Consider the following 72089-nt stretch of genomic DNA (forward strand, 5'->3'; position numbering starts at 1 on the left):
GAACTGGCAACATTGCACATTAAACACTTCACATGGACCATTGTGAGACACAGCCTGTCAAATCACTAAAAAGAGAAGTATGTAGTTTTTTATGTTATATTTAAACTAGCTATCCCCGACGGCTCCACCCACGTAGTATTGAAACAGGACAAACTTTTAATATCAATAAACAAACAGGTATTGCTAGCTAAGCAGAGGCAAGATACGCTCCAAAACATGGCCAGAGATAGAGCAATTCAAACTGGGGCTGGCAAGTGAGTGACGAGGGCTCTCCACTCCTAATATCACGGTTCCTCCTCCCCTTGGCCCACAACTTCTGTCTCAAATTAGCGTGAATAAGTCGTTCGTGCATGCAAACTATGATACTTAGCTCATCACGACAGAAGTCACAAAATCAACCGGAATATTCAAGCAAATTATAGAAAAAAAACCTGATTTAAATCCGTTAAGTAGTTCTCTCATGAAAAGCAGACAGACGTTGGATTTATATATATATATATATATATATATATATATATATATATAGAGAGAGAGAGAGAGAGAGAGAGAGAGAGAGAGAGAGATTGATATGCGTATAGATACTAGGTGTTTATCAGTGTTCCGCTGTCTTATATGTTACTGTTTAAATTTTATGTTTGGGTAACCCATACCTGGATTAGGCATCTATATATATAAAAGTCAATGTGTGTGTGTATGTATGTATGTTCCAGCATCACTTCCGAACGGCTGCAGCGATTTTCATGAAACTTGGTACACATGTTTCTCATTGGTTGACTAAAAATACTGTAGGGTGAAATCAACCCTCACCCACCCCCTTCTGAGTAGTTTATCTTGCAGTCTTCTATGCATGTTGTCATCCAGTTGGCACTCAGAATGACCACCAGAGGGTGAATTGGAGGTGATTGCCAGCATTCTTTATGTTTAAGCCCCACCGCGCTCCTATTGCTTTTGAAATTAATTAGAGTTGGCTGGTTCTGAGTGTTCATTGTTTGTTAATTTATTTTTATTTTTAAAGTTGTGGTGTTTTTTTTTCTTATATTCTTCTCAAACAATTAAAAAAATATATTTTTTTCCTCCCAGGCAATGCTGGGTATTTTAGCTGGTTTTTGATAATAGGTGGATAAATGGCTGTTTCGCTTTGAAGGTAAAATACTGGCACCATGGTTTATGCTGCTCTCTAACAGCTCTAGAATCCCATTCCAATTGTTGACTGTGTGGAGTTTGCATTTGCACATTCTCTCCCTATTTCTATAGTGTTTCTCAAGACGATGCAATTTTCTTCCACATGCTAAACCTGTGTGTGTTACCTTTACTGGAATCCCTTATATTATCCCAGGTAAACAAATTAGATTAGAGTGCCAGGTGGTAACTACATTTACATAGCCAGGGATAGGCAAGATGGAGCACAGTACACATCCATCCATCCATTCATCCGTCTTCCTAATCTTCTTATCCAGGGCAGGGATTGTGGGGCAGCTTGGGACTATTCCAACAATCACAAGGTGCAGGGCAGAAACAATACGTGGACAGGGCCCACATCCATTGCAGGCACAATAAGCAATTCCCAAAAATGTCAAGACAGGCAACTCTGGTGCATTGTCCACAGTGGTCTACTTTCAAATGACCCCATCTTCTAGGCATGGGAAATTTTTATGTTGTTTCATCCAGAAGAGAAGTGCCTAGAGAATGCATTCGGGTGAGGCCAGGATTCTTCTTCCTGGTCATTCTTTTCTCAGAATGGATCTGAGTTCTAAAAGAAGAAAAACAAAATTTTGCTTTGCGCATATGGAGCTCGAGTGAATTCTCTGCATTGCTATTTTCCACTCCTTTTCTGATATATTAATTGAGAGATCTTTTTCCCAGTGTCCTCTTGGATCTTTGAAAGGGAGGGACTGTAACATAATTTTATATATTGCAGAGATGGTGTTTAAGTCCTTGAAATTGAGCAATATTTTTTCCAGCATGGACGAGGGCTCAACATGAGGAAAATCGGGTAGGTTCTGTTTAGCAAAGTTCCTAATTTGTAGATAGTGAAAGAAATGTGTAGCTGGAATGTTAAATTTGGAATGTAATTGTTCATAGGATGCAAAGATGTTGTCTATATAAAGATCTCTAAGCAAGTTAATCCCAATATTTTTCCAGATATTAAAAACTGCATATGTTTGCGAAGGTTGAAAGAGGTGGTTCTCTTGCAGAGGTGCCACAGATAAAAGCTTCTCCATCTTAAAATGCTTTCTACATTGGTTCCATATTCTGGGTAAGTGAAGCACAATTGGGTTATTAGTATATTGTCGATAACTTGCATTTATTGGGGCACAAAGCAGGGAATATAAAGGAGTACTGCAGGATTTTACTTCTATTGCGGACCAGGTCTGTGTATGTTCATCTATTTGTGTCCAGGATCTTATAGCTTGTATGTTTGCTGCCCAGTAATAAAACTGAACGTTAGGTAGAGCCATGCCACCTTCTGCCTTTGGTCTTTGTAGGGTCGCTCTTTGGATACGTGGATGTTTTGAGTTCCAAATAAATGAGGTTATAGTTGCTTAAAAAATTATTTATTGATGTATATTGGAATGTTTTGAAATAAAAAAAGAAGCTTAGGAAGAATATTCATCTTAACAATGTTAATTCTTTCAGCTAGAGTGAGATGAAGGGTTGACCATCTATGCAAGTCTTGCTTGCTTAATTTTTTCCATGCAGACAGCACAATTTTGTTGATAAAGAGCTTTATGTTTACTTGTGATGTTTACCCCGAGGTATTTAAACTTCTGTAATGATAAAAGGTAGGGTGTCTAATCTAATATTATATGCTTGAGAATTCGCTGGAAAGAGCACACATTAATTCAGATTAATTCTGAGACCAGAGATCTTTTGAAATTCTGTAAGTACTGTTTTTTGTTTTTTTTTTAATTTCCAACAACTCTAAAAGGACCTGTGACTATGAATGACTGTGGACTGGCATCCTGCTCAGGGGTGATTCCAGCCTTGCACCCGATCTGTTGTGACTGGTCAAGACATAAGACCAGCAAATCTTTACTGGAACAAATGTTTAGAAGAATGATTGGATAGAGTGAAAAATGAAGAAGTGCTTTACAGCTCCAGTGATTCCACTTTGGGATCTTTAAAGTGTTGTTTGTGAGCATCAGTATGTTATGGTGTTGCATTTTCTTTGCTTTTCCCTGCTGGCCTTTCTTTGTGATGTTTCCCCAGTTCCTTTTTAGCTGTAATAAGGATAATACGTTATTATAAACAAAGTCACAGATGATCGTTCGGGGTCTTCATATTGACGAAATATCAGTGTGAGTTTTTGTCACAATAAAAAATGTATTTCGTTATAGTAAATCCCCCTTCCACCCCGTGTCCAGAATCGGTGTTCTCTTTACGCTTGACGAGTCCCTAGTTCACAGGTCACTAATAGGCGGACCACGGTGCGGATCTGGACCCAGACTCTGTTCTGTCCGGACCCAGACATATCACTGAGTTTTATTTAGTTTTGGCGGAGATTACATTTTTACCGATGACTCTTTTCTGACAGTGTTTCTACACCGCTGCTCAGTGAAAGGGACCTCCTACGTGTCTCTGATTGGCCAATACTTGTTGCCTTCGTGGATTCGAGTTGGTTGGGTTTAATCATGAAGACTGAGATTGGTCAAAGTAGAGGCAAGAATGTCAGCCAATCACAGGCAGAGTAGGGCGGGCCTTCACTGAATAAGGGAGCGGAAAACCTGCATTCTGAGTGAAAACAGCTGTCACTCTTGTGGCAGCGGCAATGACATGGAGAGAAAAATATACAGGAGTGAGAAGACAAGAGAGGGAAAAGCGACGAAAAAGTCAATATGCCATGGCTTTTGCTAAACGGCCGAAGCTTGACAATGAAAACCGGGCTTTTTAATCCGGAAAGGACCGAGGCGTTTATGTTCATACTTCCCGTAGGAAGCTTGAAACCGCTGTGTCTCATCTGCTCTGAGACGGTGGCAGTGGTTAAAAACGGGAATGTGAAACACCATTATGAAACTAAGCACAAAATTACATTTGAGAAAAGTTACCAACTAAATTCGCCAGTTAGGCTACAGAAAACAAGCGATATTAAAGCCAACTAACTATCGATCTACGAGGATTTTAACACATTAATTTACTGGCCAGCAGCTCGCTAACGAATCTTCCCTCAGAGATGCGTGTATTTTGGGACGTCACAAAAAAAAATCAGTGATGACAATCTTCACACATGCATGAGGAGGGCACTGACACCATTCCAGCCCAGATTTAAAATCCTGGCAGACCAAGCAAGAGCTCATTTCTCTCACCGAATAAGAGAAAGTAGACAGTGGTATACGAGGGAAAGAAGGAGGAGAAGATAGGTTCAGTTATTTAAAGATGTTCAGATTTACTGTGAAACTGGATAGGCCTGTTCAGTTGTGCACATATTAAAAACTTATATATTTTATTTTTATATGAGGTCACGTCTTTTTTTTTTTGAAACGTTAAAGCTTAATCATTATTATTATTATTATTATTATTATTATTATTATTATTATTATTATTAAATTACTTATTTATAATTCTCAGTTGAATGTCAAACTTACCTTGCTTTTACTTACTTTTACTGATATTTATTTTTTCTTATTTTATTGTATGTAGCCCTCAACAAATATTGTTGAAATGTCATTGAACTTTCTTCGTTTGATTTGAGTCATTGACTTCACACATGTTGATACAATGGCAATGCTACTTCAAAATATATAAATTAATTGTAATGTAAAAATTATAATGCAACTTAAACATGATGATGCTGCGGACCTGTACATGAGGAAATTTTCTCTGTCCGGACCTCCTTAAATCATAATTGACTACGCCTGCCCTACTTCCTCAAAAACTGATTATACGAAAAAAGGACCAAAAAGCAACTTTACTAATAGACTGAGCCCCCTCTCGTGGCAAATATAGCCAACTACAGTTTTAAAGGTAAAAAAAAAAAAGAACTAACCATTGCACACAGGTACGGATGCAGCTCATTGATCGTAGACTGCTTTACAGAGCGAACGCCCCGAGCTGTTTGCTGCGTTTTACGATCATAAACGTCAACCGCGTGAAACGGACATTATTATTAGACTTCGACGACCTGGGGGATCCCCCTCGGTGTCTCGCGAACCTTAACTTTTTCCGCGTGTGACGGAAACCTAGGCGGCAGCTTACGTTGTGTAATGGATTGAAGGACTCTGCATCCCCCTATAACCCCATCCCAATGTGTCTGTAGGGCGGTAATTGGCCGACGCAGGAAGGTTGGCAGTGTGCAGGAGTTGCGTTCTGGACAGTCACTCACATAAAGTAAAGCGCTTTAAAGTGAACCTCTGACTTTTTAAAACTGGATACATATGTCCGCTGGGCACTTGCAATTTTTGTTCATCACTTCATAACTATTAAAAATCCGTTTAATTTGGAAATTTAAATAATGTTTTTTTTGACAATTCCGCTCCACCTCCCCCTAAAGTAAAGTGCCATTTTCTGTATCCTTTTTTGCAATCCCAACTTTCAAGACAATTGGCTTAAAATTAAATGTCCTGGAATAATAATTATAACATCATTACGTTTATATAGCGCTCTTCTCACTACTCAAAGCGCTGAACTTTATTTTCGAAGCTCAAATGAACCACTGAAGCCCAATAATAAAAAAAAAAACTACTCTATCTGAACTTCCATCCATCCATCCATTTGCTAACCCGCTGAATCCGAATACAGGGTCTCGGGGGTCTGCTGGAGCCAATCCCAGCCAACACAGGGCACAAGGCAGGAACCAATCCTGGAGCTGCAAGCAGGTGGAGCTGACTCTAATGGGTCCTAATTGAGTCTAGATCTGTTTAAGATGCCCCTTATGTGGTTCAAGGTTTAAAAGAGCCAGTGAATACACTGTAGTGATGGTCACTATATCTATCTATCTATCTATCTAAATATATATATATATACCTGTATATATCAGTAATGGTGCACTGCACGATAACGTGCGGTAAATACACTTGACTTGAACATTCATCGTTTTCATCCTCTTTCTCTGTACGTTTACCATTCGTTTGCTCAGAGGTTGATACGCTTGCTGCTTTTCTGAGCAGCTCTTCTTCTCTCCACCCTAGCGGCCCACTTCTGTTTTCTCATCTGCATTTTTTCGTGTTAAAACTGATTAAGCCTGATTAAGCGTCTGTGTTGCAATTGCTTGGTACGTTTTCCTTAATGTTCCACTTAAGCTGGCACTTAAGTGTTCAATCTGCTTCAAGAATGATTTAAGATATGAAGAGGTAGGGGAAGTGACGGCGAAGATGGTAAGGATGAGAACAGCATCCGTACGAATTTGTACCAAAATGCCACCCTGCTACCCCCAGCCGAGAGTTGATTCTAAAATAGAGTAAAATTAAAATAAAAAGAGGAATAAAAATCATCACCCCAAAAGTGGATAATAGACATCATGTGGTATATGTGTACCAAATTTCAGGTCAATAGGTCAAACGGTTTGCGAGCTACAGGTGATTTAAAATCCTGGACAGACAAACGGACAGCCACGGTAGCGTATTATATAAGAAGATATAAATATTTAGAAGGTCTGACAAAACCTACCAGGTGTCATCATCAGAGGAAAATGATTAGACATACAGGAATCAAAGGCAATATATAGCAGGTGACGGGTGGAGGGGGAGGTTGTACGTTGGGTTAATAATGTGGTGTTCAGAATGTGTTAGTTATAATGTTTTTTTTTTTATTATTTAGATGTTTTTCTTTTTAAGCCTACATATGCTGAGTTCAAGTCCAAGTGTCTATTAATTGTGTTTTCATTAGACAGTCAAGATTCAGCCAGCTCTCTGGCGCTCTTGGTATTGACCCTAATTTTACTTTCACAGTGTCCCAGTTAAACTATAAAGTATTTAATGTTTTATTATCTGATGTACATAAATGGCAAGTATATAATAAGCTAAAACAAGTTTAGAGGGCCATCATTCTTTCTGAGAACCTTGCATTTGAATTAGTTAAACAACACTGCCACCTACTGAACAGACCTGAGAATCCTCGCTCATTCAGAAAATGAATAGGTGGTGGACTTTTAAGCGATATTCATTCCTAAATTTTTAGAAACCATTGCCACCATTTCAAGTTCTTGGATGGTCAGAGCCTGTCCAGAGAACATTTTTCAGAAAGCAGGAATAAACCTAAAATTGGGACACCAGCATACTGTAGTCCAAGCTTATATGAACACTTCCACTTTTGTCACAACTAGATTCACCAGAGGAGCCCAACTCATGACCCCTTTCGCATATGAAAGAAAACCTGGGCACCTGGAGAAAGGCACCCACAAAGGCATGGACGTGTTCTCTCCTTGTCAGGGCTGTGGGAACTCTGAGCTTGGACCCGTCACAGAAGTGCTGTGTGTAGAGCAACAAGAACTGAACATCACACAGCATCCTTAACTGCACCTGCATTTACTCACACTGGAACACATGGAGAACGTGCAAACTCCACTGACAATTCAGTCCGGTGCTTAAAGGGTTGTGAGACTTAATACAAATATTTTAAAACTGTCCTAAGCTGGCAGTTCAGTATGCAGCCATTATCTAAAATGCATTTTATATACTTTATTACAATATCATAAAGCAGAATGCCCTTTAGTTTGTGGTATCTTAATACGCATTTCAAGGTAGCTCAAATCTGATTTCAATGAATGTGAAATGCATGTTAATAATACTTAAATAGACAGGATGCTATTTCAAGATATCTAAAAACCATTTTGAGATATGTAAAATGTGTGGCCCAGCACTGAAGTCTTTTTTCTATCTAGCTCTTCACTTGTGGTGGTCAACGTTTGTAACCTGTCCCCCTACTCTTGTTCAAAAACAGTTCCCATATTTTACTCAATTATGTGGACTTCCTTTGTATGTCACTTTGGATGAAAGCATCTGTTAAGTAAATAAATGTAAATGTAAAAATAAAGCTTCCAAAGTGATTGTTCAGAGAGAGATCCCATAGGGGAACCATCCAAGTAAAGGTTCCAGAAAAAAAAACATACATGTATTTCCATAATGAATAAATAACACATTTATGAAATGGGGCAGCAAGGTGACACAATGGTAAGGAGACCTGGTTTTGCGTCCTGCATGGAGTTTGCCTGTTCTACACGTGTCTGCTTGGGTTTGCCCCCATTGTCCAAAGACGAGCAGGTTAGGTGAACTGGTGATGCCAATGTGGTCCTTGTGCGTGTCTGGTGCATGTGTGTGTTTATCCTGCGATGACCTTGCGCTTCATACTGGATGGGTTAGGCTCCAGCACCACCCACGACACTGGTCTGAAAGAAGTATTAAATGACATGGAGTTTTGTCACCCCCCTTGTCATCTTGGAATTGGCACAGTAATTATAACCAGTTGTTCCCGTTTTCCCAGGCTGATATGCAGGTGAGGTGAATTGATGCCGCTAATTTGGCCCTGGTGTGTGTTTGGATTGTGTGTGTGTCAATTCACAAAATCCCCCCCATTCCCCTTTGTGGTCTGGATTGAGCAAGTTAGTAAATGACAGGTCATTTGTAAAACACCCGTGGGTTGCTGATTTTAAAAGTACTCTTCCAGCATTGGTAAAGGCTGTGTTCAGGTTTTCTCGATCTGTTAATACCCTGCTAGGTTTTCTATTATACGTGAAATATTTCTGTTTTGCCTGTATATTGGAAACCATTTAAAAGCCCAAAGGACCTATTTCATATGCGCAAAAAAGAAAAAAAAAAAAAACAGATTTGAATTGTTCTTTATCCAGCAAAGATTCTACGAGGAACTAGAGTATCTAGTAAAATGTCATTAAGAAACCGCTATATATATTTAAGAATGCTGTTAAGACTGTTAGGAAAATGGATGGACAGTTAAGATCTCGTAAATGCGTTTTCAGATATCTTTCAAAGTCCCACGCTCCGTACGAGTTGTTCCTACGGTTTCTCCCCCATTCCACTTTCCTCAATAAGTGCAGAATTTGTAATTAGTATTTTCAAATTGACCTTGTACTGTTGTGCCCGTGAAAGTATCCTGCGACCCGAGCTTACCATTTTAAAGAAAGAATTGGATTTGTATTTGGAGCGACGCGACTACCGTTTTAATTAGTTTACTGTCGTCTACATTTTCACCAAATAATGAGCTTAACTTTAGTTTTTGCATGGAGGTAGAGCAAAGCAACAGCGCGTTTCTCCCAAAAATATGACTGGAAGAAAATGGAAAAGGTGAAACGTGGCGAAAGGGAGTTCCACAAACTCCCGCAGCAAATGAACGCTTGTGCCATGCGCCCAAGTGCTGTTGGGGTCCCATAACCATTAACTTGATTTTTTTTTTGTTTGTTTTAGTTAACGTGCAGTCAGAAATACTGGACATAACGTGAACGTCCTACAATATCCGAGCACCTAGCAAATCGGAGAAAACGCTGCGACTGGTGACAGGCGATTTGTGAAGAATCTTATCAGTGAGTCCTGCGAACTGATTCTGCAGAGCGCATCGGGAGCTCGATTTCTATGACGTTACACTGACCTTTAACCCGAGTGAATTGTATAGACGTAAAAAATATTCTGTTGTCATGCATTTTCTGTGGTCGAATTACATTTGGGGCAACATAATATTCCGTTAATACGTTTAGTTTTCTCACTATTTTTACGAAAAAAACGGAGCTGATCGTTAAAATGCACTCCTCTTGACAGACCTAGCCAAATCATGACGACACCCGTTTATCTCAAAAATCTGACTGTAACTTCACGCGCACGCACTGAATTGGGAATGGCGAAAATCTCACAATGCATTTAGTAGTATGTTGAATGCTCAAAAAGAGAACTGTAAATGTTTATCGTTCTCAAAATGTGCATCAATTATCTTAAAATATACTGGATCTTGATGTATTTCAAAAGCTTTTAGATATCTAATCAAATCTGAAATTCATTTAAGGTCTCTCCAAATGTAATTTGGCATGCCATAGGTCAGTAGGCAAACGACGAGACACTGGCGATGAGCGTGTAAGCTGAGCTCCCAGCTTGTTTGAGGTCTTCAAGTGCCGATCCCCTTTGTCTTGTTTCCCGATGACCGTAAAATTACATTTCTATTAAGCCCTCGAAAAGACGAGGCTGTTAGGCAATAACCTCAAATTATCAGCCGGCAACACTGCAGAAGTCACGTAGCTTGTTCAGCACCAAATCATTACTGCGAGGCAGGACGCGCCTGTTGCCATTTGTTCTAACGACACCCTCGAACATTTTATGATGCGAGTGTTTTATTGTGAAAGAGACATCATCGTCTGTCACGAAGTAAATGAAGCTCAGACACAAGTCAAAGGAGATATAGCAACGCAACGGCATTCCCACCACACTTTTGATATATTGTCGTTTTCAATGTTCAGGAATTAAATTCATGGTCACTTTTTGGCAAAATGTTACAGATGCAAGATGGGAGAAAGATGTGTTCTGAGGTGGCTCTGATTTATCTTCCAAGTGATGGCTGACTCGAGGGAAACAGGATGGCAATGATGTGTGGATGTCGAGAAATCCCAGTTCATAATTACGAAATTATGGGGTGGTAGGCAGGGTGGTGTCATGGCAAAGACTTGTGGTTTAACCCACATAGCTGATGGCTCAACTCTTGTCCTACCCTCCTTGTGTGACCTTAAGCAGGACCTAGGGTTGCCACCCGTCCTTTAAAATACGGAATCGTCCAGTATTTGAGAATGAAATTGCGCTTGGCCCCCAAGGGATGTGGCCCCCACTGCAGTATGCGTCCCTTATTTTTTTGTATTAAAAGTGGTAACCCTAGCAGGACCCTTAACCTTTCTGTGTTCCAAATGTAAAAAATATCAGCAACCATTTGTAATACACCTTGAGCAGCTAAGTTGCCTCAGATAAAGGTATTAGCTAAATACAAAATAATAATAACAATGTCTTTAAAGTTCTCAGATCATTCATAGTGTTGTCTGCTTGTGACCTCTGCCCAAGCTAAATCTCAGACCAAATGGACTTTATGTGGCAATAAGTGTGGGCCAGCCTGCTGACCAGTGCCCACCACTGTTTTATACAGTAACATATACTGTGGCCAAATTTTGGAAGAATATAAAAGGATTCAAATTTAAAACAGCCTTAACTACCCTTGATATTTTTACATCTATTATTTCCAGTTTCTTAGCATGACTGTGTGAATCAGTCAGTCATTTTCTAAACCACTTTGCCCTGAACAGGGTTGCAGTGGGCACCCTAATTCCAGACTGTTACTGAGAACACAGAGGTAGAATGCTAGCATTGTTGCTGCATAGACCTCCAGCTTTGTATTCACATTCTGGCTTGATTCCTGTGTGTATGTGTGTGTGTGTGTGTTTGGTGTGTGTGTGTGTGTTTGTGGGGTGTGTTGGCAGTCTTTATGTCTGTCTGGATTTTCCTCCCACATCCGTATGACCTTGGAAGACTCAGGTGTGGCGTAATACCTACGCTGAAAGTGCCAAGTCATTCTGATTCTCATTCACGTGCCAACTGTTTTCATTGTTAAGTTTTACGAGGCACTACCTTCAGAACAGGATTCGTGCAGGTGATGACATCAAATATGCAATTCTGCATGACTTGACAAAACCACCATTGCTTGGAGGCACATTGTACTTCCTGGACACGTCACGTGACTCGGCATAAGCTGCCTTTGTGGCCTGCTGCCATTTCTGTTCCCTTCTCAGTTGACCGAGTGCAGCTGGTGCGAGCTGCAGCTTCAGGACATGCGCATCCCCATTTCTGTTTGCAGCGGCCACACTCTGATAGTGCATCCTCGTTTCTGATTGCAGCAGCTACACTCCGAATTGTATTCTACAGCAGCCATGATCAGATGTTTAATGAAAGCCACCGGAGACGTGTCCAGGCAACTGAGTCAACATCTGAGAACGTCAGAGAGATCATTGTGTACCAAAGCCACAGGAAACAATGGGCTGACCAGACCTCAGTCTACCGGTAAGCAGTCCAAAGATGAGTGGGGTACCGCGGCTCCCACCCACCTCCCCGTCAATCGTCTCTCTTTTAGGGCTACTGCACAGTGAAGGTTAGATATGTGTGCTTCTAAAGGTACTTATTGATAAAATAACAGCTCAGTCTCCAAAATGACAAATTATGAACATCGATAGATGTAATATGGAATAATGAACCAATTTATTATCATAACCGGTTTAATCTACTAGGATCTTAGCGCGCAATGCACGAGCCAACCCTGAAGGTGGCACACGTCCATGGGCACGTTTACGCACAAGCCATCACATGAATTCATATTGAGCCAGTTTACAGTTGTCGGTTAAACTGGCCTGCTAGTCTTTGCAAATTGGGAAAAATTGAGAACCATAAATAAACCATAAAGGCAGAATATATGAAATCCACGAAGTAGACCAAGATACCCCTGGGACCACAAGGCAGCAGTTCTGCTGCATTTACTTCAGCATCAATAAAGTGTCTGCCTTTTATATATCTCTATTGATCTTTTTGTATAGTGTCTTTCATATCTATCAATAACCTCCTATATTAATTTAAGTGTGCAATATGTTTATTATTTACGTGGGTAAAGTTTATCATGTTAGCCATCCATCCATCCATCCATCCATTATCCAACCTGCTATATCCTAACTACAGGGTCATGGGGGTCTGCTGGAGCCAATCCCTGCCAACACAGGATGTAAGGCAGGAAACAGACCCCAGGCAGGGCTCCAGCCCACCGCAGGGCACACAGACACACACACCAAGCACACACTAGGGACAATTTAGGATCGCCAATGCACCTAACCTGCATATCTTTGGACTGTGGGAGGAAACCCACACAGACACGGGGAGAACATGCAAACTCCACGCAGGAAGGACACGGGAAGCAAACCCGGGTCTCCTAACTGAGAGGCAGCAATGCTACCACTGCACCACTGTGCAGTATATGTTATAATAAAGTTTTTTTTTTTAACTGTTTGGAGTTGCTAGAGATCTGTAGTGCTGGGGAAGGAGTTTCAAGTTTGTTTTTTTTTTTGTTTACAATTGTGAACACTTAAACCGTGTATAGAAGAAAGGGAGCTGAGGTTTTTTTCTTAGCTAACAAATGCTATATGAATGCTAATATTTCTGTTTTTTTATGTCAACATCTGATTCAATAAAGATGTTTAAAAAATACAATTTTATAGAGCCTTTCCTATCTCTCTCTGTCCCCTATAGTGACTTTCATATCTATCTGGGTCAATTCACATGAAATCAACAGAAGCCTTTCAGATAAATTATCTTTGACTGGCTTTGTACTTTATGGAAATAATGTTTCTGTACCCCAAAACTGATGTGTGTCAAGTTTTAGTGTTCTGTTTTCATTATTTTCTGAGAAGCTTTAAAAAGTGGCATGGCTTTAATGTGATTGAAAACAATGAGTGCTAATAAAAATGACAACATTCCCTAAGCTGCGGTGGGCTGGCGCCCAGCCCGGAGTTTGATTCCTACCTTGCGCCCTGTGTTGGCTGGGATTGGGTCCAGCAGTGACCCTGTAGTTAGGATATAGCGAGTTGGATAATGGATGGATGGATGGATTGATGGGTATTCCCTTTAAACTTAATGCCAGGCTCATGACATTTTCAGGGATTGTCTTTTATTATTAGATTTCTTTAACTTCTAAACTAGTTGGTCCACAGTGGCATATTTTATAAATTATTGCTTGCTGAAAATGGTATAGAAAGATTTTCTCTTGTGCCGTGGAGCAACTTTAGCCTTGCATAGCTCCACAGCACAAGAGAAAATCTTTTTATACCATTTTCATGTTTGATAGGTATTAGGGTGTACACATTCGTTCTGTGACCAAGCACATTTGTCCGCATATAAATCCGCAAAGTATAGTTCATTTGACTAGTGTGATCGCTCCATGCCGGCTTGGCCTGCTTGGAAGTGGTGGGTCCGAGCACGGTTCAGTAGCATTGGGAAATACTGTGATGGCTAAATGTGCCCGAGCATCGAAAACAGACATGGTGTCAATGATGCAACAATTCAAATATTGAATGAAATGAGAATCGCACTTTTATCTTTTGAGATAAAAACAGGTTTTAATTCTCACCTTACACATGAATGTGAATTATAGTTGTCAAGAAAAGCTGCAAATTCCTCCCTTAATGTCATTTGTCTCCATAAAAATCTTCTCGTATGTGTAGCATGATTAACAGCAAAACACTGCACTGCACGCTCCATAAATCTGTAAGAGGGTAGAGTGTTATCCTGCCCTACATGACTCCAAAACAACCACAAAATAAGTAAAATCATTTTGACATGCATGTCCTCACAGTGTGTTGGGATCTTGTGTGCCCAAGCCCAGAACGTTAAGCGCAGTGAGAGTGCAGGCCAGTGGGGGAGAATCACACTTGGGCACAGTATGGAACAAATGTGCCTAGTGTGAGTACACGTTTACTCATGGTGTAGTTCATCTGAAAGAATCAAACCTTTTGATTTCTGAGGCATTATAAAAGGAAAAAAATCATTTTATGTCTATATTTCAAATTCATATTGGCCAGTTTGCCATAAAAAGAAATATACCCTGGACAGAGCATGATTTAATTACAAATGCACAAAATATGAAGTTGGTACCTTGAACCAAAGTATATTGAGTAAGGTATCAAACACGTCATGTTTTACTACAAAGAGAAATGCAAAGTAGATAGGCATCAAATCAAGGTTGCTTTACTTAGTCACGATTATACAAGAAAACATGAAATTTGCCTTCTCAGTTGCATCTAATAACCAGACAGAAAGAAATGAAACAAAACAAATAGAGACAAGTTTTATATGTGTTTTATATCTAAATAGTCGATTGTTTTTTTCAGCTATATTCTGCTAAACCCAGTTCTGTAATCAAAACAAACTGCAAAGAAATAGTGTCAACTTTAAGACTTTGAACAATGCACAGATGCCTTTTTTTCACATCGTTTGGAACTTTATATTGCCTGCCTATTGGTGTAAGTGATGCCTCAGTGACATTATGGATATGCACGAAAGGTATCTGCTCTCTTGGGCCAAGAGGAGCCATGAGGATGCATAAATATTACTTGGCCATCTTGTTACTTATTTGATGTTACACTAATGATGGCTGTTCCCACCGTTGGTTATAGACAGACACAGCATATTTCCTAGGAATTATACTGTATCTATGAGACAGACTCCTGATTTCACAATAGTTTGGACCATTTCTTTTGGATGAATCCCACTCAGATCCACAATGAAACTAGGAGCACCTGACACCCCACTGACCAGCAGATGGTTTGGCAGGAGTGGAACGAATGAGTGGTTGTCTCGCATTACAGGAATGGTGGCTGACCTACAAAATCCCTGCTGTGGATTTTTTCTCCACTCTGTAACACTTCCTCTTTACAAACCCAGGTGAAATGGATGAGCCTCAATAGTCAGTTCAAGGTACCAACTTAATATTTTATGCATTTTCTACTTAAATCATGCTCTTTCCAGTCATATAATCCTTTTTATGGTGGGTTTTGCAGTACATGGGCAATATGCATTTGAATTATAAGCATGAAATGATTTTTTTTTTCATTTTTAATGCCTCATAAATCAGAAAGTTTGATTTCTTTCAAACAGGCACCTAGCTGCTAAATAAGAACTAAAACACAAGTAATACTTCTCAAAATCTGAAAGATCTGATTTGATTTAGTGTGGAGATCTAGAGGGCTAAAGTTGCACTAAAGCACAAAAGAATTCTTTATGCACTTTTCAGCAAGGCATAAACAGGCAAATATGTAACTGTGGACCAATTATTTTAAACATTGAAGACATCTAATACTAGATAACAATCTCTGAAATTTACATGCATCAAGCATTAACTGTTGAAATGTTATGACCTACAGAATATTGTGATTTGTTTAGTAACACTCATCTTTTCAATAAAATTAGGGCCACATTTAATTTTAAATCTTCAGAAACTACAGAACAACCTAAATTACTGAACTGCTAAACTACTGAACAGCCTAAATGTTTCACACCAGTTATTGGGTAAAATGACATTATTGACAGCATGTATGAAGCAAATCAGAAATAGTTGATCAGGAACGTATTGTAAAATCTGTTGGTTTGACATGGGTTGACTATCTATCTATCTGTCTATTAGTATATTGTGCCTTTCTCTATCCATTTTTCTATCTGTCTATACAATATGTTGGTCTGACACAGATTGGCTCGTCTACCTATCTATCGTAGTGGAGTTGACCTTGGCAGCACTGGGATCAAGGCAGATACCAACTCTGTCTGGGATGCCTGTCCATCACAAGGCACACTCACTCTCTCACTCAGGTTGGCCGAATCTAGAATTGCACTTAAAAGTAACACATGTGTCTTTCGGAGGTTGGGGAGAATCAAGAAGGTCCAGGGGAAAACCCATGAAGACATAGGGAGAACCTGCAAACTCCACTCAGAAAGCATTCTGGCCAGGATTGCCTAGCTGTAAGGCAATACCCTATCACAATGCCTCCCAAAGTAAAAAATTACCATCTTCTTGTCCCATGTATTTAATAGCTAATAATGTGGTCTTTCATCACCCATCCATTTTCTGGGCCCAATTATTTCAGTGGTGTCACAGTTGGATGGAGGCTATTATAGCAGCATTGTGCCTAAAGCAGGAGATAAGAGAAGGTAACGTGCATACCCACAGGGCCAGTTCATAGTTTAGCCAACATACTTGACTTGTATTTGGGATTTTGGCCAAAACTGAAGCACATAAAGAAAGCCTAAATATTCACTTGTAGATTCTCCACAGACAGTGAGCGGAGCAAGATTTGAATCCAGTCTATTGGTGCTAACTATTGCCCTTACCCAATGTTGTGTATTATTTATTTCTTCTAAAATAAAATGATACCAATTGTTGACTTATTTTTTAATGTATTGTTAGAAAACAGTGTATTTCTATGGGTTATTTATTTATATAATTATTTCCTCCTTCACAGAAAACCATACCCAACAGCAAATTTAATATTTCAAATACCGAGAACACTTTGAAAGTAACCGAAGGCAGGTTTGATGCTACATTCAAAGTTGTGTTTCAATTGTGCTTGCAGTTCAAAGAAGCTCACTGAAACATGCAAGGAAAGGTGACTTTGAGGAAACATCTGATGATTTTATAAAAAAAAAAAAATGTGATAGGATCAAGGTCCTTTCACAGAGATGTTTCCTGTTGGCATTTTAGCAGTGACAGTTGGAGTCAGTGCATACGGCAGGTGATTTGTTTTTAGGCCAAATGTAAATGACCTCTGAAGGCACAGGAATGCCATCCACATAACCACAGATTCCTTTAGCTTTTATCTTGAAAATCTCAGTTTTAGATTTAGAGCTGAGCAGAAGATAACAGGCAGTCATGCCAAGTTTTAGATTATGTTTTGTTCATATTAGTTTGGTATCAAGTTTTAAAATGCAAAATAAAAATGCAATGACCAATAAAGCTAGAAAAGGCAAATTAATACAGTATGTCAACTTTCTTTTTAATGTTTTGGTGCCTAACATGTGCTTGGTTAATTAACTGTGTGTGTGTGAGAACCTTATAATGGACTGGGATTCAGGATTGAATCTCTCTTTTTAGTTGATGCTGCCAGGATAGGGCACAACCCCAGAATTGGGCAAAGTGGGCACAGAAAATGGAGATGCGGTCTCTAATGGGAATACAACTGACACACTAACTAGCTGTCCAGTTATTCTCTGAGTTTTGGACAGTCAAATATGTTTAGTAAAGAGTTCCAGAATGGTGTGAAGTCATATTTAGTTTAATATGAGTGATTCATCAAGAAGTTGGTCCACCACAGATGTCATTTTGTTGTTTACAAAGTTAGCTGTTCATTGCATGCACGGATTTGCTCAAAGTGTTTGTTCATAATGTGTACATGATAAGGTTCCACATACTGTAGATGCCAGATTGCAGGTCCGTTAAAACATAAACACAGCAGATATGCAGCCATAAAGTTCACTGATCATTTTTATTTGTGAGTCCATTTCCATAAATGTTTTACTACTTTAATGCTTTTTACATTATGTCTAATAATAAAACATTAGGTTTATCTGGCATTGTTAAATTGGTCCTAATGTGTGTTGTGTGTTCCCCCTGTGATGTACTGGCACCCTTTCCTTTCTAGGGATTGTTCCTGCCCAATGCTTGCTGGAATAGACCCTGCTTGGAATAAGTGGGTTTAAAAATGGATTGCTGATAGATTTACATGGTGTTTAAGTTTTAGGAATATCTGCTTAATTAAATAGGACTTACATTTGTGATAGACAGTCATATAGGTTTGGTTTCTTTTAACGACATAATCATCCATCCTGTTTTAAATTTTGAATATAAAATATTGTAGTTTTGCTTGTTAACCATGTAAGGGCAACACTTAAAAAGCCCTGTAGCAATGAGTAAAACAGCCTGCTAAAGCTTCATTTACTTACACCATTTCTTGTAAATAGCATAGTGAAAGTGCTCAGCTAGCAAAACGTTACTATTCCCTATTCAAGAGTCAAGAGTTACCAGGGCATAGCCAGCAACCTGAGGGCACAGGGCATCCTGAAGTCCTGCACAAGGCCTGAAGGGCAATTAGAGTAACAGACAGGGACTAAGGATGGCGTCACATTATATGACTTCCCATGGTTTTCAGTCATGGCCTTCATTTACGTAATCTTAAGAAAATCAAGCAAATTAAAGACATCCAGTTACATTCTGTGGGCTGGTGCAACACCTCCAATAGCTCAGTCAGAGCACTGTACAACACTTTCTGGCCTGCATTTGAAAATGAAGCAGTTTTAACTTTATTGTAGCAAGTCACTACTAAAGCAACTTTTAGTTGTTGGGTATATCAAACGATATCAAATGATATTAAACGGTATTTTCAATTTACACGACTGAAACTCTCTGGGCATGTCAAATTTAACAAGTACTCACTGACCATCCAGCAGAGTTGAACTCACCACTTTTTGTGACTGCCAGTAACTTTCTGGCTGATGGGGCTGGGGCTGTATAAAGGGTTAACAGGTACGACAAGTTCAGTCTTGGCTCTTTTCTTTTATTCCATTCTGTCATGGTGCATAAAACAGAAGACATCAGATAGGCTAACTTCTGTTTGTGAAGTTCAAAACACTTGAGTTCCTTAATCCTCAATGAATTATATGCATTGTACATTATATGCATACTGAGCCTGCCGCTACATCTACTAACAATCAACAGGTCAAAAATAAAAGTAAACCTAAATAAAGAATCAAAACTGAATTATACAGGTTTCAGAACCTTAAAATCATAACACTGTGCATACCGAGTCACTGATCCCTTGGCTTTATGTGAAATTTCCCCATAGGACAGCGCTACAATTTTAAGGGCTCTAATTATTCATCTGTATTCCTTTATTAACTGCCTTTTCTCCACCTATATGATAGCAATGTACTGTGCAGTATTGTATTAATAATGTTTTAGAAGGTGTTGCAGCACAGTCTATTCCAGGACTGCTTTTATACAAACAGAGGGCTTGTAAGTAATCAACAAAAGTTGAGACCCTTGTAGGAATTGTTTGCATTGACTTTCAAGGGTTAGTTAACGTTCATTGCTGCAGAAAAGCTGTAAGTTGTTAACCTGATGTTACTGTTTAGGGACCTGACCTAATCCGTGTTAAGTACATACAGTATCCGTGTCCTGTGTCTCCAAGCAAAAGACATCTTCTCAGTAGTCAAAATGAAAATTCACCTTAAAGCTCTTATCAACCGATGCACTACTTTCTGTGGTTTAAACCACATGTAAACTTTCTTACCTTTTCGAACGCCTGGAAATGTACAGGACATAACCAAAATTCAAAGAGGAATTGCTAGTTCAGCCTTTAAGCATTTCTTTAAATTTGTTTTGCAGTTCTTACACTCTTATTTTTTCCAACATAGGTAGTGACAACTAGATCCAGTTGTAGTTCTAACAAGTATCTTATCCATGTATATATCCAGGATATTTCCAAGCAACATCTCCTTGTGGTCCTCCTTTTTGGTGGCGCACCCTGCTTTTCAGTTCCCCATATAATCGATTTTAATACTACGGTGTCTTCCTTCTTTCTTAGACAGGACCTTCTGGAAGTTCTCAGACCTGTCTGTTACTACAGAGGCGTAACAATTATCATCCATTACTGAGCCATGATGAGTTGCTTACATATTGTAATTGCTGTTTGGAGTTGTATAAGAAACTTGAGTGAGGAAGGCAACTTTACCACAAGTGAAAAATTAGAAATTTCATTACTTCTTGAAAAAAATAACTTTTAACAATAGGAAGATGCTTCTCAGCAGACTGTGAAAGACAAAAAATAATCTTATTAGTTTCATACTAGTCACTACAGCTTGTAAGGACAGTGTAACTGTGGGTACCTAAAAAATGTGTGACCAGAATGGTCAGATAAAAATGTACAAGTCTGGGAAAAAATGGGCAGTTTATAGTATTGTATATGTTTACTGCTACTGTAAATTATATTACCTTAATTCATGTCCCCTTTTATCTTATTGTCTTTTCAAGGACAAAGCTCAGCTTTCAACTTCAAAGGACTAAATCCATCTTCATTTGATAAAAAAATGTTGCTGTGGGCTGGGCGCTTCAAAAAGGAAGAAGAAATACCTGAAATAATCTCGTAAGTTGTTTTTATACATAGATGAATATTAAAGGCACTGTTATAGATACAGTATATAGATAAAAAGGCACTATAAGAAGACAGATATGAAAAACACTCTGTAATAGATAGTAAGGGCACTGTATTTTAGATACTGTATATAGATAGATAAGAAAGACACTATTTGATAAGATAGATAGTAAAGGAACTATATTGTAGATGGATTGATAGTAAAGGGGCTGTATTCTGGACAGATTGATATATAGGCATGCATGCTTATGAAAATTGTATAAAAGTATTTGTGCATTCTTTTTATAATACAACAATTTCTTCAGTGGACCCACCACCTGCAAGAGAGGCCATAGGGGTCGGGTGCAATCTCTGGCGGTCCAACCCTCAGTTGCCGAAACTGGCTCTTAGGACATGGAATATTACCTCTTTGTGGGGAAGGAGCCTGAACTGGTGCGAGAGGTTGAGAAGTACCGGCTAGATATAGTTGGGCTCACCTCTATGCACGGTCTGGGCTCTGGAACCATTCTTCTTGACAGAGGCTGGACTTTGTTCCACTCTGGAGTTGCTGTGGGTGAGAGGCGTCAGGCAGGGGTGGGCTTGCTTATGGCCCCCCGGCTTGAGGCCTGCACAATGGGGTTCTCCCCATTGGATTAGAGGGTTGCTTCTCTTCTAGTTGGGGGAAGGACTCTGACTGTTGTTTGGGCTTATGCACAGCGTACCCAGCCTTCTTGGAGTACCTAGAAGAAGCGCTGCAAGGCGCAGCTCCTTGGGAGTCTATCGTCCTGCTGGTAGACTTAAATGCTCAAGTCAACAACGACAGTTTAACCTGGAGAGGTGTGATTGGGAAGAACGGCCTCCCTGATCTAAACTCGAGTGGTGTTCAGTTGTTGGACTTCTGTGCAGGCCATGGATTGTCCATAAGGAACACCATGTTCGTGCATAATGGTGACCATAAGTGCACTTCATAATCGTGTCATCGGATCTGTGACCTTATGTCTTGGAGACTCAGGTGAAGAGACAGGCTGAGCTGTCAAATGATCACCACCTGTTGGTAAGTTGGATCAGATGGCGGGAGAGGCTGCTGGACAGACCGGGCAGACCAAAACATATACTGAGGGTCAGCTTGGAACGTCTGGCAGAGGAACCGGTCAGAAAGATCTTTACCTGGCATCTCCGGCAGAACTTCAACCTCATTTCAAGGGAGGCGAAGGACATTGAGTCTGAATGGGCCATGTTCCAAGCCTCCATTGTCGAAGCAGCAGAATGGAGCTGTGGTCGCAAGGTGTGCCTCCCATTGTGGCAATCCACAAACCGGTGGTGGACACCTAAGGTTCAAGAGGCCACCAAGTTGTAGAAAGAGTCCAATCGGGTCTTGTTGACCAGTGGGACTCCAGAGGCAGCTGAGGGGTATCGGCAGGCCTAGCATGTGGCGGCATTGGCTGTTGCAGAGGCAAAAACTCGGGCATTGGAGGAGTTTGGGGAAGACATGGAAAACAACTTTCGGTTTGCACAGAAAAGGTTCTGGAAAACCGTCAGGTGCCTCAGGAGGGGAAAGCGGTGCTCCACAAACACTGTATACAGTGAAGATAGGGCCCTGCTGACTTCAACTGCAGACATTATTGACTGGTGGAAGGAATACTTCGAGGATCTTCTCAATCCCACCAGCATGTCTTCCTTAGAGGAAGTAGAGCTGGAGGACTCCAGGGGGGGCCTGTCCATATCAGAGGCCGAGATCACTGAGGTAGTTAAAAAACTCCAAGGTGGCGCTGCCCCTGGGGTGGACGAGGTTCACCCTGGGTTCCTCATGGCTCTGGATGTTGCGAGGCTGTTCTGGTTGACACGTCTCTGCAACATCGCATGGGCATTGGGGGCAGTGCCTCTGGATTGGCAACCCCGGGTAGTGGTCCCCCTTTTTAAGAAGGGTGAGCGGAGGATGTGTTCCAACTACAGGGGGATCACACTCCTCAGCCTCCCCGGTAAGGTCTATTCAGGGGTGTTGGAAAAGACAGTTCAGTCGATGGTCAAATCTCCGATTCAAGAGGAAAAATGCAGATTTTGTCCCGGCCGTGGAACACACGTGTGTTTTGTGGATTTGGAGAAGGGATTTGACCGTGTCCCTCAAAGCATCCTGTGGGGTGTGCTCCAAGAGTACGGGGTACAAGGCTCGTTGTTACGAGCTATTCAGTCACTATACAGGAGGAGCAGGAGCTTGGTCCGCATTACCGGTAATAAGTCCTGTTGAGGTTGGACTCCGCCAGGGCTGCCCTTTATCACCGATTCTGTTCATAACTTTTATGTACAGAATTTCTAGGCACAGCCAAGGAGCAGAGGGAGTCAGGTTCGGTGACCTCAGAATGTTGTCTCTGCTATTTGTGGATGACGTGATTCTGTTGGTTTCATCAAACAGTGACATCCAGCTCTCACTGGAGCGGTTTGCAGCCAAGTGTGAATTGGCGGGGATGAGAGTCAGCTCCTCTAAATCTGAGGCCATGGTTCTCAGCCAGACAGACGGATCGGTGCGGAATCTGCAGTAATGCGGGCTCTGCAACGGTCCATCGTGGTGAAGAGAGAGCTGAGCCAAAAGGCGAGGCTGTCGATTTACCAGTCGATCTACATTCCTACCTTCATCTATGGCCACGAGCTTTAGGTAATGACCAAAAGAGCAAGATCGCGGATACAAGCGGCCGAAATGAGTTTTCTCTGCAGGGTGGCTGGACTTTCCATTAGAGATAGGGTGAGGAGTTCAGTCATCCAGGAGAAACTCGGAGTAGAGTCGCTGCTTCTCCGCATAGAGAGGAGTCTGTTGAGGTGGTTCGGGCATCTGGTCAGGATGCCCCCTGGATGCCTCCCTCGGGGTATGTTCCGGTCATACCCCACTGGGAGAAGGCCACAGGGCAGACCCAGGACACACTGGAGGGATTATATTTCCCGGCTGGCCTGGGAATGCCTCGGGGTCCTGCCAGAGGAGCTGGAGGAGGTGGCCGGGGAGAGGGATGTCTGGGTTTCCATGCTTAGGCTGCTGCCCCCGTGACCCGACCTCGGATAAGCAGTGGATGATGGATAGATGGATGTATTTTTAACAAAAACATTGCTGTCTACATTTTGTTTCTGTTTATTTAGCCATGAGATATTGCATGCTGCAAGAAATAAAATAAGAATCAAGATTGCCTATGGAATGATAGGCCTTTTAATAGCTGCTTGTGTGGCCATGATCATATCAGGAAAAAATGTGAGTAAAGATCCCTGAACTGTTTAATATTTAAGCTTGAATCTGTGCTAAAATCATTTAACTTAATTGCAACTGATATTTAAATTGTTTTTTAAAAACTTGGAATTGAAAGTGAGTCGTCTGATTTGATAAACGCTTCAGAACTGAAATGTATCATGAAACATAAGTATTACTTGCCAATTTTTGAAATGAATGCTGTAATTTTTATTTGGAGTACCTAACTGTGGAAATGCTATTTGCTATTATTATAATAAGGTGGAAGGCATATTTATAAATAGGAGATATCATTCATGTATCTTTGCTACATGAGTATACAGCACACTAGATGTCTCAAAAGAGGCACAGGCATTTCTTTACACTGTAGATTCCTATATCATGTCATTACAGTTGACCTTAATTTACCCCATGAGCTCTATATTGTATGCATATATCAGAGCAAATCAAACTGATGCTCTTGATGCCAGTTTTGAGCATCTCTATGACAGCAGTTACACTTCAGAATATTTATTATTCATTTGATTACTTTTTCTTTCGGCTGCTCCTGTTAGGGGTCACCACAGCGGATCATCTTCTTCCATATCTTCCTGTCTTCTTCATCTTGCTCTGTTACACCCATCACCTCCATGTCCTCTCTCATCACATCCATAAACCTTCTCTTAGGCCTTCCTCTTTTCCTCTTTTCTGGCAGCTCTATCCTTAACATCCTTCTCCCAATATACCCAGCATCTCTCCCCTGCACATGTCCAAGCCAACACAATCTCGCCTCTCTGAGTTTGTCTCCCAAACATCCAACCTGAGCTGACCCTCTAATGTTCTCATTTCTAATCCTATCCATCCTTGTCACACCCAGTGCAAATCTTAACATCTTTAACTCTGCCACCTCCAGCTCTGTCTCCTGGTTTTTGGTCAGTGCTGCTGTCTCCAATCCATCCATGATTTGTTATTAACAAATAATAATAATAACAAATAGTAATATAATAACTTAATTTATTACTCAATTGACTGCTGCTGTCAAAGACAACACCAACAGTGTGATTCTTTGATTTACCATGTATGGCTAATTTTGAAGTCTTGTAGAAAATACAAACTACTTATTTAAACAAACATGTCATAATTTGCAAAAACACTAGGGGAATGAGGAAACAAATGCTTTTGTGGTATAAATAATAAATGATATCACTTCAGGGAGAGTATGAATCCATCATAAAAAACAATATTTTCCAAAAAAGAACAAAATGAAAAGACAAACAGATTGACTTATACACAAAAACAGTAATAAAAATAAATGATTAAAAATAATATAACATCAAAATTAAGAAAGACCAAAAATACAGACTGAAAGAAATACTAGAATCTGAAACTAAGAATTAAAAGTTTCTAAACATTCAAGAAGCTAAAAAAATTAAGGGGGAATTATAAGATACAGCAATTTTTTTTTCAGTACTATTCCATTAAAAGGGCAAAACAGAAAAAATTGAAGACAATTTAAAAATCTACAGAAACACAAGACAAATTATTGACAGTGAGCAGGAAATACCAAATTAATTAAATAAATACAGTTTTTACAGAAAATATTATATGGAATACAAGGATAAAAATGGGCTTTGTGTTTAAAAAATTTAATTAGAAAATTCAGTTGTTGCTCAGGCACTAAGTGATTTAAAGATGGTCAAAAGATGATATTTGTAAATATTTAACACAAATATTTCATTAATCATATCAGAAGGTATTGTAAATCCATTATTAAGTAACATCTGTACCTTCCATGTTTTGATGTACTTCATCACAAGTACTTCATGTATTCATTTTTATCTTTGTTTTGTTAATATTTTTAGAGCACTCTTTCCCCTGACCACCTCCATTTTATGGTTTTTTCTTCAATGGTTGTAGCCATGTTCTCATTTATAACATCTTAGCATTGCTATAATATCAACTTTAACAGCATGCTGTCAGACTTCATTGCGGCACCATTTTAAAAGATTTTGACATGTGTGCTGATTAGTGATGAGCGAGCACCAAAGTGTTCGGGTGTTCGGTCCGAACACACCGCGATGTTTGTGTGCTCTACTGAGCACCCGAGTATAATGTAAGTCAATGGGAGACAACCAGGCACCCCCTCCTCTGAAGAGGGGTGCATGCCTGGTCCATTGGAAAAGGTCAGAAAGTGACAGAAACACCACCCAAATGGACTGGGAATAGCATGGGGACGATGTCTGGATGCATCTTGGACTCCCAAGTCGCTGCTGGGAACCAGTTTGTCCCCCAAAAAAATCAATTTTACAGGAAAAATGACACTCTAAAACATTATATGCCAGTGCCTGCAGGTGAGCTGAGGCTCTAAAATATTATATGATAGTGCCTGCATATATAGCACACAATGACGTGTTCCGGCCAGCCAATCACTGTAATGCCAGCACCTGACATGGCTACTGGCATTACAGTGAGGGCAGTACTTACCTGCCCCTTGATTGGCTGTCTCCAACCCACGCAATGTGCGGGGCGGAGACTCGAGCATGGTGCTACTCGAACAAGCACCACATGTGCTCGTGCGCCATGCTCAAGTCTCCATGTTCGGCCGAGCATGCTCACTCATCACTAGTGCTGATGTGTTACTAGCTTTGAATCAGATTTATTAATGAGGTAGGGTAGGGACATCAAACTATGGATTACCCTTCTGACTTGGACTTTTGGATTTCCATTTTAATTGTGATGCTCAGTTGCTTGTCTTCACTGGTACTGTCCCTACCTGATTTTTTTTTAACTTCACCCTAATGACCTTTATTTCCCAGTTCTAATACATTTCTGTATCCTTTCAACTGTTCTCTGTAACAGTCATAACACACATGAAAAGTACCTGATATCAGGAAACTTGCAAATATCTTGTCAATCAACAAAAAGATAGACAAAATGCAAAATGCATAATTTTAGAACAACAAGCCTTACTTAACCCTACTTAAACGGTGATTCAATGGGAAACAAAACAAATGTAGTTTTTTTTTCCTCCTCTTTGCTTGATCAGCTGCTGGCTTGCTGCTGCTGCCGTGCCGTGTGATCTGCTCTTCACTCACCTACACACCAGCGCTATGTGTCGTTGTGAAGAGGGGGACTGAACGCACCCCAAGGAGATGTGGTCACTCCTCCAAAACCCCTCTTAAATGGTGATACATTTGGAAACAAATAACAGTTTTTTTTTTTTAACTCATCTTTGCTCGATCAGCTGCTGGCTTGCTGCGTGATCTGCATTTTGTGTGGTGCTTCGAACGTTTAAAAGCCTGTACAGCACCTGTCATTTTGTCTCAGTGACTTGTCTCTCTTGTTCCCCAGACATCCTCAAACACTATTCGATCTCTTTTCACTGTTCCTTTATTTCACCATGTAATATTTTCTGTTTGTTTTCGATCTTCTTTCATTTTTTTGAGACTTTCAAATTTTCCTACTTCCATTATCACTAACCTGCTCTGCATGTGTATCATGGGACTTGCTTCCAAAGGTTGCAAGTATGATGTGACTTGTCCGTCTCACGGACCGTGAAAGTGTCTCTCAGTCTCTCTTCAAAAGATCACGTCTCATCACAGGAAGAAAGTCTCGTATCATCACAAGATTTTTTTTTATAATAGAGAGATAATATTCTAAGTAAAAGACAACTTGAGTTTATTAGAGTAAGATCCCACCTTGCAAATCTGTTTTTCTTGAACAGTTAAGCAATGTTGTAAACAAAAGAAAAGCATACAACTAAATTCACTGAGACTTTTAAAATGAGTTCAGAAAGGTTTATCATTTAAGATTAATCCTGAAGCTTAAAGACATTGATATCCATGGTAATGTACAAAACTAGGTTGTAAATTAGTAAATAGTCAGTAGACGGTGTATGGAGTGTAGAGATGAAGAGAACAATATACATGAGGTGTGGACAATGGCAGAGTCCCTCACAGATCTTTCTTGGACCATTCCTTTTTCAAAACTATATTAGATGTTCAATTCGATACAGTCAATACACTTGTAAAATTTCCAGATGACACCAAAATTCAATAGAAACTACATTCTTGAAAATCAGGCTACTCTTATATACACTTTACTGTACAACTTTACGTGTGATGTCAGACTGTGAAAGTTGCTGGGTGCTCATCGTTACTTCCTAAGAAGTTCTCTCCACTGCCATTATTTGTCTTTATGCAGAGGTGCGATGATGTGTATTGTCTCAAATATTTAGTTGTGGCTCATTACTGCCATTATTTTAGAGTGAAAAGCTGGTTTTGCTTGGTAGGTATGAATAAGTAATTGTTTTACTATTTTAGAGTTTCCTTTAGAACATTTCAACACTTACAGTAAGTGCACTTTGACAGAATTTCAGTAAGTTTCACATTTTGGTTAGAAAGTATCTGTTGTTTATAATTTTAACAATAGTCCCTTCCACAATTAAAAGCATCCCTAGTTTATGTTATATATATACTACTGATGAAAAGGGGAGGATAGGTATGTAGTGAAATTTTGCATCACGTAAAAGTACACCATAATAATTCTTTTCTTGTCTCATCTTCATTTCTACTTTTCCTGGTGAGGATTACAGTATGGTGGTGCAGTGGTAGCACCTCCACCTTGCAGTAAGGAGACCAGGGTTTGCATCCTATGTCCTCTTTGCATGGAGATTGCATGTTCTCCCTATGTGTGCATGAATTTCCTCTGGGTGCTCTTGTTTCCTCCCACTGTCCAAGCTAATGCAGGTTATGTGAATTGGTGACACTAAATTGGCCCTAGTCTGTATTTGGTGTGCGTGTGTGTGCAGGGGTGTGTGTGTGTGATTATGTTTGCCCTGCATTGGGCTGGCACCCTGTCCACAGATTGTCCCTGCCTTGCACCCTATGCAAGTGATGGGATAAGCTCCAGCCCCCTGCTGCTCTTCTCAGTATTTAGTGAGCTTTGCAAGTGGTATGCTTAATATTTCTAATAGTTGGAATTACTTTAAAAGTAGTGTGTACTAAAGAAATAATAATAACAGTATATTAATATTGCTGCTCTTGGAATAAGCCCTTCAGGCCTTATGTATTAATTTCAGTGATGCACATAATACAGTCTATAGTGATTCATTTTAAAACTTAATGATTTAAAAATCAAGTGCACTGATGTAGCACTGAACTGGCCAATGTGGTTGAGAACCCAAGCAAACAGGCCAGTAACTGTGTGGTCGTCCATTTTCTGACTTTTGTATTCTCTAATGGGGGGCTCCATTAAAGAGGTGGCGAGTGTGCATGGGTGCCTCTAGCCTTAATTTATGTGGCACCCCTAACAGTGAACTAACAGGAGTGAGGAATTTAAAGTGTAATCCATAATGGTTCCAGTACAGTGATGACATGGCCCACTCCGTGATCTTGAGCATATCACTTAAACTGCCAGTGGTCACACTGTGATGTGAAATCACTCCGGATACAAGCTAAATAAATTGAAGCCATTGGACACCTTTACCAGCACGCCTTTGTTTTACAGGACAGTAGCCTTAACTGTATTGTGAATATTCTTTGATGCCTGGCTTATACCAGTCTATAAAAATTTGGAAAAGTCTGTTTTCTAACTTAGTTTCCAACTTTAGCTTCTTGGAAACTCAGAATTGACAGTATCCTGCTGTAAAGCTTGTTGACACTACATTGAGAAGAGATAAGTTAAAAAATTAAAACATGGTTAATGTCGTTAAATATTTGCTTTTGATATAAAATCTTTTTTTATGAACATGATCTTAATTGTAGCAATATTTTTTTAACTGTAAGTTTAAATATTCATAATGGTTAAACTACACTATATAGAACATGAGCTACCTAAGATCATTCCATTTATCTTTATTATCATAATATTATTTGGTACAGAATCCAAATGAGCAGACTAAATTAACAAATGGAAATTCAGATCTACAGTGCAAAATACTAACAGATATTAGCAGTACAGACTTTATGAACGTCTACAATGAGAAAATTAAAAATATAAGATCCCAGATCTCAGCATCACAGTACAAACCAAATACTAGCTTAGGTGACCCTGTCTCAAATTGCATTCAGCACTTTAGTAATTTTAATCCTGTAACTGAGCAGGAAGTCTTAACTTTAATTTCTAAAATGAAGCCTACTACTTGTTCCTTAGATCCAGTGCCAACAAAACTAGTAAAAAGTACAATGGATGTTTTTGCAGCGCCTATTCTAACCATTATCAATAGTTCATTATTCCATGGCGCAGTACCTGATACACTAAAAGTGTCAGTCATTAAACCATTACTTAAAAAGTCAGACCTAGACCCACAGTCACACCTTACGCATTACAATTTATTTGAGAAATTCCAGTCTGGTCTCTGCACGGGTCAAAGTACAGAAACGGCACTAACATGGGTTGTAAACGACATTCTGATATCCTCTGATGAAGGAAACTCCACTGTAATTATGTTGTTAGAGTTAAGTGCAGCATTCGATAACATTGACCATTCTATTTTACTGCACAGGCTAGAAAATGATGTTGGGCTTACAGGCATTGTGCTCGCTTGGTTTAGTTCTTATTTATCAAATCGATTCCAATATGTACAGAAATGTGCTGACAGTACTCCATCATTATACACAGAAGTGAGATATGGTGTCCCGCAGGGTTCAGTACTGGGACCTTTACTGTTTTCACTTTACATGCTTCCACTGGGATCTCTCATTAGGAAACATAATGTTAATTTTCACTCGTATGCAGATGACACCCAGTTATACCTTTCATTTAGATCAGATAAAGTTTCTCCGTTGTATTTGATTAGTTGTGTTAGTGAATTAAAGGTGTGGATGGATGAGAACTACTTGTCGTTAAACACAGATAAAACAAAGATGTTAGTTCTTGGAGGGAATGATGCTGATCACAACAATATTTTATCGTCATTTAACTCAGTTGGAATCACCATTAAGTTTACTGAATCAGCCAGCAATTTAGGAGTTATCTTTGACTGTAGCATGTCATTTAAAGCGCATATTACATAGTTGTCCAAATAATGTTTCTTCCATCTTAAAAATATTGGGAAATTAAGGCGCTTTATAAATAAACAGAAATCTGAGAAATTAATCATGCATTTATTTCTAGTAGGATTGACTACTGCAATGTGATGTTCACAAGATGTTCAAACTGTTCTTTATACAGCTTCCAGTTAATCCAAAATGCTGCTACAAGAATTATTACAAGGCCAAGAAAGTATGAACACTTAACCTTTACTTAAAAAGTCAGACCTAGACCCACACATACTTAATAATTATAGGACTATTTCAAATTTACACTTTCTCTCTAAAATACTAGAAAAAGTAGTCGCCAATCAGCTTCAATCACACCTTACGCATTACAATTTATTTGAGAAATTCCAGTCTCCTTTTCTTAACTGATTGTCTTTCTGATTTGAATTTATTATGCAGGCGGCGAAGCGGGATGAATCTGTGACCAAATGGAATCTGGATAAAAAGGCATTGTGGAAGGAAGAGTCCCGAAAAGACCAACTAAAAACAAAAGAATAAATCCTCATTCCAAAGCAACACTCTCTATGTATTATAAAGTACTCTAGAACTCAGGAATTATTATTGCTTTATGATTAAAATGATGTACCTTCTACCAGAAATATATGATACAAACCAAAAATGCCTTTGTTGTATATAACACCATTTAGGTGCCCTGTTAAAATGTCAAAAGTAGTTGTTGCCATTAGAACCAAATAGAACCAAGTGCATGTTACTAGTCATATAAATCTATTAATTTATAGTATTAGAAAAACACTACAATTCTGTTCAAAAAAAGAATAGATTGTGAAATTGGGCTGCACCAAAAAAATAAGGTAAATCACTCTGTAATTTTGAAATTCGTTAACTTGTTTCATTCAGGGAGTCTTTGTTTCTTAGTGTAGTTTATTTTTATCCCAGTTCAGTCTTGTTGCCAGTACAGCAAGTAAAGAAAGAAACCTCATATTGGTTGCCAAATCCCCTTTGATAAACTCAAATGTCTGATAGTTATACCAGAACTCTATTATGATCCCACCCAGAACTGCATTTCTATTCTGTAAAATGGGCATTAGAAAATGTCTCAGGGTCACATTCTCGATCTTATTTCATGTGTACATTTTCATCCAGTGGCCCAAAACTGTTGCCTGTGAACCCATCATTTCACTTGATGTGTAAAATTGTGATGGTGGCACACTGGTTAACACTGGTGGCTCACAGATCTGGTGACCTGGGCTTGAAATCTATTTTGTGTTGTTGTCCATATGGGGTCTGCACATTCTCCCCTTGACTGTGTGGCGTTTCCTTCAGGTACTCTTGTTTCCCTATCATGTAGATGAGGCTATCTGTCAAATCTAAATTTGCCCGGTATGTGAGTGGGGTTGTGTGCATGAGTGGGCCCTAAAATGAACTAACACCCCATCCTTCCTTGCATTCAGTGCTGCACAGAGAGGCTCCTACCCCACAATCCTGAATTAGATTAAGCGTGTTAGGGAATGTTATATAATATTTAGTATACTCAATGTTTGGTGTCATTCATTCAAAATTCTTGATTGTTGAATAGATCAGCAACTGGTATGTCTTAGCAATGCTCATTTCACAACACTGCTCAATTCAACTGTGCCTCAGCTGCACTTTAAAAAGTACTGTAGTATACAATGGACTTAGACAAAGCAGAACTAAATATTAACAGCGTCTACGGACTTTTATACGATGAACGTTATAAATTACAATTGGCAGTTGAATTCCTTCAGTTTTGCTTGATTGTTTGATGGCAATCTATTTTTAACACTGTGTAGCTGACATTAATAAAATATGAAGCAATTTTTAAATCAACTAAAGATGTCTATCTGTTTTAAAGTTCTGCTTTATCTTTTGTGTTATAGGATATTAGATATCATTGTAAATATTTCAAGTTTCATCATGTTTAGTTGTCTCAGGTGTTAGCACTGCTGACTCACAGAGCCAGTGTCCAGGGTGCAGGTTTGGCACTAAGTTCTGATCTGAGTTTGCATGTTCTCCCCATGTCTACACGAGGTGTTCTTCAGAAACTTCAGTTTTCCTTCCACATTGTGCCGACATGCAGGTTAGAATGCTTCAGGATTCTTAACTGGCTCCATGCGAGTCTGGATGTGAGCATGAGTGGGTCCTATGAAGAGATGGCACCCCATGGGTTTGAGAATGTGATGTTATATTTCAATAACCTGCGATCATTTGGACATGCGAAGAATTTATTGTAGATCTTAATGTTTAATCACTTATCATTTGAGAAATATTAAACTTACTTTTGATTTTTTTTTACTGTTTATATGGAAGAAGAATTAATGTCCATAATTTACTTTCAAACATAAAGGTATGACAAATCCAAACAAAAATTATTATTTAAAAACTAACTGACAGTTAAAATCTTTGAAGAAATCATTATTTCATGAGGTATTTTATCTAAACTGTGTATAATGTAATCCTGTATATAATGTTGAAACTTTGCTTTGTTTTTTGTTTTTTTTTATCAGTGAGATCCTCTTTTCTGCATATTTTGCTTTTGTGAACCCTTAAATGCACCTTAAATTTCTGCCATCTTTCGTTGTTACAATTTATTTAATGTATGTTTTGCTTCTTTTGTGTTGTATTTTAGTTTGGGTTGTGGTTCTTTCAGTTATTGAGTGTTCCTTTAAGCAGATATTCCAATCTATGCTTCAGTTGTAAGCCATTTTAAACCAGGAATATAAATATTTATAACTGCAGATTAATGTCATATGCTAGATTAATACAGCAAATACCTTTTCTATATTTGTACATATTTTTTATTTTACTTAGAAATAAATCTGAGAGTAAACCCTGATGTGTTTTTGACTCTTCCATGCTACTTGAGCTCTGCTGATATTCTGTAGTCAGATAGCTGGGTGGCATTAGTGGCCATTAATGCGTCTGCTTCATTTGAGGTGTCACCCGTTCCATGGCTGTACTCGGGTTCTAAAAAGCTGGGATCCTGTGGTGGTTTGTTGTGTGGTGGATGCGGCAAAGCACAGTGTCAGTGCATCCTCCTAACCTCACTTCATATTTAGCCAAAAATGTATAACATAAACATAAACTGCAAAGTCTGTCTTGTTCAGATGCCCACTTAAATTGTAATTGTTTACTTTTCTTATCAAATTAATTTTTGCCCATCGTTGATTTATTTTTTGCAAGTCTGAGAAGATGAGCCTTAAACAGTTTACATAACATTTCAGTTTCCAACTATTTTAATTGTTTTCTTATCTTATAGCAGATACTGTATAATATGAGAACAGAGTAAAATATCACAGACAAAAAAGCAGCATCCAAAACACCAGCTTAGCTTTAGCTAAGAGCTGCATAACAAGCTTTTGGAATAGTTTAAGGGTCAGTATGAGGACCTGTGGGGATCTGGCACACTAAAATGAGGATGAGTTAGTCTAAGGCAAGGGTGGGAAAACTACGGCCCATTGGTGTTTTTATTCCGGCCCCCTGAAGATTGGTACAGAATTGCCCAAATGAAATCGTATCATAATTATGACTGCATTCATTTGACCTTGTCCTGTAATGCCTGGCGTTCCACCAGGTGGCTCATTAGGCGCAGTGATACATTGACTTGATTTTGCGGAGCCCAGGCTACTCTCTGTTATTACTCTGCTACTGCTCTGAACCCATCTGCAACAATGAGCGGACCAATGAAAAGAAAACTCGACAGTGAGTGACGAGTGTTTAATAAGGAATGGACAACTAAATACTTTTTCACTGAAGTCCGGTCAAAGGCTGTATGTCTTATTTTCCAAGAAACCGTTGCGGTTTTAAAGGAATACAACATTAGCCATCACTTTTCCACCAAGCATGCCAATTACGCTAACAACCAGTCAATGCGAGAATGGAGGGCTACTGCACAGAGGTTGGCAGCTAGTTTGCAGGCTCAGCAAAACACCTTTACCAGACAAACTGCCATCCAAAAATCAATCACGAAGGCAAGTTATGTGGTGGTGTGGCTGAGTTAGTTTATTATGTTTTATATTTTTGTGAACATTCTCAAAACTTATGTTTTTTTTTAATACTGAAATTCTTCTGTTTTATATATTTTGAATTTTGTTTAATGTGAATGCAATCAGTGTATCTTTTGTATATAGTTCCTGTTTGCTTGTTGTAGCGGGGGGGGGTTTATTTAATGTAACATCCATAGGACACACATGTAGTGTACAGCAGACTCCTGGCAAAAGCTTTATTATGCTTTTGCAGGTAAGGGTCTTCTCAATACTCTTCATCGTTCGAGTAAGCTAACAAGTTTTGAAATAGTGTTTTGTATTTGAAACTGCATTGAAACATGACGTCATGTAGTTATTAATGTATTTTGAGGTTGTGTCATCACTTTTGGTTGGCAGAAATGGATTTTAGAAGTGTTTGGTTTAACGGAGATCCAGCCTCATTAGCATATTGTTTGACTTTCTACAGGAGACTGAGAAAGCAAATGTCGCTGCAGTGTGCTGACTGTGCCCCTTACTGCTTGTCTTATAGGTATGTTGTAACGTTAAGTTTTGTCCTTCATTGTTATTGTTTATATCTATTTGTTAAATTTGTATTTATTGTATTTGTGTATACAGTATATGTAAAAAAGAAAAAAAAAGCTGGATGACGCTTTTGCAGGAGTCTGAGAAAGCACCTGTCACTGAGTGTGCTGACTGTGCCCCTTACTGCTTGTCTTGTAGTTGGATGGCATAGTTGCAGAATAAATGGCAGAATCCAGATATTGGTGTGTCTGTCTTCCATTAAAGCATCAGCAAACATTTTAAAGCCGCTACACTGGCATTCAAATTAGCAAAGACCAGCAAGCCTTTCTCCAAAGGGGAGTTTCTCAAAGAGTGCATGGTAGAGACAGCAGGTATCTTGTGTCCTGAGAGTAAGAACAAATTTGAAAACGTTAGCTTATCACACAGAACAATAACTCGCTGTGTTGAACTAACTGACGAAGACTCAGCTAGCAAGCTAAACAAAAAAGCGGAGTCCTTTACATTAAATTCCTTGGCACTGGACGAAAGTAATGACATAAAAGACACCGCACAGCTTTTAATTTTTATCAGAGGGATTAATGACAATTATAGCTGCGTTTTGCGTCTAGTGTAATCCAATAATTCCTTGCGAAAGCAGGCTTTTGGAAAGACAATTCTTGTAATCCAACCATGAAATAACGACAGTGTGACACGGCATTTGTGAATTAGAGGCGAAGAGGGGGTTGTAAACTTGCTGTGGTTCACAGAGGAGGATGAGTGCTTTGACTGTGCCTGAGAAACATCCATTCATTTGTTATCAAAACCTCTTTATTCAGTTCAAGGTGAGTGCTCACGGCACCAGTCCATCAGTAGGGCTTTCAGGCTTACGCTCAAACTCACTTATACAGGCCTAATTTGTAGCTATCAGTTAACCTAACAAACAGAGATGAGAAGATTGTGCAATGTCCATGGAAATGGCACTTGGGCTAGGAATTCAAATTCTTGTTTCTGAGGCTGTTGGGGAGCAACACTAATCATAGTGCCATCATGCTACTTCACTGTATAAAATTGCATAAAAATTTGATACTACAGAAGTAGCTTAAAGTAAGAGTCAGAGATGAGTATAACATAAAACATTACCCACTATTCAAAAAAGATGAAGAGGACCAAAAAAGGTCAAAGAGTGTCAACATGTAGCCCACAAAAAAGGAAGAGAGTGCTTCAAACGGCAGATGAGACCTTTCTACTGAGGATACAAGGGAGAGTGAGGTGGAAATTGGCTGAAGAGGAGGGAACAAAGATTTAGTAAAAAGGAATCAAATTTTCTGGAAGAGAGCTGGAGATTCCACAAGAAACAATTTAGTGTAAGATGTTAACAAAGTTACATGTCTTTCAAATTGCATGGACATCCATCCATCCATTGTCTAACCCGCTGAATCCGAATAGGGTCACGGGGGTCTGCTGGAGCCAATCCCAGCCAACACAGGGCACAAGGCAGGAACCAATCCTGGGCAGGGTGCCAACCCACCGCAGGACACACACAAACACACCCACACACCAAGCACACACTAGGGCCAATGTAGAATCGCCAATCCACCTAACCAGCATGTCTTTGGACTGTGGGAGGAAACCGGAGCACCCGGAGGAAACCCACGCAGACACGGGGAGAACATGCAAACTCCACGCAGGGAGGACCCGGGAAGCGAACCCGGGTCTCCTAACAGAGAGTGTTAAATAATAAAAAAAAGCTCTCTTTAAAGCTCACTCAAAATACCATTCTACCATAATAGATTGCAACAATAAAAATCCTCTGGTACTGTTTAGAACAGTGGCGAAATTAACAAATGGAAATTCAGATCTACAGTTCAAAATACCAACAGATATTAGCAGAACAGACTTTATGAACTTTTTCAATAAGAAAATTAAAAATATACAGTAAGATCCCAGCTCTTAGCATCACAGTACAAACCAAATACTAGCTTAGCAGATCCTGTCTCACAATGCATTCAGCACTTTAGTAATTTTAATCCTGTAACTGAGCAGGAAGTCTTAACTTTAATTTCTAAAATGAAGCCCACTACTTGTTCCCTAGATCCAGTGCCAACAAAACTAGTAAAAAGTGCAATTGAATGTTCTTGCAGTGCCTATTCTAACCATTATCAATAGTTCATTATTGCATGGCACAGTACCTGATGCACTAAAAGTGTCAGTCATTAAACCATTACTTAAAAAGTAAGACCTAGACCCACACATACTAAATAATTATAAGCCTATTTAAAATTTACCCTTTCTCTCTAATATACTAGAAAAAGTAGTCGCCAATCAGCTTCAATCACACCTTATGCATTACAACTTATTTGAGAAATTCCAGTCTCCTCTCCTTAACTGATTGTCTTTCTGATCTGAATTTATTATGCAAGCGGCGAAGCGGGATGAATCTGTGAACAAATGGAATCAGGATAAAAAGGCAATATGGAAGGAAGAGTCCCAAAAAGACAAACTGAAAGCAAAATAATAAATCCTCATTCCAAAGCAACACTCTCTATGTATTATAAAGTGCTCTAAAACTCAGGAATTATTATTGCTTTATGATTTAAATGGTGTACCTTCTACCAGAAATATATGATACAAACCAAAAATGCCTTTGTTGTATATAACACCATTCATGTGCCCTGTTAAAATGCCAAAAGTAGTTGCTGCCATTAAATAGAACCAAGTGCATGTTATCTAGTCATATAAATCTAGTAATTTATAGTATTAGACAGGCACTAAAGTTGTGCACAAAAAAAGAATAGATTGTGAAATTGGTCTGCACCACACAAATGAGATAAATCACTCTGTTATTTTGAAATTCTTTAACTTGTTTCACACAGGGGGTCTTTATTTCTTAGTGTAGTTTATTTTTATTCCAGTGCAGTCTTATTGCCAGTGCAGCAAGTAAAGAAAGAAACCTCATATTGGTTGCCAAATCCCCTTTGATAAACTCAAATGTCTGATAGTTATACCAGAACTCTATTATGATCCCACCCAGAACTGCATTTCTATTCTGTAAAATGGGCATTAGAAAATGTTTCAGGGTCACATTCTCGATCTTATTTCATGTTTAAAATTTCATCCAGTGGCCCAAAACTGTTGCCTGTGAACCCATCATTTCACTTGATGTGTAAAATTGCGATGGTGGCACACTGGTTAACACTGGTGGCTTACAGATCTTGTGACCTGGGCTTGAAATCTATTTTGTGTTTTAGTCCATATGGGGTCTGCACATTCTCCCCTTGACTGTGTGGTGTTTCCTTCAGGTACTCTTTTTCCCTACCATGTAGATGAGGCTATCTGTCAAATCTAAATTGGCCCGATATATGAGTGGGGTTGTGTGCATGAGTGGGCCCTAAAATGGACTAACACCACATCCTTCCTTGTGTTCAGTGCCGCACAGAGAGGCTTCTATAATACAATCCTGAATTGGATTAAGCGTGTTAGGGAATGTTGTGTAATATTTAGTATACTCAACGTTTGGTGTCTTTCATTCAAAATTATTGATTGTTGAATATATCAGCAACTGGTATGTCATAGCAATGCTCATTTCACAACCCTGCTCAATTCAACTGTGCCTCAGCTGCACTTTAAAAAGTACTGTAGTATACAATGGACTTATACAAAACAGAGCTAAATATTAACAGAGTGTTCGGACTTTTATATGATGAACATGTTATAAATTATAACTGCCAGTAGAACTGCTTCAGTTTTGCTTGATTGTTTGATGGCAATCATTATTAACACTGTGTAGCTGACATTAATAAAATATGAAGCAATTTTTAAATCAACTAAAGATGTCTATCTGTTTTAAACCTTTGCTTTATCTTTTGTGTTATAGGATATCAGATATCATTGTAAATATTTCAAGTTTCATCATTTTTAGTTGTCTCAATGGTTAGCACTGCTAACTCACAGAGCCAGTGTCCAGGGTGCAGGTTTAGGCACTAAGTTCTAATCTGAGTTTGCATGTTCTCCTCATGTCTACACGAGGTGTTCTTCAGAAACTTCAGTTTTCCTTCCACATTGTGCAGACATGCAGGTTAGAATGCTTCAGGATTCTTAACTGGCTCCATGCGAGTGTGGATGTGAGCACGAGTGGGTCCTATGAAGGGATGGCACCCCATGGGTTTGAGAATGTGATGTTATATTTCAATAACCTGCGATCATTTGGACATGCGAAGAATTTATTGTAGATCTTAATGTTTAATCACTTATCATTTGGGAAATATTAAACTTACTTTTTTAATTTTTTTTACTGTTTATATGGATGAAGAGTCAATGTCCATAATTTACTTTCAAAAAAAAGGTATGAGTCCAAACAAAAGTTATTATTCAAAAATTAACTTACAGTAAAAATCTTTAAAGAAATCATTATTTCATGAGGCATTTTATCTAAACTGTGTATAATGTAATCCTGTATATAATGTTGAAACTTTTTTTTTTTATTAGTAAGATCCTCTTTTCTGTATATTTTGTTTTTATGAACCCTTAAATGCACCTTAATTTTCTTCCATCCTTCGTTGTTACAATTTATTTAATTTATATTTTGCTTCTTTCGTGTTGTATTTTAGTTTGGGTTGTGGTCCTTTCAGTTATTGAGTGTTCCTTTAAGCAGATATTCCAATCTATGCTTCAGTTGAAAGCCATTTTAAACCTGGAATATAAATATTTTTAACTGCAGATTAATGTCATATGCTAGATTAATACACTAAATACATTTTCTATATTTGTACTTTTTTTTTTTTACTTAGAAATAAATCTGAGAGTAAACCCTGATGTGTTTTTGACTCTTCCAGGCTGCTTGAGCTCTGCTGATATTCTGAAATCAGATAGGTGGGTGGCTTTAGTGGCCATTAATGCGTCTCCTTCATATGAGGTGTCACCCGTTCCATGGCTGCACTCGGGTCCTAAAAAGTTGGGATCCTGTGGTGGTTTGTTGTGTGGTGGATGCGGCAAAGCACAGTGTCGATGCATCCTCCTAACCTCATTTTATATTTAGCCAAAAATGTATACATAAACACAAACTGCAAAGTCTGTCTTGTTCAGATGCTCACTTAAATTGTAAATGTTTACTTTTCTTATCAAATTAATTTTTCCCCATCGTTGATTTATTTTTTGCAAGTCTGAGAAGATGAGCTTTAAACAGTTTACATGACATTTCAGATTCCAACTATTTTAATTTTTTTCTTATCTTATAGCAGATACTGTATAAAATGAGAAAAGAGTAAAATATCACAGACAAAAAAGCAGCCTCCAAAACACCAGCTTAGCTTTAGCTAAGAGCTGCATAACAAGCTTCTGGAATAGTTTAAGGGTCAGTATGAGGACCTGTGGGGATCTGGCACACCACAATGAAGATGAGTTAGTCTAAGGCAGGGGTGGGTAATATACAGCCCGGAGGCCACATTCCGGCCCATTGGTGTTTTTATTCCGGCCCCCTGAAGATTGGTACAGAATTGCCCAAATGAAATCGTATCATAATTATGACTGCATTCATTTGACCTTGTCCTGTAATGCCTGGCATTCCACCAGGTGGCACATTAGGCGCAGTGATACATTGACTTGATTTTGCGGAGCCCAGGCTACTCTCTGTTATTACTCTGCTACTGCTCTGAACCCATCTGCAACAATGAGCGGACCAATGAAAAGAAAACTCGACAGTGAGTGACGAGTGTTTAATAAGGAATGGACAACTAAATACTTTTTCACTGAAGTCCGGTCAAAAGCTGTATGTCTTATTTGCCAAGAAACCGTTGCGGTTTTAAAGGAATACAACATCAGCCATCACTTTTCCACCTAGCATGCTAATAAGGCTAACAACAAGTCAACGCAAAAATGGACAGCTACCGCTCAGTGGTTGGCAGCTAGTTTGCAGGCTCAGCAAAACACCTTTATCCGAGAAACTGCCATCCAAGAATCAAGCATGAAGGCAAGTTATGTGCTGGCATTCAAATTAGCAAAGACCAGCAAGCCTTTCTCTGAAGGGGAGTTTCTCAAAGAGTGCATGGTAGAGACAGCAGGTATCTTGTGTCCTGAGAGCAAGAACAAATTTGAAAAAGTTAGCTTCTCACGCAGAACAGTGACTCGCTGTGTTGAGCTAATTGACGAAGACTTAGCTAGCAAGCTAAACAAAAGAGCGGAGTCATTTACATTAAATTCCTTGGCACTGGACGAAAGAAATGACATAAAGGACACCGCTCAGCTTTTAATTTTTATCAGAGGGATTAATGACAATTATAGCTGAATTTTGCGTCTAGTATAATCCAATAGTTTTTTCCAAACGAAGGCCTTTGGAAAGACAATCCTAGTAATCTAACCATGAAATAACGACAGTGTGACACGGCATTTGTGAATTAGAGGCGAAGAGGAGGTTGTAAACTTGCTGTGGTTCACAGAGGAGGAAGAGTGCTTTGACTGTGCCTGAGAAACATCCATTCATTTGTCATCAAAACCACTTAATTCAGTTCAAGGTGAGTGCTCAGGGCACCAGTTCATCAGTAGAGCTTTCAGGCTTACAGCCAAACTTACTAATACAGGTCTAATTTGTAGTTATCAGTTAACCTAATAAACAGAGATGAGAAGATTGTGCAGTGTCCATGGAAATGGCACTTGGGCTAGGAATTCAAATGCTCGTCTCTGAGGCTGTCAGGCAGCAACACTAAACACAGTGCCATCATGCTACTTCTCTGTATACAATTGCATAAAAATTTCATACTACAGAAGTAGCTTAAAGTAAGAGTCGGAGATGAGTATAACATAAAACATTACCCACTATTCAAAAAAGATGAAGAGGACCAAAAAAGGTCAAAGAGTGTCAACATGCAGCCCACAAAAAAGGAAGAGAGTGCTTCAAATGGCAGATGAGACCTTTCTACTGAGGATACATGGGAGAGTGATGTGGACAATGACCGAGGAGGAAGGAACAAAGATTTAGTACAAAGGAATCAAATTCTCTTTTAGAGAGCTGGAGATTCTACAAGAAACAATTTAGTTTTGGATGTTAACAAAACTACATGTCTTTCAAATTGCATGGACAGAGAGTGTTAAAAAATATAAAAAAAGATCTCTTTAAAGCTCACTCAGAATACCATTCTACAATAATAGATAGCAGTAATAAAAATCCTCGGGTACTGTTAAGAACAGTGGCTAAATTAACAAATGGAAATTCAGATCTACAGTGCAAAATACTAACAGATATTAGCAGAACAGACTTCATGAACTTCTTCAATGAGAAAATTAAAAATATAAGATCCCAGATCTAAGCATCACAGTACAAACCAAATACTAGCTTAGCAGACCCTGTCTCACATTGCATTCAGCACTTTAATAATTTTAATCCTGTAACTGAGCAGGAAATCTTAACTTTAATTTCACTTGATGTGTAAAATTGTGATGGTGGCACACTGGTTAACACTGGTGGCTTACAGATCTGGTGACCTGGGCTTGAAATCTATTTTGTGTTGTTGTCTATATGGAGTCTGCACATTCTTCCCTTGACTGTGTGGCGTTTCCTTCAGGTACTCTTGTTTCCCTATCATGTAGATGAGGTTATCTGTCAAGTCTAAATTGGCCCGGTATGTGAGTGGGGTTGTGTGCATGAGTGGGCTCTATAATGGACTAACACCCCATTCTTCATTGAGTTCCGTGCTGCACAGAGTGTCTCCTACCTCACAATCCTGAATTGGATTAAGTGCATTAGGGAATGCTATGTAATATTTAGTATACTCAATGTTTGGTGTCATTCATTCAACATTATTGACAGCTTAATTGCTCATTTCACAACACTGCTCAATTCAACTGTGCCTCAGCTGCAAAAAGTACTGTAATATACAATGGACTTAAACAAAGCTGAGCTAAATATTAACAGAGTCTTCTGACTTTTATACGATGAACGTTATAAATTATTACTGGCAGTTGAATTCCTTCAGTTTTGCTTTATTGTTTGATGGCAATCTGTTTTTAGTACTGTGCAGTTGATAATTAAAAAAAAAAAATTGAAGCAATTTTTAAATCAACTAAAGATGTCTATCTGTTTTAAAGTTTTGCTTTATCTTTTGTGTTATAGGTTATCAGATATCATTACAAATATTTCAAGTTTCATCATATTTAGTTGTCTCAGTGGTTAGCATTGCTGACTCACAGAGCCAGTGTCCAGGGTGCAGGTTCGGCACTAAGTTCTGATCTGAGTTTGCATGTTCTCCCCATGTCTACACGAGGTGTTCTTCAGAAACTTCAGTTTTCCTTCCACATTGTGCAGACATGCAGGTTAGAATGCTTCAGGATTCTTAACTGGCTCAATGCGAGTGTGGATGTGTGCACGAGTAGGTCCTATGAAGGGATGGCACCCCATGGGTTTGAGAATTTGATGTTATATTTCAAAATCCTGCAATCATTTGGACATGTGTAGAATTTATTGTAGATATTAATGTTTAATCACTTATCATTTGGGTAATATTACGTAAACTTACTTTTTTGATTTTTTTTACTGTTTATATGGAAGAAGAGTCATTGTCCATGATTTACTTTCAAACAAAAAGGTATGACGAGTCCAAACAAAAGTTATTATTTAAAAACTAACTGACAGTAAAAATCATTATTTCATGAGGTATTTTATCTAAACTAAGTATAATGTAATCCTGTATATAATGCTGAAACTTTGTTTTGGTTTTTTTTAATCAGTGAGATCCTCTTTTTTGTATATTTTGTTTTCGTGAATCCTGAAATGTACCTTTATTTTCTGCCATCTTTCATTCTTACAATTTATTTAATTTATATTTTGCTTCTTTTGTGTTGTATTTTAGTTTGGGTTGTGGATCTTTCAGTTATTGAGTGTTCCTTTAAGCAGATATTCCAATCTATGCTACAGTTGAAAGCCATTTTAAACCAGGAATATAAATATTTATAACTGCAGATTAATGTCATATGCTAGATTAATACAGTAAATACATTTTCTATATTTGTACATATTTCTTATTTTACTTAGAAATAAATCTGCGAGTAAATCCTGATGTTTTTTTGACTCTTCCATGCTGCTTGAGCTCTGCTGATATTCTGCAGTCAGATAGGTGGGTGGCATTAGTGGCCATTAATGCGTCTGCTTCATATGAGGTGTCACCCGTTCCATGGCTGCACTCGGGTCCTAAAAAGTTGGGATCCTGTGGTGGTTTGTTGCGTGTTGGATGCGGCAAAGCACAGTGTCGATGCATCCTCCTAACCACACTTCATATTTTGCCAGACATGTATACATAAACACAATCTGCAAAGTCTGTCTTGGTCAGATGCCCACTTTAATTGTAATTGTTTACTTTTCTTATCAAATTAATCTTTGCCCATCCTTGATTCATTTTCTGCAATTCTGAGAAGATAAGCCTTAAACAGTTTACATGACATTTCACATTCCAACTATTTAAATTTTTTTCTTATCTTATAGCAGATACTGTATAATATGAGAATAGAGTAAAATATCACAAACGCAAAAGCAGCATCCAAAACACCAGCATAACTTTAGCTAAGATCTGCATAAAAAGCTTTTGGAATAGTTCAAGGGTCAGTATGACCTGTGGGGGTTTGGCACACTCCAGTGAAGATGAGTTAGTCTAAGGCAGGGATGGGCAAACTACAGCCCATGGGCCACATCCAACTCATTGGTCTTTTGAATAAATCCCACCGAAGATTGGTACAGAACCAGTCAACACAAGAACGAACGGATAACGCTCAGAGGTTGACAGGTAGTTTGCAGGCGCAGCAAAACACCCTTATTCGACAAACTGCCATCAAAGAATCAGGCATGAAGGCTAGTTATGTGTTGGCATTCAAATTAGCAAAGACCAGCAAGCCTTTCTCTGAAGGGGAGTTTCTCAAAGAGTGCATGGTAGATATAGCAGGTATCTTGTGTCCTGAGAGCAAGAACAAATTTGAAAAAGTTAGCTCATTACGCAGGACAGTGACTTGTTAACTTTATTCGAGTGAGGGGACTTCAACATTGTCAGTTTATTAAGTTTCTTGAAGAAATTGACACTGATCACCAGGACTTGCTTTACCACTCCAATGTCCACTGGTTAAGTTTGGGGAAAGTATGTCGACAAGAGTGGGAGCTCAAACAGGAGATTATCTCATTTTTGGAGCTACTTGAGAAAGCTGACAATTTTCCTGAGCTGAGTGACACCGATTGGCTTTGTGATTTAGCTTTTGCTGTGGACAAACTGACACACATGAATGAGCTGAACGTGAAGGTACAAGGGAAAGACCAGCTTTATTCTCAAAGCAAATATCAAACAACTCATTCACTCATTTCCCCACACTGGCTACGCTGAAGGAGGCCCCTTGACTTGTGAAAAAGTTCAGGAAATCACTTGACGACCTGCACGGAGAATTCTGCCATCGGTCAATTCAGCTGGTGTCATGTCCCTTCACAAAGGACCCTGAAATGGCGCCACAGGAGTTGCAGTTGGAACTGACTGATCTCCAATGTAACACCGTCTTAAAGGAGAAGTTCAGCTCTCTTAAACTGAATGAGTTTTATGCTTCATTAAGCGCAGCCAAATTTCCAAACATCCAGAAGATGGCACAGAGGATGCTGGTGTTGTTTTGCTCTATGTATGTGTGTGAACAGACTTTTAGTTCTATGAACACCAACAAAGCACCCTACAGGTCCCAGATGAGTGATGGACACCTCAGATCTGTTCTGAGAATTGCCACAACAAAAATAACACCAGACTTCGATGCACTGGCAAAAAAGGGTGCTCAACAACACTGTTCCCACTAAAAGTAAATGTAAATATGAACACTGTAATGCCTTTTTTATGTTTATGTTTGATATGTATGCATCTTGTGTTGGCCTAACCTGTCTGCAAATTTTAAAAGTCAATGTGGCCCCTGAGCCAAAAGGTTTGCCCACCCCTGGTCTAAGGTATGTTGTGGAAATTTACAACTTTTGAACTCCTCAGAAGAATTTAGAAAATGGTTTTATTTTAGAAAAGAATCCAATTGAAAGGTAATACTGTATGGTTGATACTTACATGTCTTAATTATAGCTGCATTTTGTGTATAGTATAATCCAATAATTCTTTACGAAAGCAGGCCTTTGGAAAGACAATCTTAGCAATCTACCCATGAAATAACGACAGTGTGACACGGTATTTGTGAATTAGTGGCGAAGAGGGGGTTGTAAACTTGCTGTGGTTCACAGAGGAGGATGAGTGCTTTGACTGTTCCTGAGAAACATCCATTCATTTGTCATCAAAACCACTTAATTCAGTTCAAGGTGAGTGCTCAGGGCACCAGTCCATCAGTAAGGGCTTTCAGGCTTACAGCCAAACTCACGAATACAGGCCTAATTTGTAGTTATCAGTTAACCTAACAAACAGAGATGAGAAGATTGTGCAGTGTCCATGGAAATGGCACTTGGGCTAGAAATTCAAATGCTCATCTCTGAGGCTGTCAGGCAGCAACACTAAACACAGTGCCATCCTGCTACTTCGCTGTATACAATTGCATAAAAATTTAATACTACAGAAGTAGCTTAAAGTAAGAGTCGAAGATGAGTATAACATAAAACATTACCCAATATTCAAAAAAGAAGAGGAGGACCAAAAATGGTCAAAGAGTGTCAACATGTAGCCCACAAAAAAGGAAGAGAGTGCTTCAAATGGCAGATGAGACCTTTCTACTGAGGATACAATGAAGAGTGATGCGGACAATGGCTGAGGTGGAAGGAACAAAGATTTAGTACAAAGGAATCAAATTTTCTTTAAGAGAGCTGGAGATTCTACAAGAAACAATTTAATGTGCTGGCATTCAAATTAGCAAAGACCAGCAAGCCTTTTTCCGATGGGGTGTTTCTCAAAGAGTGCATGGTAGAGACAGCAGGTACCTTGTGTCCTGCGAGCAAGAACAAATTTGAAAAACTCATCACGCAGGACAGTGAATCGCCGAGTTGAACTAATTGATGAAGACTTAGCTAGCAAGCTAAACAGAAAAGCGGAGTCATTTACATTATCTTCCTTGGCACTGGACAAAAGTAATGACATAAAGGACACCGCTCAGCTTTTAATTTTTATCAGAGGGATTAATGACAATTTTGATATAACGGAGGAGTTTTTGGCCATGGAATCCCTAAAGGGGAAATCACGGGGAGAGGACTTGTTGGGGGTCATCAAAAGGCAAAGACTACCTTGGAGTATGCTCGCCAACGTTACTACAGATGAATCACCAAATCTGACTGGAAAAAACGTTGGGCTGTTCAAAAAAATCCCAGAGAGGGTGAAGGAGGACAACCCTGAGCAGGAGGTAATCTTCTTTCACTGACTAATCTACCAGGAAGCACTGTGTAAATCCATATTGCAGCTTGACTACAGAGTGAAGCCAGTTGTAAAACTCGTTAACTTTATTCGAGCGAGGGGAATGCATGAAATGTACACAAAGCTAGCTTTTTTTCTCAAAGCAAATGTCAAACAACTCATTCACTCATTTTCGTTCAAACATCCAGAAGATGGCACAGAGGATCCTGGTGTTGTTTGGCTCTACGTATGTGTGTGAACAAACTTTTAGTGTGATGAACACCAACAAATCACCCCACACATCTCTGTTGAGTGATGAACGCCTCAGATCTGTTCTGAGAATTGCCACAACAAAACTAACACCAGACTTTGATGCACTGGCAAAAAAGGGTGATCAACAACACTGTTCCCACTAAAAGTGAATGTAAATATTAACACTGTAATGCCCTTTTTATGTTTATGTTTGATATGTATGCATCTAGTGCTGGCCAGACCCATCTGTCAAATTTTAAAAGTCAATGTGACCCCTGAGCCAAAAACCTCTGCCCACCCCTGGTCTAAGGTATGCTGTGGAAATTCACAGCTTTTGAAAATGGTTTTATTTTGGAAAAGAGTCCAATTGAAAGTTGATACTGTATGGTTGTTACTTACGTGTCTTAATTATAGCTGCATTTTGCATCTAGTATAATCCGATAATTCCTTGCGAAAACAGGCCTTTGTAAAGACAATCCTGGTAATCCAACCATAAAATAACGACAGTGTGACACGGCATTTGTGAATTAGAGACAAAGAAGGGGTTGTAAACTTGCTGTGGTTCACAGAGGAGGATGAGTGCTTTGACTGTGCCTGAGAAACATCCATTCATTTGTCATCAGAACCTCTTAAATCAGTTCAAGGTGAGTGCTCAGGGCACCAGTCCATCAGTAGGGCTTTCAGGCTTACATTCAAACTCACTAATACAGGCCTAATTTGTAGTTATCAGTTAACCTAACAAACAGAGATGAGAAGATTGTGCAGTGTTCATGGAAATGGCACTTGGGCTAGAAATTCAAATGCTCATCTCTGAGGCTGTCAGGCAGCAACACTAAACACAGTGCCATCATGCTACTTTGCTGTATACAATTGCATAAAAATTTAATACTACAGAAGTAGCTTAAAGTAAGAGTCGGAGATGAGTATAACATAAAACATTGCCCACTATTCCAAAAAGATGAGGAGGACCAAAAAAAGTCAAAGAGTGTCAACATGTAGCCCACAAAAAATGAAGAGAGTGCTTCAAATGGCAGGTGAGACCTTTCTACAGAGGATACAAGGGAGAGTGATGTGGACAATGACCGAGGAGGAAGGAACAAAGATTTAGTACAAAGGAATCAAATTTTCTTTTAGAGAGCTGGAGATTCTACAAGAAACAATTTAGTTTTGGATGTTAACAAAACTACATGTCTTTCAAATTGCATGGACAGAAAATGTTAAAAAATATAAAAAAAGTCCTCTTTAAAGCTCGCTCATTAATACTATTCTACAATAATTGCTAGCAATAATAAAAATCCTCGGGTATTGTTTAGAACAGTGGCTAAATTAACAAATGGAAATTCAGATCTACAGTGTAAAATACCAACAGATATTAGCAGTACAGAGTTTATGAACTTCTTCAATGAGAAAGTTAAAAATACAGTATAATGTCACAGATCTCAGCATCACAGTACAAACCGAATAGTAGTTTAGCAGACCCTGTCTCACATTGCATTTAGCACTGTAGTCATTTTAGTCTTGTAACTTAGCAGGAAGACTTAACTTTAATTTCTAAAATGAAGCCCACTACTTGTTCCCTAGATCTAGTGCCAACAAAACTAGTAAAAATTGCAATGGATGTTCTTGCAGCGCCTATTCTAACCATTATCAATAGTTCATTATTGCATGGCACAGTACCTTATGCACTAAAAGTGTCAGTCATTAAACCATTACTTAAAAAGTCAGACCTAGACCCACATTTACTAAATAATTAAATCTCTAAAATACTAGAAATAGTAGTCGTCAATCAGCTTCAGTCACACCTTATGCATTACAATTTATTTGTGAAATTCCAGTCTGGTTTCCGCACGGGTCAAAGTACAGAAACGGAACTAACGTGGGTTGAAAACGACATTCTGATATCCTCTGATGAAGGAAACTCCACTGTAATTATGTTGTTAGAGTTAAGTGCAGCATTTGACACCATTGACCATTCTATTTTACTGCACGTGCTAGAAATTGGTGTTGGACTTACAGGCACTGTGCTCGCTTGGTTTAGTTCTTATTAATCAAATCGATTCCAATATGTACAGAAATGTGCTGACAGTACTCCATCACTATACACAGAAGTTGAGATATGGTGTCCCGCAGGGCTCAGTACTGGGACCTTTACTATTTTCACTTTACATGCTCCCACTCGGATCTATCATGAGGAAACATAATGTTAATTTTCACTCGTTTGCAGATGACCCCCATTTATACCTTTCATTTAGATCAAATGAAGTTTCTCTGATGTTGTCTTTAATTAGTTGTGTTAGTGAATTAAAGGCATGGATGGATGAGAACTACTTGTCTTTAAACACAGATAAAACAGAGATGTTAATTGTTGGAGGGAATGACGCTGATCACAACAATATTTTGTCATCATTTAATTCAGTTGGAATCACCATTAATTTTATTGAATAAGCCAGCAATTTAGGAGTTATCTTTGACTCTAGCATGTCATTTAAAGCGCATATTACAAAGTTGTCCAAATCATGTTTCTTCCATCTTAAAAATGTTTGGAAATTAAGGGGCTTTCTAAATAAACAGGATTCCTGAGAAATTAATTCATGCATTTATTTCTAGTAGGATTGACGACAGTAATGTGGTGTTCACTGGATGTTCAAACTGTTCTTTATACAGCCTCCAGTTAATCCAAAATGGTAGTGCAAGAATTATTACAAGAACAAAAAAAGTACGAACACATAACTCCAGTTTTTAAATCCTTACACTGGCTCCTGTTTAAGTGTAGGGCAGATTTCAAAATCCTCCTTTAACATATAAAGCATTAAATGGCGAAGTTCCGGCTTACTTGTCTGAACTTATCATGACTTACAAACCAGAGCGCACATTAAGATCTCAAGATGCCAGTCTGCTTATGATTCCAAGGATTAATAAAATAACAGTGGGATGTTGAGCTATTAGTTACAGGGCCCATAAACTGTGGAATGGTCTGCCTGCTACTATAAGAGACGCCCCTTTAGTCTCAGCTTTTAAATCCCGGCGGAAGACTCACTACTTCAGTTTAGCACATCCTGACTAGAGCTGCTGATTAACTGTACAGACTGCATCTCTGTTGTTAGTCATTAGCACTAAAACATAAGTAACATCCATCCATCCATCATCCAACCTGCTATATCCGAACTACAGGGTCACGGGGGTCTGCTGGAGCCAATCCCAGCCAATACAGGGCACAATGCAGGAAACAAACCCTGGGCGGGGCGCCAGCCCACCGCAGGGCGCACACACACACCAAGCACACACTAGGGACAATTTAGAATCACCAATGCACCTAACCTGCATGTCTTTGGACTGTGGGAGGAAACCAGAGTACCCAGAGGAAACTGACGCTGACACGGGGAGAACATGCAAACTCCACACAGGGAGGACCCGGGAAGCGAACCCGGGTTCATAAGTAACATGATAGTTATAATTGGATACTAACCCTCACCTATTCTGTTTCTCTTCTCGGTACTCAAATGTGGTACTTGGTGTCACGGCCCACCTGCCAAGTTGTTTTACCTGCCTATGGTAAAGTCATCCCCGATGGAGGATCACAGGAATCGTGTGGTAGAGGGGTCCTTTCATCGGATTGGCTGGCTCAGCGCTGTTTCAGCTGTGGAATGGCCAACAGGGGGAGTCAGCTTGATGGCTGAGGTCTCCAGGACTCTAAACAAATCCAAATCATATTATGTGATATCATCGACTGTTAAAGTATGCTCCGTACTTCTAAAATTTTTATTTTTATACTGTATTGAGGATTTGTTCTGTTCTGTGTATTGTATTATATTGACCCCCTTCTTTTTAACACCCACTGCATGCCCAACCTACCTGGAAAGGGGTCTCTCTTTGAACTGCCTTTCCCAAGGTTTCTTTCATTTTTTCCCTTTATGGGTTTTTTTTGGGAGTTTTTCCTTGTCTTCTCAGAGAGTCAAGGCTGTGGGGCTGTCAAGAGGCAGGGCCTGTTAAATCCCATTGCGGCACTTATTGTGTGATTTTGGGCTATACAAAAATAAATTGTATTGTATTGATAAGAGACATTAATGTCCTGGTCTCATTGCCCATGGCCAGTGTACATCCATGTGTAAAATTCAAATAAATTGAGGCCTCATCAGCATAGAAGCAGAACCTGAGCAGGTCCGATCAATCAGCTCTCCTTCTGGTGTACCTTGCCAGCTGACAGCTCCAGGAGACTTGAGCCACAGTCTGCGCTCTTTATGTGGAATTTGCATGTATTTTTTTTCAGGTATTTTGCATCATCTGCTTTGAGCCTGAGGCTTCTAACATTAGCTTTGACTCTCCTTGAGCCTTCACTAGGCAAAGTAGGTATAGACTAGCAATGGGCATTACAATTCACTTCAATGATTTGATTTCTTTAATTAATTTAAATTCATTTAATTGATTTGATTCCCCACTAAGTTCCAGGCCCAGCATCAGGAAATAATGCTTCAGCTTGGAAGAAGCAAGTGTTTAATTATAGCCATTGTATGAGCGTGTGAGCAGTGTTGATCTTCTCAAGGATGAGGGAGTGCCGTACGTCAGTTTATCCATAACATACCCCCCACCCTATCATGGAGACATACACTTTTGACCTAAGCTGACAGTAGCCAACCTTCACCATGGTCTCATATTGTCCAGTTTGTTTTACTTATGAAAGAAATTCCATTTGATGATAATAATATCCAGTTTATATTTCATTTCACTTTACTGAATTGCCTTTGACAGAACTCTTCAAGTAAAACACAAGAATGATAACATATTTAAAAAAATTATAATTAAAACAGGAAAATGAGGAAACTTTGCCATTGTAGTTAGTTGCATTTATTTAGTCCCACTGTGCTAAACAAATATTTTGTTCTTGCCAAAATGTTTGCAAAACAATTGCTAACATGCAGTTGTTAATGGGATTGTGATATAGCGAGTCTGCGGCTCCAAACGGATGGCCAATTTTAAAATAAATAATAACCCCTGCATGGTAGCATGGTGGGAGTGGTTCCCGGGCGCGGTGCGGCGCAGGTGTTTTCGCACTGTCACAAGAATAAACTGGAGATATGAAAAATGATTAGGGCAACCACCTGTATATTATTTCCTTGCTGCAAAATTAGTTTTGAAGGATGTATGGTGCATACAGGTTTGAGTCCAAGACCGAACTGATTCGCTGGCACAAAGATGGCAGCTTTAAATCAGAGTTGTGGAAATGACGTTATCAATGGGGCCGGAACCGGAAGTGGCGTTGTTGGGGCCATGTGGAATTTCCTGTAACTGGTCTGCAGAGAAGCGAGAAAGTTAGTGCACTCTGCCACCCCCTGGTCTGGCATGGAATTACTCTCATCCAGGCCCTTTAGCTGCTTCCCATGCGCATGTGTGTGACAGCACTTATGTGCACGGGTGCAGAATTGCTCATGCCCGCAATTGATGCTGGTAATCTGAATACCTGTGCTACGTCCCCATTATAAAAAGGAGAAGTGCGAGTGTGGAGGTGGAGGGAAAAAGAAAGCAGGCAGGACGGAGTTTAAGGGAAAAGAAGGCTGGAGACCTTAAGAGCCGGTGCGGTGAGGTGCGGTGCGGTGTGAGCGAGCAAGAGAGAGTAGGATCACTGAAGAATTCAGGCAGCTGGGATGGAGAGCCCCTAAGGAGTAGCGTGTGGCTGACACTAGGTTGGGGGCAGCTGGAAGTGGTCACTTCAGCTGAGTGGTTTCGAGGAGCTGGAGTGAACGGCAGTGTGGATGACTCATCGCAGAAGGCAGCAGGAGTCGAAGAGGCTTGGGAGGGAGTTCCCCAAGATGAGTGCCCTGGTCGCTGGGAAACCCGAGTCTTGGTCCGGCATATAAGCTGTACATAGTCAGGGGACAGAAGGCTATCTGACCAGTCTGAAAGGCAGCTACACCCGGTAAAAGAGGCGACTCCCCTACTGCAAGGCCCGTATGGGCAGGGGAGCCTCCAGTTAGATTGAAAACAGCACCGAGTCTTTTTTTTTTTTAAAGGGTTATTCATTTTAACCTTGTTTAAAAGGATTTGATTTTGGATTTTAACCTGCACTTTTTCATTTTGCATTAATGGATTATTTATTGATTAATCTTTGAGAACCACCCTATTTATTTGGACACTTTTGGTTTGTTTTAATAAAAGCACTTAACCTTGCTTCGTGTGGTGTCCTCATTGCACAGCTCTTTCAGTTACATTATTGATGGTGTCGGGTTCAAGAAACTCCCAAATCTCAGAAGAGGGGGTATGGAGCAGGACCTGCACCGTCACAGGGATTTGCTGTGTTGTTTGTTAATTACCTCTAAAATCCTGGGTTTGATTCAATCTGAAAATCAAGTAATCGCGAATTGTACAACTAGTTTGCAGGTATCAACTTAGTTTGAACTCAAAAATAAGTGTACAATGTCTGGTAAGTGCAGTCAATGACCCATAAAGTCAGTGAACAATGTAAAATTGAAAATAACAAATTGCCAGAAATTAGAGTAATTATATACAGATCTGGACAAATTTGCTGGTGTGCTTACAGCTCATTGAAAAAGTGCTGTATGCTTCATGAAAAGTGATTAAATGAAAAGCAGACATGACATACGTACCTGCATGCCTTTGATATGTCATCAAGTAAAGCAAAGCAAGTGTGAAAAGAGATAAAAACAATTTTTATTCTACAAAAATATTCTAAATTTGCCTTGACAAATTTGTTAGCACCCATAGAAAAGATCATAAATAATTGGATTACTGTCTCTAATCGTGCTATCAGTCATTCAGCTTATTTAAATGGAGAAAAGTAGTCACTCAGCTGTTTGGAATCATTGTGTGTCTCACACTGAACATGGACCAGAGAAAGCAAAGGAGAGAGACGTTTGAGGAGTTCAGAAGGAAAAATTATAGACAAGCACATTAAAAAGCAAAAGACTAGAAGACCATCTCAAAGCAGCTTGACGGCAACAGTTGCAAATATTATTAAGAAGAGGAAAATCAACCCCAGAATGGACAGAAGGATAGAGAGAAGGGTAGACAAAAAGCCAAGGACAACTTCCAAAGTCACAGAAGATGAACTCCAAGATCAAGGTCCATCAGTGTCTGATCACACCATCCATCACTCAACGGAAGAGGAACCAGGAGGACTCCACTGTTGAAAGAAAAACATGAAAAAAGCCAGACTGGAATTTGCTAAAATGCATATTGACAAACCACAATGCTTCTGGGAGAATGTCCTTTGGACAGAATAAGACAAAACTGCACCTTTTTGGTGAATCACATCAGCTCTCTGTCCACAGATGAAAAAATGAGGCTTTCAAAGAAAAGAACACAATACCTACTGTGAAACATGGAGGAGGCTGAGTTTTGTCTTGGATGCTTTGCTGCATCCGGCATGGGGTGCCTTGAGTCTGTGCAGGGAACAATGAAATCTCAAGACTCTCAAGACAGTCTGGAGCAAAATGTACTGCCCAGTGTCAGAAAGCTCTGTCTCATTTGCAGGTCGTGGATCCTACATCAGGGCAAAGACCAAAAACACACAGCTAAAAGCATCCAAGAATGGCTATGACTTACCTGCAGATTCTGCAACGATCTATTAGGTTTTTTCTTTTTGTAACAAACGGTCAGCACTAGGGATGAATTTGTTGATCTGTGTGTTTTTTTTGGGTACTCCAGTTTTCCTTCCAAATCCCCAGAGACTCACAGGCAAGGTTATTGGTGACTCTAAGCTGGCCCTGTTTGAGTGTGTGTGTGTGTGTGTGTAAGTGGGTCCCATGATTGACTGGTGTTCTGTACAGCTCTGGTCCTACCTTGAGCCTAATGATGTCGGCTCCTGTCACCAAGAAATTAGATTAAGCAATTAAAGTAACTGATAGATTGATTTTACCCTAAATTACAGGTGCAGGATCACCATAAATATATACAGAATTCTGACAGCCCTCACCATGAACATGTAATCTTATCCTGGTCACTGCCATGGTTGTGATGAAAGCACCATGGACTTCAGCCAAAGACGCCTTCAGTTCATAGATGCTGTATGTCATTAAAATGTATTCAAACTAATCAAATTCAACAGATTCAGCCTGCTTAAGGACTCATCTGACAATGTGCCTCTCGGCAGAAGTGGGCATTTTTGAGTACTCAGGAGTACGTGACGAAAATATTCTTCACAACTTCCTTATATAACACCAGCTTAAAGAGCAGGGTCTGCGCTTTTCAAAAACCTTGACAAATTAGTTCATTGATCACATTGCAGGAGAAAAGGAGCCCAGCTGTCAAGGTCAAATGTGTGGCACTTCTACAAAAGAAAAAAGGAATCAAATAATGGCAGCAGGAGTGACAGTGTGGCTATCGCAGTCGAACACACCACTCCGCTGAGAATGTGTGGGGATTTTTTGCCATATAAAATCTGACAGCGCTTACCTTGTTTACAGCCTGCTTAAAAATAAAACCTCTTAATGCTCCAAGTCAGGCTGATGTCCTCTTCGGCTCAGTTTGATTTAAATGGTCTTTGAATGGCTGTCTGAATTGTGTTTTTCATCTAAATGGAAAATATGGCTTTTCCAATCTCTTCTGGACAAGTGAATATATGAGACAAGTTTAACAAGTCACAATTCTGGTCTCAGTGTATATTATAAAGTACGCACTGCTAGCAGACAAATAGTACATTTATGTAAATACAGCATGATTCAAAAAGAATTAAACACTTTCAATAACGCATTACTCAGTAACTAAGCGTAACGTAATCACCTAGTCTGAACCAACTTGGAAGAAACTCTTGCATTTTTTGTTAAACTTATAGATACTCGATTTGTACCCCTTAAGTCTCACATCAGTCCTGTAGCCTAATTCATCCAAGACTGTTTGTAGCTTGTGTCACCCACGTGCGACTAGGAAGATGTTGTATTGACCAAGCAAAGGTAATTCCACGCCAGGCCAGGAGGTGGCGGGGTGCGCTAAACTTTCTCCTGTTATCTCCACAGACCAGCCGCGGGAAAACCTGTCAACTCTAAAATGGCAGACAGGACTTCATTCCATTCTGCTCTCTGCAGGAGTATCTCTGCTGCAGCCATCAGCAGAAGTCTGCTCACATTATGAAGGGGATTGGGGAAGCTTTTAGGAGCCTCATCCCTAGAAGAGTCAAAAAACTCCAGAGAGTGAATGGGGTAAGGATCAGAACTGGTGTGATGCCAAGGCGGGTCCCATTTTGTGGGGGCCCATCTGGGTAGGCACGTGGAATGTCTTGTCTCATGAACATGATGATCCTCTGTCAGATCCCACAACTAGAAATTGCAAGGTATATCAGATTAAACAACTGTGTAATAACTTTCCAGCACAGTTTTACATTTCCGATGTAGGACAAGTTCACTCTTGTCTCAGACAGCCAGTAACGTGTTGCCTGGCAGAGCTGGTGCCCATGTGAAGGGTTTACAGGTGTGGCAAGTTCATCTGCAATCTGGGCCCTTCTTTTTCCATTTTGTCTTGGAACATAAAGCACAAGACATCAGACAGACAAGCCTTTTTTCTCTCTGCCAGGTCTAAAACATCTGCTTTCATTGCATTATATTCATTGCACTTCTGGATGGGTGTTCATTGCTTGTCACACAGCACAAGCCTGCCCCAGCAATTTAAAAGAAGAAAACCAGTTGAACTGAGTCAAACTACATGATTTGTCATTCTTGTCATGTTTCAGCCAGCATTTTCCCCCTGGCTGTGGTTCACAGTTGTGTTTCTTGTCTGATGTGTTTAATTTTGCATTAATATTTCTTTTGTTTATAATGTACATTTTTCTATATGGGTATTGGGAAAGGGACATAGCCTAAGTCATGACTCCCCAAGGGGCATTGCCTCCTCTCATAGTTCCTGGCGGTTCATTTAGAATGCTCTAGGGATTAGAGAGTTATTGTGTGTTGCTGTCTTGGTTGTTTCCTTTTGACTTTCTGGATTTTGAACAGGTGCTCTGTTTTTTAACTACGCCTCTAAATTTTGTATTGGGGCCGTATTTATTGATTTTTGAACCTTTCCTCTATTTTCTACTATAACTTTTGGATTCTGATTTGAGACTCATTTGCGGTATTGCCTTGCCTCTCTAGGCATCCCCTTATGCTCTTCAGAGACTGGTGATTGCACAGTCTTTGTGAAAATAAACTTTTCCTTTTTATAGAGATTTGTCTCTGCCCTTATGGGTTTCATTGGGTTGATGGTGTTTTCCTCCCTCTAGTGGGAGGGAATGTGTTTTGAGACTACCCAGTTTCATAGCAGTTCCAACATATGGTGCATCATAAACATTCATAGTAATAAAATGCATTGCTACTAACAGATGGTGCATCACAAGCATTTGCAGTGAAGCATTTCATTAATACTAAAGTGTGCGATGTGCCAACTGTTACAATGACAAATGCAAATCATTTTATTACTGCATGTATCGCAAAATACATTCCCATAGATGGTCCACTGCAAACATTAATGCTGAGATCTACGTTGATTACATTAGCACAGCAAGTATGGCATAAAATGACAAATACAGTATACTGTATACTCCTCATGTGTACTTTTTATCTTATTTAAATAGTGAAGGTGTAATTTCAACTTTCAATGACACCTGCACTTGACCTCCAAAGGTCAATTTTCACTTGGGGATTAATAAAGTATATCGTTTCAGCCATGGGGTGTTCCCTGATTTATGTTTATTTTCATTTTTCTTCTTTCCTGTTAAGTATTATTTTTCAGGTGTTTATGGTATTTATGTATGTTTTATTAATATTGTTAAATGTTAATTTATTATTTATTACAATGTATGACATTTTCTCCTGTGTTTGTTGTGTTTTGTGGGATTAACCCCAAGAGGCGGGGGGCCCCCTGTCTGAAGGACCACCCCCAGTCTATATATTGCCGGACTGGTGAGGAGATCCTTCAGTGGTTCATTGATGTACAGAGAGCACATTTCTATTGCAAGTGTTATTTTTTTCTGAATTCTGGGTATTTTGCGGTATATGAATATTGAATTGTGTGTTGGGACTTTGCTCTGGATAGCCTTTGTATGTGTACCGTACTGCCTTTTTGCCATAAAATACAGTATCTGTTTAACTTATACAGATTTCCTGATGTGTTTGTCTTCCTAGCCAGAGGTTTACAGTTTCTTTTCCCAGAAGAGGTATTTTTAAATATATTTTGGGATATTTAAGTTTGTGCATATACAAAGATTTTCACTCTTTTTTTTGGTTTTGAATCTCCACGTATAGTTACTTGACAAAAATACACACAATTGTTAATAACATACCTGAAGGAAATACAAAACAAGGAGTGTTAACATATGTCTGCATAGTGACAGGCAGTTTCAGAAATACTGAATAAATACTGAGTTAAGCACTATCTATTTGTAAAAATATTACAAGATCATGGGGGGGTGGGGGCTCAGGGACAGCTGGATTAACCATTTTTGTGCTTTCCGGCTTGTGAAATGAAACTGTTCTTATATCTGCTTGCCCTGATATAATTTAACACCAGGTAGGTTGGATAAGTTCAAAGAATTTGTGGCCTGGATGTGAGTGCCAGTGATGATTTTCCCATCCCGTTTCATGACTCTGGAATATTACAGGTCCTGTAAGGTAGGAAGACTTTTGAGTTCAAATCCAAATCCTATTTTTTAGGTCTGTGTAGGCAAAAGCCTACCAGTATGAGCTTGGGATCAGGCTGTTTAGGGTGATCCCAGCCTGGCGTATGGGTCTTTTTCAGGGTCTCACACCATTTTGAGTGCAATGAATCACGACAGTATCCCCATATGCCATTCTACCTAGTTTTCAATTTAAAAAAGCATCAGAACTAAAAAATAATATAGCAGGGATGAAAAAAATAAGGGAGAAACTCTCATAGAAATAAATTGTGAGTGGTGCCCTCATTATGCTAGCATTTCTTAATTTTAGCATCAATAGAGTCTTTTGTCATTACCCTCATACTAAATTTGTATCCTAATGAATTTTTCAGAATGTGATAACATAAAAAGAGAATGTGACACTGTTGAAAGCCTTATACAGTATTTATGATCACCTGCTGCAATGAGTCAGGGCTCCATTAGCAGACTGGAGAGTGCTATCCTGCATGTCTTGACTGCGTATTTAATATTTAACAATTTTCATTTTAGTAAAATGCTCTGGGGATCAGATGAGGTGCTATTTAACTTACCATCTTGTTATAAAACATAAATTGCAAATTGCCACTCTAATCCAAAGCTAATGTAACATTTATAATGGTTCCATATACTTTCTTCTCCGTGGCAAAATGCATGAAGTAGAATAACGCAGACTAAAGCCGCCCTTGTTTAAAGGGAGCAAAGAGAGCAAAAATGAAACTGGGCGTCTGACGTTGAGAAATGTGCTTATTATTTCTTCATTGCTAACAATGAACAAACTTGAATGTGATTGGTCTATTGCTGTAATCAGCTTCAGGCATGTTATGAAAATGTCATGATGCTTCTGATATGTGAATGATATCAATGCATCAAAGCTGTAATATAACGAATGGTTCTGTTACATTTAGAGATACATATTTTACAAGTGTACTTTACATAACACATTCAAATTGCATTATTTCATATCCATAGCCTGCTTAAGGGAAGAGTGACATATTATCCCTGCATTCATTTATTTTAACAATTGCTTACAGTGTAAATGGAATTTGCAAGCAACCCTTGGAGCTAAAGAAGATCTGGTGTTGATTCAATTATTCAGAGTATTTATTTCATAAAGGTATATTAGTAATTCTGAAATATGGATCTGCCCTATATATACCTGACACCTGATTGCACTACCGGAGCAAAAATGCAGGTCTAAGCAAATGACAGAGCCATTGTAGTCTTTAAACAAAGAAAAAGGTCAGAAGCCAAGACGTCACCTTAAACTGAACTCTAATCAAAATCATCTTCAAAATGAACACGTGGAATTTCACTTCACTTAAAGAGTTTTGAGCTCAAAATTGTGTGCATAGTTTTTATGTACTATCCAAAAACTAGGATGGCAAAGTCTGCATGTTGTCCATCTTCATTCTGTTATTTTTTCTCATGCATTGATTTTTAATTTGGACTTAATTTCTTGATAACAAAAACATTTTATCATTATGATAACATTTTTGCACTGCCTTGTTGTACATTGTTTTGGAATATGATTGGCTTCATTTTGTGTTTGGCATTTTGGCAGGGCTATGGCCATATCGTTTACACATTGCTATGCGTTTTGGTAGTCACATGACACTATGGTCACATGCCACTTTTCTCCAATACAAAGGGTAGTAGTGTGCTAATCCTGACATCTATTAGGATTTTATTTTTTTATATATATATTTTGTGCTGGCTGAGCACAGGTTCAAAGAGAGACAGAACAAAATGACAAATATTTGGGACACCAGCCGGGTAGTCCCATTTAATTCCCTGATATTTCTCTAGAAACTTAAACAAGTGCTTTTTGCAACACTTAACATAACCCTGCATGGTACAAAACAGAAAATAAATTCAGCTTTTAAATCTAGCCGTAGTAACAAAGAGAGGCTTTCCACAGAGCTCTCACTTCTCTGGAACTAGTCTCAGAGAAGACAACTCAGTGGAGGCAGCCAGGCATTTTATAACAGGAGGACTGGAAGAGGGTGAGCTAATTTCCTTGATTCAGTGGTTTCTGGGAGCTGCAGGGAAATAAAGGAGACACAGTTAGCAACAGTGCCCCCTCTCGCCAGGGTTGGGTTACCATTTATCTCAAATGAGCCAGCAAGATGATCCTCGGACACACATGCGTGACAATTAGTTTTTGCATAGATTTATGGGATTGTTCTTGCTCCTGAATATAATGATGACATTTAATTTTGGACAATCCAATGATCAACAACAACATTTATTTATAGAGCACAATAGCTTAAAAAGTTATCAAATTTTCTGATTCATTTTGTCTGCCAATTTGCACTTCTCATGGGCTTGGTTCTTATTATCAGGACCACTTCACATGTTGCTAGGGACGTGTCCTTGGAGGTTGCAACCATTAGGTACAATTTGACACAATAAAACCTCATCTAGGAATTTACTTCCTTGTCTGAGTTATGGATACAAAACCCACTTTCAAATCACTCTTTCTAAAAGTTTTTGGTATCTTTTCCTAGTTCTGACATTTTTGTTTCCCTTTTAGGCTGTGATGCCTTTGTTTTTTTTCTCCTGGGTTTGACCCTTTTCTGTTACTCATTTATTCTCCTGGTCATTTCTTAGATCTAGGCAGTTTGATGACATAACAATGTTTAAGTTTCTGGATATCACAAACACATTCTTGTTCAGTAGTTAGTGCTATAAATACTTTCACCATTTTGGGATGCCTATTTAATTTTATGCTTGGTTTTGTGTATAGAGCTTTGGTGACTTTATGTTTTGTTCTCCTGTTTTCTTTTACTTTAATCTGTCATGATTTCCGGCATTTTGTGTATTTATCTTTTATGTCCACTGCCATTTTGGATTGTGCATTTGCTACATTATGAATTATATCATGGTGGAAAAATGATAAAAGATGACCAAACAGTTTGAAATGAATTCAAACTTTGTTCAAAAGTAAAGTAACGACTTTTAGTGTAGAATTTCTGGTTACAACTCACAGCTACCAGAGTGGGCTTTTGTTAAATTCAAATTGGACTTGTATGAGTGTGTGTAGGTGTGTACTGGTGTGCCCTGAAATTGACTAGCACCCTGTTCAGCAATGTGCCCAATGAAGCCAGAATATGCTCTAAAACCTGACAACATGAACTCCATTAAGCGAGTTAAAATGCATAAATGGAATGGAAATGCAACTGTAGGAAGAAGATATTCCATTTATTAAGGACGGCCCAATCAAGTATATGGGGGAAATGGTACAATAAGACCCTCTAGGATAAGAATAATATTTCCAGCAGTGAGAAGCAAGCAGAAGATTAACTGAGGAAAATTGACAAGTCTAGCCACTCAAGGACGTTCCTTCATGGCTCTACCAACATGGATTACTGCCAGGAATTATGTCGTTTCTGACAGTCTATGAAGCCATGTGTTACAGTGGCAGAAAAACTGAAGAAGAAGAAGAAGATCAACAAGCACCTTTGCAGGTGGCTTGGAATCCCTCCAAGCTTGCTATTGATTGGTATCTACATAAATTCAGATCAGCTACAACTCCCCCTGTCATCCATTAGAGAGGAGTTCAATGTAGTGAAATGCAAGTTAGTTATGACTGACAGAGATTCTAAGGATGAAAGAGTTTGAGAGACCAGTGTTATTAGAAGATCATGGTGCAGGCGGGAACCAGGTACTACCTTGTCCCAGGCTGAGTATTCACTTAAACTCAGGGACATTATTGCCAGCCTATGCACTGAAAGACAGGGATTGGGATCAATATACTTAAAATGTGTTTGTTTCTGGCTTGCTCTCTATGCTAGCTGGGATAGGCTCTACCCTACCGCAGCCCTGGTCTGGATTAAGCTGGTTAAAAAATGACATGACTTGACAATGACTTTTGCACATGTCTCCTCTTGCATAGATCCTGTGGCAGTAGGGGCAGGGCCAATGTCATAGGTCCGGAAGTAGTGTCATTTTGCAACCCAAAAATCATCCTCTGATCCGGGGAAAACAAAAGTGGTTTAGTTAAGGAGGGTGTAGCAATTGCATCCTTTCCTGTACCTTCCTTTTTCAGAGCCAGATTGCCACTGTGTGTGTAGCAAAACCTTTACACATTCTGCTTCATTTTTATAAAGGCGAGAATACATTTAACATAGCCAGTTGTGTTCATTCCATTTAAAACTTTTTTCTTTGAAATTCCTGCACATTGCAGTTTCATTACTCCTTATGATGTTTTGCTTAAATGACATTGTTTGAAGTCGACATTTTTACAATCTGATTTTTGCAGGAGTATAGTGTAAAACAATAACACTAATCAGCTCAAATTTGGATGGATGGGGGACACAGTCAGAGAAGCGATGGTATGGACATTTGCAGAGGAGAGATGCTGGGTATATTGGGAGAAGGATGTTAAGGATAGAGCTGCCAGGCAAGAGGGAAAGAGGAAGGCCTAAGAGAAGATTTATAGATGTGGTGAGAGAGGACATGCAGGTGGTGGGAGGAACAGAACAAGATATAAAGGACAGAAAGATATGGAAGAAGACGATCCGCTGTGGCAACCCCTAACGGGAGCAGCCAAAAGAAGAAGAAGATAGTGTAAAACAATGACGTTTGCTTGTGTGAGATTGAAAGCATTGTTTATCTTCCTTTTTCAGTCATTTACAATTAGAAGAGTACATGCAAATTTAAGGACAGTGATGCATTTTTCTGCCATTTTAATCATTTAGAAAAACACTTCCCATATTTCCCATATATTAAGTGTGTCATGTACAAGTTGTAAATTATAGCTAAGCAAATCCATACTGTAAGCAAATTTAATGTATTACCTTATAGTAAACATGATCTTAAGCAACACCCTTCACAATCCACAAGAAAAGATCCAATTTAAAAAAGACAGAGGAACAAAAAGAGTCCAAGGCTGGATTTCTGCCTAATTGCTGAACTTGTCAGCACATGCTTTACTGCCTCTGCATTTCTTGAATTGCACATTTAATATTCTATATCTTATGCCTGTTTTATATTACTATTATTCGGTATTAGAATTAATGTGAATAATTTGTGAAATTAGTGAAAATGGGAGAAATTACAGAAATATCAGATTGCAAACAAAATGTTATTTAGGTAATACATCAAAGAGTCAAATAACAAAAATCCTACATTTTATGGGATGAGTTTTATACAGTAAAAGAGTCACAAGACTGGCCATTTGGTGGCGCCATTTACCACTTCCCCTAAAGCAACAAAAATGTAAATGCCAGTTGTAGCACTTGTTATGATTCTGGAGATTGAAGTCATGTTAATTTTAATACTTGCATTTATTTAAAACCTTTACTTTAATTTTGAACTTTTCATTCATTTCTATCCTACTATTGTTAGTGTTTTTGCATTACCAATTTTTTTGTTCTTTTTTTATGAACATTGCCAGTCTGAATTAATAATAGCCCCTGTTGCTGCCATGTGACACTTGGAAGTGGCAACATGCTGGGATGCCAGGACAGAAGATGGCAGCATCCAAGTTTGTGGTAAAAACCTTGAATATGGTGGTTAGTGCTAAAATCTTCATATGAACACAAGAATGTTTGTGTATTTTGACTACAAGTTTTGGTTAATAGTTTGGAATTTGGTGTTAGTCATCTGAATTTCTGTTTTTCTCTATCATCTCCTGGTCCTTTTTTCAGTGCCTTTGTGACCTTCCAGTTTTACCCTCCTTTTCCTCCACCACAACGTAGGATTAAGTGGGTTTTAAGAGTGTTACATTATTTTAATTTAATATAAAACAGGTATCAGTCCTATATGGTCAAGCCTTCTTTTGACAAAATAGTAGTGTATGTTTTTTGCAATGACTCTCAAACTTTGTGTAGTCCTGGGTACTTTAGTTCTAAATTTGGAATCCATTTCCTCCCCATCAAGTGTGACGGTTCTTAACTTTTGCCTCCTGGTCATCATAAAGAAGAGAATTATTGCTGTTTATCAGAATCACCCTCAGTTTGCAAATTTGGTATGTGCTTGGTATAAAGACAGTGGTCCTTACATTTTACAATAATGGACATTCTGCATGGATAGGTCAATCCGAGTAGGACTTAGCGCAGCAGTCATGGACAGGCCGAACAGAGTGCAGTACGACATATTTGAACAGGTGAACATTAGCTCTTCGTGTAAACAGATAAATGTAGTACACTGGAATAAAGGACAAATAAAGGTGACTTGGTGTATTCATTCTCATAATCTTAACAAAAGTGCAGATTTGTCACATGGAAAAAAGAGGTGCACCCCTACATTTATCACCATAAATCCAAAAAAATAAAATCAGGTGATCCAGATTAGGTAACAGTACTTAGAACCTCCTTGTGGAGTATGCAGTTGGCACCTGTCTTACTGCAGATATCAAGGGTCTGGTGTCCTCTTTGCTATTGACATGTGTGGTATCATCATGCCAAGATCAAAAGAGCTCTCTATTACCCTCAGAAAGAATGTTGTGGAAACCTAGTAGTCTGACAAGAGATTTTAGAAAATCACCAAATTATTTGAAATCAATCATTCCACTGAAAGGATAATCCCCTTCAAGTGGTATATGACTGCTAATTTTTCCAGGACTAGCCAGTCCCGTAATTTAGTTCATGGGTTGAATGTTTGATACAAAAAGAAGTCTCCAAGAACCTCAAAATTTCATCATGGGACCTTTAAAAACGTTAATGTCAAAGTTCATGCAACAACAATCAGAAAGAGACTTCACAACTGTGACCTCTATGCAAGGTGTGTCAGGAGAAAGCATTTGCTATCCAACAAGATCATTGGAGAAAGACTACAGTTTGCCATTGAACACCTAGACAAAGACCAGGGGCCTCATGTATAAACGGTGCGTACGCACAAAAATGTTGCGTAAGAACTTTTCCACGTTCAAATCGCAATGTATAAAACCTACACTTGGCGTAAAGCCACGCACTTTTCCACGGTACCTCATGCCTTGTCGTACGCAAGTTCTCCGCTCGGTTTTGCAAACTGGCGGCACCCAGCGTCAAAGCAATGCTACTGTTCCTGTGTGATTACTCATTATTTTCATGACGCGGCTTTATAAATACACAGAAACTAACCGCATATTGTTTATTAGTGTAATGCATCTGATTGTAATTAACTCGTAACAATATAATGGTCCAGGGAACAGCCATAGTATTCCAAATACCATAACTGCTCTCACTTCTTCTTCTTCTTCTTCTTCTTCTTTCAGCTCCTCCCGTTAGGAGTTGCCACAGCGGATCATCTTTTTCAATATTTCTCTCACTGCACCACTCAGAGTATTTATATTACTGTATCTGAGCGTGAATCACAGCAGCAGCTGAAAGAGAATTATCGGTATACAGCTTTAAGGACACGCTGTCTCAGCCACGGCAAAACGTTTTAAAGCCTTTCCTGTACAGACCTCGCAGTTCAGAAACAGTTTAATCCCAAGAACTTTAAATGCACTCAATCAATTGCTCCTTGTAGAACGGTTTGTACTTATAAGTACAATCACCCCACTGTAAACTTGCACTACAGTTATAATATCTCACAACCTGGGCCACTTTATAAAGCGCGTATTTACATATGATGACGATATCATTTTTAAGGTGAAATGCAGCAAAATATGTTTGTTAAATTATACACATAAAACTTTAACTTCATTTAAATAATCTATATTCTTCACTGGGAGTGTCGTGAAGGATAGAATAATTAAACATGTACTACGAAGATATTTCAATGTTCTTTAAACGTTTTGAAGAATCGGCGCTAAGCTTACAGATGGCTTAACATCTATTACAGAGCTGATTGTATGGCGATCGGTTACTTGGGGAAAGAAAAGCACTGACTGCAGTGACGGCTACGCCAATACAGTATATATTAAATATTAAACAGAAAGAGAAAATAACAACACAGCTGAAAACGCAGCGACAAATTTCGACAATAAATTATTTCATCGAAGTGAAACACATGTTTCATGACATGCTTTAACTCCTATCATCATGAAAATGACATCACGTATACATCTCAGTATTTTAGTTATTCAGAGAGCTGTAATATCACGAATGTAATGGATTCTGTGTCCAGTTGGAGGAAGAGAGCCAGTTTAAGAAGCAAGTAGTGATTCACACACATAGAGCACATACGAGTAGAAGATCAAATACAAAACAAAGCATTTAACGTGCTACTTTAATTACGATGTGATTTGAGAAACTGGTTAATTAAACGATTTTAAGATGAAGTTTATAATGTTCTACTAAATGACAAAATAAACTACGTGATTAAAGTGGAAATGTCGAGATTGAAGTTGACATTTTGTGCTTTTTCCCCACAGTGTGCCTTTTTTCTCTGTACCCTGATAAACTTTCATATGACACTCAGACAGTGGGCTTACAACTCTTCTTTTCACAGCGACTTTGATATGTGACTTCTTTTTATTTCCGGCACTGTGCGATTTTGTGAATGTGAGCTTTCAAGTTTCTCCAACACGCTATGTCACTCGATCAACTTCATTTTGTTGATTATACCACGGTTTATTTGAACAAATAGTATGTTTTTCCTTTGCCTCCACTTGGTATTCGCTGAAATTCTTATATTTTCCCCGTGCTTTTCCCATTGTCTTTTCACAGAAGGCTGCGCTTAAGGGTGATTTATATTGATTTGCATATTCAAATAGGCGTAATTCTGGGAGGATTTGGGGCATTACATAATGCACGTGCACGAGCATTAGTTTTCACGCTGATCGGGATTTATGTAACGGAAGAACGTGGAAGTTGGAGTACACACAGATTCCTGCATCTGGATTTTTCTGTGCGTAAGCACATTTTGGCTTTTGTGCTTACGCCATGTTATAGTGCGAGTTCTTTGCACGGCGTTATACATGAGGCCCCAGGCCCCAGGCCCTTCTGGAAACATGTCCTCTGGACTGATAAATCAAATATAAAGTTGTTTGGCCACAATCACAATAGACAAACCAAAGACAGCATTTTAGGTGAAGAACCTCATACCAATGGTGAAGCATGATGGTGGAAATATTATGGTTAGGGCTTCCAATTTCATCATTGAGTACCAGCATCTTTTCTTTGTGTACTGGGACACCATTTCATGAATCTTCATGGAGAACACCCCCATTCTTTAAACAAATGTCAGTGTTTATGCCATAGAAAGAGTACCTCAGGTAAATTGGTCTCACTTAAAGTATTGAACCTAATGACAGTGAAATATCACACAAACTCTTTCATTTTAAGTTTATAACCTGTCACTTTTACAAATAGTTACGATTCAATCAACCAATGACATGCCAATCACAGCTACCCCTACCCCATGTCACACACAAGCACATGGGGGACAGCTTAAGAGCTTTGGTGACAGTACTTACTTGCTGGACAAAGGGGTGGCACTGTGTACTAATGCCTTCTCTTCACCTCCCTCTGTAGAATGGAAGATTGACAGCCACTTCTATCTCTGACATCAATTCTGTGCCCGTTCAACTGGACTCTCCTCTTTCTGCCTCATCAACTCATAACCCAGAAATCCTGAGTCAGTTCTATAATGAACTAGTGTCTGTGAAGACATTGCCACAATTGTGTTTTTCTTTACTTTAGGCCTTTCAGTTATATGGGGACACCAAGGTGGTACCCAAACTTTTTATTGTTGTTTGTGTCCAGTCATTGATAAAAATGGGCCATGCAGTGAGAATCACCAACTATGGCAGGAAAAATAGTCTGACTAAAAAGAAAAGAACAATTAGGTGTCAAAAACAGGAATGTAGTAACTCTATTACTGTTGGACTGTGTTTTTAGAACATTAGAACAATCTAGGCGAGAACAGGCCATTTGGGCCAACAAGATTCGCCAGTCCTATTCACTGAATTCTTCTAAAAAACATCGAGTCTAATTTTGGAAGTCCCTTAAGTCTTACTGTCTACCACAGTACTTGGTAGCTTATTCCATGTGGTTCTCTGTGCAAAGCAAAACTCTGTGAGTTGTACCCTTGGACATTAGCAATCCAGTGAAAATACTCCCAAAATGTAAGTCTCTGGCCTTGCTGACCCATGCAAATTATGTACCAATTAACTAATCACAAGAGTGATGGTCAAGAATGTTTGCAGTTTGGGGGAAGAAAGTCACATTTTCCGTGGCAGTTTGCTGGCTTGAAATGGACTAATCGATGTTGGACTAGCTATTGTAGGACTGGGTGGGATTTTGACTGTGATTGGGCTGAAAAAGTACATGTAACATCTGGCAACACTGTATGGAAGAAAGCCCATATTTTGAGATTATGTTATGGTAAATTAAGATTATATTAAAAATTAATTTCTGTGGATCCTGGCAATGATAGGCCAGTCAGATTAAATTTTATCTATGGTACATTAATAGAAGAAATGGAAGACAAAACAAAAAAGTAATTCACCAGCACACCAAGAGAGGGCTTTATATTTTGAAGGGAATCTTAACTTATCCAATATATGATGTACATTTGCTCAGGTTTGTAGGTAGCTGGCAGTTTTGTGTACAAGTGAAGACGCCAGCTTAGGAAAAGGTACACTCAGGAAAGCACCTGTAATCACACGTGCAGGGATAATGTAGAGCTACCAGCAAACAAAAATGGGTGTTGTTGGGTGTGGACAAAAATTCCTGCAGACATATTGTTTCAATTATTGTCCGTTTTTAATTTTTTTTTTTTTTAATTTTGGAGGCGTTTTTCTAAATCATTACTTGGGTATTATGATTCTTTGGAATGCTAAATCAAATTCTGACTCACTGCTTCACATTTTAATATTGTTAAAATGTATTCATGTCTTTTTCTGACTCAACTTTGTTTTTTGTGGGTGCCGCCATTTAGTGATGACCGTAGTTACGACATCACTATGGTAATCAGGTCAGCAGTGTGACAGAACTGTATAAAGTTTGTGCTGTTCACTTCTTCTTTACCTGAGTTTGACAGATAATTCCTGTGATATGTAGCACTTTCTCTGTTTATTATCCTGGTATTCAATTGTTTGGCAATGTTATATTGACTGTGATTAAGGGTGTTGTTTTGGTTTGATGAAAGATCAACTTGAGTTTTTCCTGTTTAGGAATTATGCTTTACCTCCTCGTCATTCCAATTATTTCTATTAATTTTCATAGAACATCAATGGACAATTTGCACCCAGGCAGAGGGAAGGCTGAAAAAGTTACCATATTGTGAAAACTTTTGTCATTTACGACTTCTTTTCTTTAAGTAGGAATTCCTCATGAAGGAGTTAGTGTGCTGTGAGTTCTATGTTGATCACTTGAGGAGGGGATTATAATAAATTAAAGTTTAAATCTTATTTTGACAGCTGACAAAGAATTTTACAATGAAAAGGACAAAGAGCAATTCATTCTGTCTGAATATAGCACAGCTATCAGAAAATAGAATCAAACAGGACAAAGGCAGGCAGAATATAATATGTCAATAAAGTGAAACACGCATTGCTTTAGAATTTTAAGCTTTTTGAACAAAAGTTCAAAAACAAGGCAGGCTTTCATCTAGGATTTATTTGTCTGTGAGGCTCTGCTCTGCTGAAAGTATAGCTGCCTGCTCTCTTCTGTATTGGGGAATCCAAAACTGCCACCTCCACTTAGTGACTTCAGAGATGGGATCTGCTCCACCAACCCAAAGCAGGCCTGTCTCGCAGTGGCTATGTTGCCTTTTTTATTCCTTTTTTTTGTGCATTCTCAAGGTTTTGTTTAATGGTGCACTGCTTGGTACTGCTGCATCATGGCTCCAGGGAGCTGGGTTCAAATTTAAGCTCTGTTACTGTCTGTTTGACGTTTGCAGTTTACTCCTTCAGTACAAATGGAGTTTTTCCATCCACATCCAAATGACCTGATTGTCAGGTTAATTGGCGACTCTGTAGCTACAGCTATCTATAGACATAAAGGCAATAACAAAATAAAATAAAGGCATGCATGGTTATGTAGTGTCTCTTGTTATCTTTCAAAGGAAATCTTTAATATTTTCCAGGTTAAAATATGTTATATTACTGTATGTAATAGCTTCAAGAGCAGCAACACATCCTTACACTGGGGAAAATATAATTTGCCCAAAAATAACTGAATATAGGACATTTAATATCATCACGCTTTGCAAGGTCAACAGAAGCTCAGACTCTGGGCCTCACTGTTTGATTGACTGACTGCGAGTTGATTGTCATATGCACAGTAAACAGTCAGACTGTACAATGAAAATGTTACTCTGAGTTCTCTTCCTGCCACCAGTATACACAAATAACATAAGACAATTCAATTAATGTGCTAATAGTTAATAGACAATAGATAAGAGAAACAAATTTCCACATTAAATATACCGATGCAATATAAGTATGCATAAAGCAAACAAAGTAAAATGTAAACATACACATCAGATAAAGAGATTGAAACATTTAATCCAAAGAACAACGTGTAATACAGATATCATAATTCAAAATGTGAAAAGAGCAGGTAATTATTGACTGGACCTACAGTATGTGACAGTAAACTCAGATGCTGTGAGTAGAATAGGTAATTGATGGGAATCATTCACAAGTATAATTACCCTCTGATAAAAACTGTCCTGTAGCCTTGTAGTACTTCATTTCA

The 72089-nt window shown here is 39.0% G+C and overlaps 1 protein-coding gene across 1 annotated transcript; it reads left to right on the plus strand.

The window, feature by feature from the left end:
- Positions 1 to 11651: 11651 nt before the first annotated feature.
- On the plus strand, positions 11652 to 33683 carry LOC120537510 (protein FAM162B-like). Its single transcript, XM_039766503.1, has 4 exons — positions 11652 to 11969; positions 20524 to 20635; positions 23747 to 23855; positions 31268 to 33683. The coding sequence occupies exons 1-4, from the start codon at positions 11840 to 11842 to the stop codon at positions 31364 to 31366; spliced, it is 450 nt and encodes a 149-aa protein (XP_039622437.1). The 5' UTR covers positions 11652 to 11839; the 3' UTR covers positions 31367 to 33683.
- The last annotated feature ends 38406 nt before the right edge of the window (positions 33684 to 72089 follow it).

Source organism: Polypterus senegalus, chromosome 10 (assembly GCF_016835505.1).
Source record: "Polypterus senegalus isolate Bchr_013 chromosome 10, ASM1683550v1, whole genome shotgun sequence".
In the NCBI taxonomy this organism is placed as follows: Eukaryota; Metazoa; Chordata; class Cladistia; order Polypteriformes; family Polypteridae; genus Polypterus; species Polypterus senegalus.

Excerpts from the sequence above, each read along its gene's own strand:
- LOC120537510 (XM_039766503.1), top strand. The coding sequence starts at position 11,840 with ATGATCAGATGTTTAATGAAAGCCACCGGAGACGTGTCCAGGCAACTG. Across the intron at positions 11,970-20,523 it reads GACCAGACCTCAGTCTACCG|GACAAAGCTCAGCTTTCAAC; the intron begins GTAAGCAGTCCA and ends TGTCTTTTCAAG. Across the intron at positions 20,636-23,746 it reads GAAATACCTGAAATAATCTC|CCATGAGATATTGCATGCTG; the intron begins GTAAGTTGTTTT and ends CTGTTTATTTAG.